Source organism: Pelodiscus sinensis, chromosome 7, assembly GCF_052426305.1.
Source record: "Pelodiscus sinensis isolate ZL-2025 chromosome 7, ASM5242630v1, whole genome shotgun sequence".
Taxonomy (NCBI): domain Eukaryota; kingdom Metazoa; phylum Chordata; order Testudines; family Trionychidae; genus Pelodiscus; species Pelodiscus sinensis.
This window is the reverse complement of record NC_143058.1, coordinates 5692713-5764801: the sequence shown is the minus strand read 5'-3', so window position 1 is coordinate 5764801 and position 72089 is coordinate 5692713. Positions and strand designations below refer to the sequence as shown.

Genomic DNA, 72089 nt, shown 5'->3' with positions numbered 1-72089 from the left:
TTCCGGAAAAAGTGCTTTTCCGGAAAAGCATCCTGCCAATGTAGACGCGCTTTTTCCGGAAATACTTATAACGGAAAACTGTTCCGTTTTAAGCATTTCCGGAAAAGGGTGCCAGTGTAGACGTAGCCTTAGACTGTGCATTGATCTAGCTGTGCTAGCTGCATGAGCAGCATCTTGATGTGACTTGTCACCCACAAGTGTAATCTATTCTAAAATGTGTGTTGCTCCTTCTTGTTTGGGGGGTGGGTGGGGACACAGGTGCTAACGTCCATGGAAGGTAAAGCTTAGGTGGTTCAAAGACCTGAACTTCAAAATTAATTGAATTTCATTTCTCTTTCTGTTCTTCTTCGGTAGTTTCAGGTTTATTTTTCCGTTGGAGAGGGACTCAAGTATTTGAGAGAAACCTCACTGGTTCCCATTATGTGGGTTTTCCTCTCTTGGTAAATGCTGGCATGGATGAATTTTCATATATCCCTATTTTATTGTATTCTCTCTCCCTCCTTCTTGTTCAAGCTTTATAGACCTTACCAGTTCTTGGACATTTTCATAATATTCCCCCACTTCCTTTTGTCCAGCGCATATTTTTGCCATTGCCGATAATTCACATGAAAAGCTCTTATGTCTTCCTCAAAAGCATCCCTCCACCTCCTCCTTTATTAGCCATAAGATGGGACACAATACAGGTTTTCTTACAAGAGAGATGGTTCACTATTCTATCTCCCCTCAGCCTGCCCTCAGGCCTTGTCCATATTATTTTTTTATATTTCCTCCCTAAATGGGAGAGAGAGAATTTTGCAGGAAAAAAATGAAATCAAGGATCTAAGTGCTGGTTTTGAAAAAAAATCATAATCCCATATGTTATAAGCATGAACAATTTATTCACTATATTTGCATATCGAGACATAATGCAAAGCAAATTCATGTGAGAAAAAAGCATGAGATTATGCTGCCATATAATCATGTAATCGTTTTTTCCAGAGCCAGTTTCTCCCCACAAGATGCGTGACTGACAGATGAAAAGGAAAATTCCTTCTTTATTCCGAAAGGACTAAAAAATGGAGGGGAATCCGTTGGCTAAAATGAAGCCTGCTTTTTATGAAACATTTCTTGGGGGTGGGTGAGAGCAGAGGTTCTGGTTCCTTTTGTTAAACTTCATAAAAAAAATGAAGCATCCCTAATTCGCGCTTCAGGCAATTTCTTTCAAATTGGATGGCTGGTTAGCTCTATTACGGGGAGTGCGTTTCTCCGATTCTTTACAACGGCTACCTTTAGGGCCCAATCCAAAACCCGCTGAAGTCAGTGCAAAGGCAACTTCTGTTGGCTTTGGCACACTTCTTATACACTTCTTGCACTAGGTGAAATAGGCAAAGGCCAACATCTTTCACCTTGGCTGCCAAAAGTGAGGCACCTGCGGATGGTCTGCATGACTCTAAAACCCCTGTGACACCCAGTCTCAGAGGCTGGCTCGGCTAACTTGGATTCCTGGGGGTCGGGGTGCTATGAAATTGCAGTGCAGACCAGGGCCAGATTAAGACGGGGCGTTAGGGGCTGCAGCCTGTCGTGCCTGAGAGCACAAGGAGTAAGTAAACCCCTCTGCCCCAAACACTTTCCCCCCGTTCTGGCCCTCGGACACTGTCCCTACCCATCCTGGCTTATAAGTATCGATGGACCTAACCTCCATGAACCTATCTAGTTCTTCTTTGAACCCTTGTGATGGGCTCACAGAAGCCCGCACTGACGCTGGTAAATTTCCAGCCCCTTTTCTGGTGGGGGGGGAGAAGAGCATGGGGAGGAGGAAGGCGCAGCGGCAGCTGAAGCCAGGCTGCCCCGGCCTGAGGAGCTGGGGTACAGCCTGGAGGGCGGGACAAAGGCGGACGCCAGGACCTTGTCAGGGCAGGGTGCCGGAACACGGGGGCCGGCAGCGGCCCGGTTCAAAAGAGCCCCGACCGCTGCTGACCGGGGCAGCGACTGCAGGCTAGAGAGACTCCATGGAAGCGTTCCCCCTCCCGGAGGAGAAAACAGGCAGTGACCACCTAGAGACGGCCCCTCGGAGGAAGAAGCTGGACGCCGGACAGAGGCGGTAGGTACCCCGGGCGGAACACGGAGGTTCAAGGACAAAGGGGGGGACAGGAAGCAGCCCAGACCAGGGCAATATTGGTGCCCGTGGGCTGATGAGTTTCAGGGAAACACCACATCAGCCGAGTAAAGGCAAACAGACCCTTGCTTTTTAGGGCCCTGGGCTGGGACCCAGTGGAGAGGGAGGGCCCGTCTCCATCCCTTCCCGCCCCCCCCCCACCTCCAGGAGCAATGAGAAGTCCAGGCCCCAAACTGACTGGCAGAATATAAAAGAAAAACCTTTGCGTTACGGCAAAATAATTGACTCGTGGGATTCTGGGCAGGATGCTGAGAAGGGCAGGGGACGCAGGGCCTACCTGGACTTAGGGGAGGGGCCCAAGTTGGACAAACCTGTCACAACCCTGTTAAAGTTCTCATCTTCGCAACATCCTCTGGCAAGGAGTTCCACAGGTTGAGTGCACTGCATGAAGAAAAACTTCATTTTGTTTGTTTTAAACCTGCTACCTATTAATTTCATTAAGGGGCCCCTCATTCTTATGTTATGTTAAGGAAGAGTCATGCAGAACAATGCATACTGATTTCCTGATACCCCTTTATGTCGTTTTCTATGCATCAGGGGAATGGATGCAATCAATATTACAGCAGACCTCTTGATGCATCAATAAATATGTTTTTTATATTGCGCACATCCCTCTGTGATGTAGTTATTATTAAAGGCATCTTTGCATTCCTTTAAAGCAAGTCTCTGTGTGTGCTGGTGATGGATTTGATAGAAAAAACAAATATGTGACTTTGGAGATTAGCAAGAGAGGCTGGCTTTGTTTCCTCACAATGAAAAAAATGTAGAAAAGTAATTAGTTCCTAGCAACCCTTATCTAGCTAGAATTACCTGCCAATTATTACAGAAAGATGAAAATAATGAAGAAAGGAATAAACGGATTGTCCAAAAAAAAAACCATAATAATGTATTCAGAAAGGCCAGAATTCAACCTTGAGTTAAAAATCAATTCTAAACTAGGATTGACACATGGCAGCGAAACTCAGAGATTTCAATTTCGGTGCCCTCCTAACTACCAACTAACATAAGCAGTCTGAGACCGTGACACACATCAGAAGTCGATGTGAGAGGGTCTTTCTATCTTCATAGTGCTTAGTGCTTTGTATGGTCGGTTTGCCCTGAGAAAGACTCCTTGAATGCAGGACTGAAGAAATGAGCTGTTAAAGCAAATTAGAAGTCAAAAGACACAGAATATTAACTTTAAATGACCTCAGGGATCGGGCACAAATTTATAAACAGTGGAAGCTTTAAAATGTAACACACAAACGCTGGCCATAAATCATGGCGGCTTCTATCTCCCATTCATCCTGAATCAAAGTGCCATGTAACATATGCACAGTACATCTAGCCTCACCAGGGAGAATTCACGGATCATTGACTCAATATCAGGTCAATCCAGTCTCAGTGAATCCTCTATAGACCCATGAAGTAAAACTGTGATATTTTTCTGAGGGGAAAAAAAAGTGATGCGTGTCCACAGTGATTGTGGTTTAACTGCCACGTCTGGGCTTTTTATTGTCAAAATATCTATCAACCGAGACAGGCCCACTGGTGTTTTGAGAGAGGCAGCACAAAAGAAGCCTCTTTAAGATGATCATCTTCGGTTTTTCTTCGACATTTCATTTTCAGAAGAGATTTTAGTGCCGGTGAGAGGCCAGCCGCTTTGACATCTGGGAGGGCGGCAGGACTCTCACCAGGGAACCCTCAAGGGAATGTGGAGAGCTCACAGAAACCCAAGGTCAGCTACATAATGGTAACAGAGAGGGTGGGCGCAATAAAAAAGGCACTAAGGGGACACTGAGCAGAGAACACCGGACGACATCCACCGCTCAAAGAAGCAGGAGAAGCTAACCTGTTGTCACAGGCTATGTCTAGACTGCAGGCTTCTTTTGGGAGACGCTTTTTTTTTTTGGAAGAGATCTTCCAAAAAACATCTTCCGAAAAAGAGCGTTCACACACAAAAGCGGTATAAAGTAAAGGCCCCAGATAAAGACTCCAGGGTAAAGCGCACTGTGCTGAGGAGAGAGAGAGGCCCTCCTTGTGTAACCCACATACCTCCTGGGACAGTGAACGCCATGCCCATGGAATGTGTTTGCTCAACAACCTTAGCTAAGCACCAGCTGGCTTTTAGCTCATGCAATAGAGGCTCAATGCACTAAGCTCCAGAGGTCCCAGGTTTGGTTCCACTTCACGACATTACACTTGCTCAGTCTCCTTTCTCCCTGTCAATCCCCTAAAGTGGCCAATTCTGCCAAAACCGATCTGCTATTTCAAAAGAGAGCGTCCAGACTGAATGGACACTCTCGCATGTAAGTTGTGATGCCTATGGACGGAATTGCCACCAGGGCACCTGTGCTTTTTCCTCTTCCCTCTTCTTTTGAAAGAACTCCCTCTTCCCCATCCACGCACGCCTTTTTGCAAAAGTGCTCTTTCACAAAAAGGCTTCTTCCTCGTAGAATGAGGATTATCAATACCAGAAAAACCCCTCTGTTCTTTCGATTTTCTTGAAGAAGAATACAATTGCAGTGTGCACGTTCCTCAAGTAACTCAAGTTACTCTGTAGTGTAGACATACCCTCAGTGACTTGGGCAAACACACCACAGGAGGCTCCACCCATAACAACAATTGTTTCCCCCAGAGCAGAGGTGATGAGCCCCAAAAATACAACATTCAACTCAATATCATGAGACAAATAAAAGGACAGTAGGGATGGGGGTGAAGCAACGAGTCGAAACATGGAATCCGGAGAGGGACCGTTTTGGGAAATATGGACAAAACTATCTGTGATGGAAACTGAGCGATTCCAGCCAAAGTGGTGACTGGGCTTGGTGGGTGGAGCTATAAAATAGGGGCGGGGCCAGAATTTAGCTGAGTGGAAGGGACAAAAAAAAACCCAAACAGACCATAGGCCACAGGGCCAAAAAGGGAGATCCTGAGGAGGCCTCCAAGCAGAAAATCCAAGACAAGAGCTGCTGCTCTGAGGAGATGTTCCTGGCCCATTTCACTCCTGGGAATGGAGGCGGGAGCTCACCAAAGCAAAAGGGCATCCTTAAACAGGGAGGGGCCACAGAGCTCAGAAGTCCCACGATTGCTTGGGAGAACGACAGAAGACCATAAGAATGGGAGTGAGGGTGAACGGTATAAAGTAAGGGCCCCAGATGAAGACTGCCCACTGCTCTAAGAAGAGAGAGAGGCCCTCCTTGTGAACTCCGTGCCCATGGAATATGTTTGCTCTATAGCCTTAGCTAAGCGCCACCTGGCTTTTAGCTCATGCAGTAGAGACTCAATGCACTAAGCTCCAGAGGTCCCAGGTTTGGTTCCGCCTCATGACATTACACTTGCTCAGTCTGCCTTCTCCCTGTCAATCCCTAAACTGGCCAATTCTGCCGAACCCGCGCACTGAAAAATAAGGGAAGCTCTTTTTTGCCTTTTGTTTGAACGGTTATCCAGCCAGTTATGCACCCACCTTATAGTAGCCCCATCTAAGTTGTATTTGCCTAGTTTATAGATAAGAATATCATACGAGACTGTATCAAATGTCTTACTAAAGTCGAGGTATACCACGTCCAACTCCTCTCCCCTCTCCACAAGACTCATTATCCTATAAAAGAAAGCTTTCAGATTGGTTTGACATGATTTGTTCTTTACAAATCTATGCTGGCTGTTCCCTATCACCTTATTATCTTCCAGGTGTTTACAGAAGATTTCCTTAATTACTTGCTCCATTATCTTCCCTGGCACAGAAGTTAAACTGACTGGTTTGTAGTTTCCTGGGTTGTTCTTATTTCCCTTTTTATAGATGGGCACTAGATTTGCCCTTTTCCAGTCTTCTGGAATCTCTGATTAAACACTCACCACTGAGGTATAATCTGCCTCAATATAGCTGCTTAAAAATGAATGCACCGATGAAACCCTGAAGTTAGAATTCTAGCACAGAATGAGAACTGGTTAATGATTTATTAACAAACCTCTTTTTTTTTCTGTTGGGGAATATTGAGGTTTTGAAATGGAAATATTGATTTTGACAAAACTTTCATCTGGAAGTTTGCTCAGGTGCCGGATGGGGTGGCAGAAGAGAGATCCATCCCAGAATATCCCAGAAGGAAGGGGCAACCCAGGTGCAGTCCCTGGTCCCAATGAAGCACAGCGGACATTTGATCCTGTCTCTCACATTTCAGGTGAGTGCTCTAACCACTGGGTGTCTCTCTCTCTCACTTGATTTTTCACTGGCAAAATTCAAAATGATTTTGTTCTGCTGAGGCACATACATTTTGAAATCTTGAAAAAAAATATTTGCAGACCAGAATTCTCATTTCCTCGTAAATCTTATGAAGAATCCATTTTGTACACACCCCTCTGCCAGGGATGGGCTTTTCTCTACAGAAAATTCTTCAGTGCTGTATCCAGTCTGACTCAAACCACAGAGTTGTCCTCTTCTTTCTGGTCACTTTCCTGCCTGTTTTGCACAACAGCTGCATTTGATTCTGCATTTGTTTGCTTGTCAAGGGGGAGAGAGTGCAAAGTTTGTTGCAACTGCCCCCTTGTGGGTTAGCGAGTGGGATAAGACCGAAGGGCTACGTCTTCACTGGCAGCTTCTTGCGCAAGAGTTCTTGCGCAAAAAGTCTTCCACAAAAGCATGTCTACATTGCCATGTGCTTTTGCGCAAAAGCATCCATGGCAGTGTGGACTCTCTCTTCTGCAAGAAAGCACTGATGGCCACTTTAACTATAGGGGCTTCTTGAGCAAGAAATTCATGTTGCCGGTCTACACTGCCCTCTTGTGGAAGAGCTCTTGTGCAAGAGGGCTTATTCCTCGTGAGGAGAGGAACAACTCTTCTGGCAGAAGCCCTGTTTTACAACACTGTACTGTAAATTTACTTGCACAAGAACGCACATTCAGTGTAGACAGCAGGCAAGTTTTTGTGCAAGAATGGCTGTTCTTGCACAAGAAGCTGCCCGTGTAGACTTACTCAAGGAGTATTCCTGTCCCTTTAGCATACTGCTAGTGAACAAGCATTTCAGAATCAGAGCCTTGAATTTACTTTCTTTCCCGGAAATCAAACTGCAGAATGCTTGGCGTTGTGTGTGTGTGTGTGTGTGTGTGTGTGTGTGTGTGTGTGTGTGTGTGTGTGAGCACACGTGCATTGGGGGTGATGTTCTCCCTGCTCTGTGTGTGCCCAGAACCTGCCCTGCCATTTCTGGTAATTGATCTGAAATTTCCTCTTGACGTCCTTAGCTGTGAAGTCATCTCCCAAGCACCATTAGCGCCACTAATGGTCTACAATGCAATTAAACATCCCAACTGGCCCAGGTCACTGCTTTGGGCTGTAAAGCTGCAGTGTCGATGCTCAGACTTGGCAGGAGGTCTGGGACTCAGAAAAGGTCAAACTCGCTCTGGTTTCCATCTGTTCTGCATTTCCCAGCTCCTGCAAAAGTCTCTTTATTGATGGACTAAAAAAAAATGGGGGAGTGATGGGTGGACTAACCCAATCCTTCTCATGGCTTAACAACTGACAAACCAATTTTGATTCATTAATTTCCACGTCTACATCCTCTGTATTTACCCATTCTGATTTCAGAACAGTCCCGGAGTTATGTCAAAAGATCTTTTGACTTAGGCCAGGTTTGCTCCAGGGGAGAAAGTCGAACTAAGATATGCTGCTCCAATCTTAGCTCGACTTACTGCAGCGTTGTCACTGGGGGAGGTTGACAGAAAAAACTCTCCCATCTACTTCTCTTAGCCCTCTCCTCAGCAGTTAATTTAGAGGGTGCTTACTAGACCCACTAAATCAAACCTTGAAAGATCGATCTCTGGAGCATTGATCTCCGAGTAGGTCTAGACAAGGCCTTAGATTAAATCAGTCTCTCTCCGTCCCACCTTTCACCATCATCACTTATTATTGTGACAACTTACAACCTTTTATGAACTTTGTACAACTGAGCTCATAAGGAGGGTGAATTTGTCAGCCCAGTTATCAAAACAAAGAGGAAGGGCGTACTGTATATTTCATCCCCAATGACTAATATATCTTGGCCTTTTTTCTAATGAACCGTCACGGCTTTTTCTTTGGCTGCATGGTTTTCTCCTTACAATCTCCTTGTCGCTTTTGCATATCCAGACTAACACGGCTACCCCTTTGATACTTAATCTCCTCAATATATACCCTGGGGCCTCCAACTTATATTCCTACTTGATATCCAGACCTTCCACATATACAATACTAATTTTATCTCCACCTCTGGAAGATTTTGATGTGCCTTAGATTTGAAGGTTCGCTGTTTGGGACACAGACCAGTCTCACCTGAATTAACTAATGAATATGACTGCTCTTGGGACAGACATCTGCTTCTAATTTAAGGCAGTAAAAATTACTCTTTAAAGAGACTTAGAGAGGGAAAAAAGTTGTATTATATTAAATAGATTCCCTAGTGAAATAACTTCCTTCAATATCAGATACTGAACCCGTCTCAACAATTTCAATGTCCACTGAACCCTGGAAACACTGAATTTATTTAATTTAATGTAATTAATTCATTCCTTTGAAATTGACCAGCTTGAGTTTTGAGCTGGATATTTTCTTACTTTGAACCTGAGGGACGTTATTTTATTAAAACCAACATGTGGGTGAAAAATCATTCACCTTGAAAAATGATGTTTTTCTATCAAATTTCAGGCTACCTTGATTATTTATTTATTACTAGCAGATTTACCTGGCATTGCTCAATGAAGTATTTTTTTTCTTTTTTTTTTAATAAAAGGAAAATGTGCATGCTTTATTTAAAAGCAGCGAGGAGTCCTGTGGCACCTTATAGACTAACTGAAGTGTTGGAGCATAAGCTTTCATGGGCAAAGATCCACTTCGTCAGATGCATGTAGTGGAAATTTCCAGAGGCAGGTATGGAAATTTTCACTACATGCATCTGACGAAGTGGGTCTTTGCCCACGAAAGCTTATGCTCCAACACTTTGGTTAGTCTACAAGGTGCCACAGGACTTCTTGCTGCTTTTACAGATTCAGACTAACACGGCTACCCCTCTGATACTTTATTTAAATGACTGTATTTTTCAGAAATACAGTGCTGTTTTTATTAAGTTAATTTTATTTCAGATTTCTTAATACGGTAGACTTCCGATAATCCGGAACCTATGGGACCTAGGTGGTGCTGGATTATAAAATATGACGGAGTATCAGGAGGTACTATAAGCTGGTTATGTATATACTGTATACAGTATATACTGTATATAAAGTGTTCTTAACCCTTTTTATTGTACATACTGTATACAGTATTGTGTAATGTTTTAGTTCTTTTAACCCTTTTTTACCCATTTTGCTCAGTTCAGCTGCTGCCGCTGTTACTTTGTGACTCATTTTTTTGCCGAAGCTTAGTCACTAGGCTCTTGCCATTTTGGTGCCAGACTATCAGGAGTGCCGGACTATTGGATGCCGGACTACTGGAGTTTTACTGTAAATGGGATTGTTAACATTTGTTCATTTAATTTTTTTAGTAATTGTTTTTAAATGGGAATTCCATCAAGGGTATTTTTTTCTTTATCCCTGTAAATTGTCATCATTCACTATATTTAAATGAACACAAAAAGTCTAAAGAATTATAGTCAAGTTGGTTTTCAATAAAATTGTTTTGCAGCATTGATTTAGCTGTGCCAAAACAGAGCACTACTCCACATTTCTCCATTGTATCTCTGTTCTGTAAGGTTTACTGAGAAGCAATACTCTTCCAGGTTCATCCTATGTTTCTGAGACATCTTGGTTCAGTCTTTTTCAACGGTTGCTCAGTTATATCAATTTTGAGGACTGTACTTGCTTTGGTGATTCTGTCTTTTTCTGTTTGGTTATATGAGAAACAATCCCATGCCAGGAACATCTCATGTTCCTGTCACAACCAAGCCCTTGTGTTGCTTTAAGTTATTATAAGAGGAAGCTGAAAACCAAATTTTGTGGTCCTAGCTCTTACCATTTAGGAAGAGTTCTTGATCAAACAGACTAACTCTCTAAATATGTAGAATATTTATTATTATTTTCCTCTATGGCAGTGACTATAGATCCCACTCAGGGAATGGAAATCTATTTATTTAGATGATGAATCTGATTTAATAATCTATATAGACCAGGCTGTTTTGTTAAGTAAACGCTGTACATATACCCATACAATAAAAAGACAAGCGTTTCCCCGCAAAAAGTGCACTTTATACATATAACCAGACAACAGGCTGATAATGTATTTAGAGCGATCACATGTCTTGTATGAAAAGCCATCATGCTACCAGCCAGCAATATTTAGAGGTGCTGAAATGTTTCTGAGGGTATCTCTACACTACAAATGAAGGTGTGAAGACACAGTGAGATAGCTTTAATTTAATTAGCATAGGTAAGAATAGTAGTACAGAGGAGGAGGTGAGGACTTCCATGTGGGTTAACTGGCCTACTACAAGCCAGCCAGGGACCCTTGGTATATGCTGTGGCCACTAGCATGTGTGAGATTCCATGACACTATATCTTCACTGCTATGGTTACTGATGCTAGCTAGATTGAAACTGACCTTCTCTATAATCACACATTAACCTGCAATGTAGACATACTGTTGAAGTCCATATTGTGTCACCATACCATGGCATGGACATGGACCATGGCCCGATGTATGTGTTTGTCCTTAAAATGGATATTGTACTGACTTTTGGGAGATTTCCGTCTTTTTTTATTTCTGTGTTGATGCAAGTTACGGTGTCCACAGTGGTGCAGGAAACCCAACATGTCTGGCTATCAGAGAGATCTCTTTCTCCTGAAGTTGAAATCCACTGAGGCACTTTTGCTTATGGTCCTACGTCGTGCAAAATCCTGTGAAATCCTGGCCCTATTAAAGTCAAGAGCAGCCCTAGACGAGCTGCCGACAACTGGTGCCCTAGGCAAAATGCACGATCGGTGCCCCCGCCTCCGCCTCCAAAGCCCTCAACGGCCGTTTATCTTGGTGCCCTAAGCAGCCGCCTAGGTCGCCTGTATTGACGGGCCACCACTGATTAAAGCCAATGGGAATTCTGGCATAGATTTCAATGGAGCCATTTTTTCACAGCCGGTGCTGCATTCTCAAAGAAATAACGAGTCCCAAGTCAGAGCAAAAGACTTTTTGTTTACAACTTCAACATAGTGGATGAAGCCACATTCAGGGTATGCCGCAGCAACTGTAGAGATGCAGGAATATAATCTGGTCTCACTCCCCTCAAGGTGATATGCCCCACCCATTTCACACATGCTCAGTAGGGGGAACAGCATGGTGAAGACTTGACATATTCCTGGCTAAGACCAGCTGTAGACATGATTGTACCCCAGACAAGAAGTGTCACTGGATCCCACCTATATTTGTTAAACTTTTGTATACTTTATTTTTGTTGCATCGGTAGCCTGCTTCATGACTTTGATGTATAATTTGCATGCATGATTTCTCCCTGTCATGTCAGATGATGAATTGGCACACTAGGATCTGTGAATCTATATTTATTCATATCAGAGACAAGCAAATTAAAAGCAAATTAATTTCCTCTAAGCTCATGGACACTTTTTTAATGCAAAGAATAACTGAAATCCACAGAGCACGGCTGGCAATATTCTAGGATGTTCCCTGCGAAAATATCGCTCTCAAAGTCTGGAACATTCCATGAGATTCTACAAAGGTCCAGAACATTCTAGAACAGTGGTGGACAACTTGCAGCCCAATAGGGGTTCTGTGTGTGTCCCGTGAGACATTTTGTTTTTCCAACAAATGGCCCTGCTTTTTAATGGCAAAACCTCTGCCACAAAAAGGATCGGAAGAGGATATGCAAATGAGAGTGCAAGATATGCAGAGTAGCTCTTCATTTGAATATCTTCTGCTGAAAAAAGCTGCAGTGTAGACATAGCCTTGGTCTTGACTCTCCCCACAATGTGCCAGTGAGGTGACTGAATTGGTGTACTGGGGAGTAAGCATTGCCTGAGGTAAAGACCAGGAACAATTGACTCCTTCCCTGGAGCAGTGGAGGAATTAGTAAGAGCTAGGTGCCCTGCCCCAGGCTGTTCTTGGAGCATGACAATACCCAGCAGCGGATTTAGGGCAGGGTGAGCGGGGCGGCTGCCCCGGGCCCAGCGCTTCCCGAGGCCCCACGCATGCGCCTTGGCACAACGGCGCATGCGCTGTGTCAAAGGGGGCCCCGCAAAATTTTGCTGCCTGGGGCCCCGCGGCACTCTCATTCACCCCTGACAATACATGTCCCTTTCTACACTCTCACGGCAGTGCCACAATGGGGCAAGGAGAAGGAGGAAGAGGGATGTCACCTCTGAACCCTAAACTCTCCTAGCCTTGCTTTCTCCCACTTTGATATTCATGGTGAGGTTCAGGCAGAGGCCGCAAGGTGGCTCTGCGCTTCACTTAGAGCCTGGGAAAGGGCAGTCTTATCAAGGACCTCAGATGCCGATTGCTTCCTTTCCTGGTTCCACCAGCATGGAGTCTGCTTATTTCTTCCAGAGTGCACAAGACCGTCCCCTCCGGGAGACGGGCGAAAGTCCCACCCAGCCACTGCTGTGTAAGACCGCAGTTATGGGTGGTGTAGCAGGTAGCTTGACCCTTAATGGCAGGAGACCCTGAGGGCATGTCTACACTTGGAAATTATTTTGAAATAACTATTTCAAAATAGCACATCCACACTACAGGGAAGCATCAAAATTAATCCGAGGCAGGCTCCCTTAGGGCACGTCTACACTACAGCGTTATTGTGAAATCACTCACGTGATTTTGAAATAACCCGGTGAGCGTCCACACAGCAAGCCCGTTATTTTGAAATTCTAGAAATTCTAGAATAATAAAGCCTCATTTCATGAGGAATAATGCCTATTTCAAAATAGCTCTTTCGGAATAGCGGTCGTGTGGACACTCCACTGTTGCTATTTTGAAATAGCGCCTCCTGTAAATTGAGGTAGCACATCCACATTGGGGAGCCTGACTGACTCATTTTGTGACTTCCCTGTTGTGTGGACACGCTGTTTTGAAATAGTTATTTTAGGAGTTATTATTCTGAAATAACTTATTTCAAAATAACCTTACTGTGGAAAGGTATGTCTACACTTGCACCCTATATATAGAGGGATGCAAATGCAGACATTCAAAATTGTAAATGAAGCTGGGGTTTAAATATCCTGCGCTTCATTTGCATAATCGCGTTATGGCACTATTTCAAAATAAAAACGCTGTGTAGATGTGGTTATTTCGAAAGAAAACTCTTCTTCTGAAATAAACCTCATTTTATAAGGAATAAGGGTTAACAGTTATTTTGGAATGAAGGGTTTTCTTTCAAAATAACCAAATCTACATGGCATTTTTATTTGGAAATAGCGCTATTTCGAAATAGCGCCATAATGCGATTATGCAAATGAAGAGCAGGATAGTTAAATCCCGTCTTCATTTACAATTTTGAATGTCTGCATTTGCATCCCTCTATCGAAAGAGGGTGCAAGTGTAGACATACCCGAAGTGCTATCTCAGCTTAGAGCCTCAGGAAATACAGGGTAGCACTTAGTTTGAAACTTCTGTCGAATGTCATGTTCAACACTGTATTTCTTGGTCAAAGTTGGATGTCCAATCTCTCCAGCCAGTGAATAGTGTCACTGGTTAGATTGTGGGTATCCTCCAGTGAGCCAATCAGCATTCATGTTAAATGACTGAGTTTGAATAACTCTGGGGAGGAGCAATTTTGAAATAGCCGCAGTGGAGCATCCACACGACCACTATTTCATAATAACTATTTCAAAATAAACATTATTCCTCGTGGAAAGCAGGAGATATTATTTCAAAAGAACCAAGCCCATTATTTCAAAATAACGGGCTTGGTAATGTGGACGCTCCACTTGTTATTTCGAAAAACGCCCTAGTGTAGACCAGAGCTAAGATAGGAGATCTCTGTGGGCAAGAAGCTGATTCCCTAGGAAGGCCAGCAGGGGGCAGCTGTGCCAAGGAGAAGGGAACATGAAGGAAACTAAACTCTTAGAAGCTGTAACTGGCCAACCTCAGAACAGAGATGAGACGGGCCCTTGTGTAACCTCCACCAGGCAGATTTGAACCTGGGACCTCTAGAGCTTAGTGTAGGAATCTCTACACCTTAGGCTAAAAGGTGATCAGACACTGCCAGGTCACCTTTTCAGTCAGACTTTCTGGTCAAAAACCAGACCCCTAGCAATCCTAGTAGGTACCAATGAGTTAGAGTTCATAGCAGTAACTTGTGGGGTTTACTGATCCCAAGTTTTCATAAACCCAGGGGGCCTGGGAAAAGGGAAAGGGCAGCCCTTACTGGGTCTATGGGGTCTTTTGCATGGACAACCATGGATCCAGGGGCAGATCCTACATTTGAAGGTGACAGACTTTATGAGGGAATAGATCCATCACAACAGATCCAGTAGAAAAAGTCCCTCCCCCCTTTTTTGCCCTAATGAGTGCAAGTTAGACGAGAAAGCAAAGGAAAGGCATCCTGGGTGGAGACGTGCACGACTGTGACTGTATCTAAATCGGGGGCTGAAGACACTGTTCAGACAGAATGAGCCAAAGACGGTTCCTTCCTTTCTGGACGGCACTCAGTAAACAATCCGTGATCAGTAAACGACAGACAATAATGCACGAGTGGAGAAATGTCAGAGGAAGGACTGGGGGAGGGTATGAAAGGAGGAAAGGCCTGAGAAAAATAAACATGTTGAGCCTGGGAAGTAGACATCCAAGTGAGCTCCTTTCTAGTTTCTGATACACAGAAGGGATGTGCCGTTCTCTTGGAAATGACCCAGGTGTTGTCTGTCTGGAAACCCTTTTATAGGTCGGCTCCAAAACCCACCAGAAATGGGACTCTGACTTTTGGGAGTTTTCCTGTTTCAGCAGGAAAAAAACCCAAGGAGAACTCTGCTCTTTTCCAAAGCTATGCTGACAAGGAACGGCAAAGGATGGCGCATTTGCTTTAACAGATGGATTGCATGGCAGACTGATGGCCATGCATGGCAGGAATTTGGTGGCCGACAGGTACACGGGGAGTTGGGTATGTGGGATCACGTTCCCGGAATAGGCTGCCAGAAATGGCTGCTGTCACGTTACTGGATTTTGAGAGGAGCAGCCAGATCACTGCTGCACCCATGGGGGAGGGGGGGTGTTGGCCCCAAAAATGGTATAAAAGGGGACCATGTGAGGTGCTGAATAGAAGCTTACTGTCTGCTAATCCTATGTACGCTAGTCATGTGATTGTATAATGTCTGTGTGTGCAGTTAGGAATCTGTAATCTGTGTAGATACTGAATATTTCTCTGCATGTGGTTGAGCAGTGGGCAGAGCCCGGCCTATGGACATGCTAATCAGTGAGGCCTTGTGGGACAATGGCACTCAATGGCCAAGGACACACCTAAAGAATGAGTGGTGACTCATAGAATCATAGAATCATAGAATAATAGGACTGGAAGGGACCTCAAGAGGTCATCGAGTCCAGCCCCCCGCCCTCAAGGCAGGACCAAGCTCCGTCTACACCATCCCTGACAGATGTCATACCTAAGGGCTACCACCAGGGGACCCAGGAATAAGCCGTGGGCCAGGTGACCTGCTGTAGCCAAGAAGAGACCAGGAAGGAGGGATAAATAGGCCATGTGGTGGACTCCATCTTGGTCTTCAGCTCAGCACTTCATCCCAGAGGCAGCAATGCAGGGATCGAAGAGCCAGGAAGAACTGTGGACCTATCCTGATCCTAGGATGTGCACCAAGGACTTTTAAACCAGCAGCTGTAACATCTCTGCTAGAGCCTGCATCGAGAACTGGGAGATTTGATGCATGTAATGTACTATTCCTTTAACAACCTTACTCTCATGCTTTTCTTTATTGTAATAATAAACCTTTAGATGTTAGATGCTAAAGGGTTGGCTCAGCGTGATTTGTGGGTAAGGTCCAGAGGGTAAATTGACCAGGGATCTGTGGCTGGTTTCTTGGAACCAGACAGAACTTGTTCGGGGTAGGTGGGATTGGGTTCTAAGCCCCCCACCGGTGTATGAGGCCCGGGGCCATCTGGGGCATGGATATTGCTGGGGTATCGGAGGGGTTTTGCTCGGGAGGCTTCAGGCAGGCAGCTGAAGCGCTCTGTGAGACTGGTTTGTGGCCTGGTTGGAGAGGTCACCAGTCTGGGGGCTGTAAGGAGCCCCGAAGTTGAGCAAATCGCCCTGAGCGGACGCCCTCAGCTGTGCCCAGACACAGCCCGGTCCGCCACAGCTGCTCAGCCATGGGGTCAGGCAGGCACCTGAGCTGCATTAGGAGCGGGCCTGGAGAGCAGCCTGATGGAACACCAGCCACCAGTTAAGGCTGCTAGCCCACTACAAAAGGCTTCCCCTCAGGCAAGGCCGGGGGAAGGAGAAGAGGGACGGGCTGCAGCAGAGGAAGCACACAGAGCAAAACAAACTGCCAGGGCAAAGCAGAAGAGGTCCCCAAGACGCCAGCCAGGGAGAAGGTATTGCGGGAGTCATTGGGGAAGTGGTCCAGGAAAAGGCTGCTATGCCGTTGGGATAAGGACAAGATCCCCATGAGTAGCTGCTTTCTAGGGGCCGTGAGCCAGAACCCGGAGTAAGTAGGTGGGACTGGGTTCCCCCCAACTTTCTCCACGCCTGGTGGGCTGCCACCAGGGGAAAAAGGGGGACTTTTGGACTGTGGCAGGGTTTTTCCCCTCCAAGCTAGTGACTGGTCAGTGATGAAAATGGCTCATGAAGCGGGGAACCCTTGTCTCTCAAAGAACCGAGAGGCATCGGGAGGGTCACCGTGAGCCTCTGAGGTGTCTTAAAATCTGCCAGGACTCAGGACCCAGTGGGCACTACCAGAGCTCCGCCACAATAGGCAATCATACACTCCAAGGGACAAACACAAAACACGTCTGCGTTCATTCTCCGGCCATTCCCTTCCTATGCCGTAGGACCCAAACACCCACAACGGGACTGGAAGCATGCTCAGACATGTTCTGATGTATGAAAACCTGAGCGTGGGGTGTGTGAGAGAGAGAGAAACCTGAGCGGGGTGTGTGTGTGTGTGTGTGTGTGTGTGTGTGTGTGTGTGTGTGTGTGTGTGAGAAACCTGAGCGGTGTGTGTGTGTGTGTGTGTGTGTGTGTATGTGTGTGTGTGAGAGAGAGAGAGAGAAACCTGAGCGTAGGGTGTGTGTGTGTGTGAGAGAGAGAGAAACCTGAGCGGGGTGTGTGTGTGTGTGTGTGTGTGTGTGTGTGTGTGAGAGAGAGAAACCTGAGCGTAGGGGGTGTGTGTGTGTGTGTGTGTGTGTGTGTGTGTGTGTGTGTGTGAGAAACCTGAGCGTAGGGTGTGTGTGTGTGTGTGTGTGTGTGTGTGTGTGTGTGTGTGTGTGTGAGAGAAACCTGAGCGTAGGGTGTGTGTGTGTGTGTGTGTGTGTGTGTGTGTGTGTGTGTGTGTGAGAGAGAGAGAGAGAGAGAGAGAGAGAGAGAAACCTGAGCGTAGGGTGTGTGTGTGTGTGTGTGTGTGTGTGTGTGTGTGTGTGTGTGTGAAACCTGAGCAGGGTATGTGTGTGTGTGTGTGTGTGTGTGTGTGAAACCTGAGCGTGGTGTGTGTGTAAAATGCAATGGTACTATTAAAATCACTGGAGTCACGCTGTTTTTTACAGCCCGATAATCGGATGCCGCCCCTTCAAGTGTACTCTATTACTATTACAAACATTTACACCCATACAAAGAACATCCATGGACAAATTAATGCGCACATTCTGGTGCACCGCTCTGACTGATGCCAATAGGAGTTACAAGCGACTGTTTGAAGACTGAATTTCGCCCTTCCTAGCCAGTGGGTGGGCTGTGGAAGTCCTTCCATTGCCTGTCAGGTGGTATATTTGCATATGCCTATCCCTGTTGCAATTTGGTGCCCCTAAAGGCAATGGGAGCTTTGTCTGGGGACTGACAGAATCCAGGATACCTTCCATCATCTGGGACAGGAATGTATCGGCAAAATTCCATCCGCATTTCTCAAATGCAGCTACCAGGGGTTTCTTCTACACCCACAGCCTCCTGGGTAATGGGGGGGTAGGAGGAACCCAAGCCAAAAGAAACAACAAAAGGGAAAAGAACATACAAAGCACATTCTTTGTTTCCATTCTGTTTAGATTCAGTGTTAAAAAAAACCAAAAAACCACACAACAACAACAAAACCAGAGAAAATTGTTTATAATCTTTATTACTGAGACTGTGGAAAAAAAACCTGTATAAATAAATTACAATTATTTGCACATGTGAATATACATACTTAATTGCTTTCCCTAAAGTTAATGGAAAATGTTAGGATATATTACCACAGTAGCCACCAACAAGAGTTGATGGCTGAATTGTGAGGCCAGAGAAATATTTCATGTGAGAATCTCTGATCTGCAGGCCCATAAAGGTGCTGAAATGAACTCAGTCTGGAAGGTGCTGAATAAACTCCCTTTCCTGCCTGCGTACCAAACTCAGAAGCAGAGTGGAGTAACTCAGATTTTTTTTCGTCAGCTGGTAGTTTTGAAATATCCCAAATATTTTGTTTTAGGTTGAACCAAACATAAAAGTCTTCAACTTTCCTAGCAAATTCAAGAAGAAAAAAACATTTTGGGTTGGATGAAAGCATTTGTTCAACTGCAAAAAAAAATTGATGATTCTGAACATTTTTATAGTTTTTAAAAATATTTTACTAACAAGATTAAAGGGCATTTCAAAGGGAAAAGTATCATATGGGGAAAAAATCAAAATGATTCATTTAAAAAAATTTAGATTTTTTTCAGAATTTTTTTTGAGGGAGAATTTGTTTCCTCCAAAACAATTCAGTAAAATGTACACAAATTCACAGTGCTTTGATGTCACCAAATCTGCATTTTCCCACCAATACTAGTTTCAGTCAAAACATTTCACCCAGCTGTAGTCACGAGAAGGAAATGGTCTCCTTCAGCCCCAAAACAGAACTCAGGCCCCATTGTGTCTGTCAATAATTCTAGGCCTCTGTTTGCCGAAAAGCGAGAGACAGGGTTGTGTGATTATGGTGGCGTTTGCAGATTGGGTAATTCTGCATCGCCATTCTGAACAGAGCATTAACCAAATGTATCTAGTAACGGATCTCATGGATAAGTTGCTGCATTATCCCCGTGCAGCCACGCACCAGCTTTTCTATAGCTCTGGATCTCATTTAGTGCTTGTCTTTCCACACAATGGTAGATGGGAATTTGGGGGGATTTTTCTAACTGCTTTGTATATCAATATCCAGCTCTGAGAGGCCTGAAATGTTAAAACGTGTTTATCTATAATGAAAAGAGCAGAATCGATGACATTCAAAAGGCTACTTATAAGGATGGCATTTTGCCAAGCTGGTTTCCATCGGCGCATCTAAATAACCAGAGGAAATCAAAGAGAAATTAAAGATGATCTTTCCCTCAAGGGAACAAACAAATGTCTGGCCAGCCCTATACAAAGGAGCCATTCTCTATTTAAAACATCCACCAACTGCTGTGTACATTGAAAGAATACCTAGTCCCTCTGTTAGCCCTGCAATCAGCTGACACAAGTCTACTTACTGCCAGAATTGCTCAATGACATATTCATCAGGGCTGACCTCCGGTTTTCCCCCTCCCCTCTTCTCTGAAGTTTGAGCGCACAGATTTCTTTTTTTTACTCAAATATTATCATTCACAAGTATTTGCTTTTCTGCGCCTGCCAAGAGTTAGAGCAAAAAAAAAAAAAAAAAAAGCAGCGAGTGTGGAAATCAATGAAATTATCATTATTTTGTGTCACTGTAGTACTTAGTAGCCTGAGTCATGGGCCTTGAACTCCATTGTGCTCGGTGCTGTGCATAGACACAGCAAAAAGATGTTATTATCTAAGCATAAGACGAGAGACACCAAATGGCCATGCACAGATGGAAAGTACAGGTTCAACCTCTGTAGTCCGGCACCCTCAGGACCTGTCTGGTTTTGAACAAGAGAATTTTCTGGACCATGGGAGGTCAATTTTGTCTAGCAGCATTACCAACACTTTCATTGCTTATTGGGCTGTTAGAGGACATTTAGGGGTAAATTAGAGCTAAATAACACACTGAGAGCCAGGACTGGTGGCTGTAAAAAAAAACGTTATCGGACCGTAGGAAACTTGGCCACACCCATGACAAGTGGACATTCGGCTCACTAAAATCATGCTGGGCCACAGATGTTTCCAGACCAGGGAGTTCTGGACTAGATAGGTTCGACGTGTACAAGGAAGTAATGATACAGCACTGGGCCCACCAGCACTGTGGTTATGCCAGTTTTGTCAGCCTCACGGAAAAGGAGGTTTTCAGGAGGACTTTGAAGGTGTCTAAGGAGGTTGATCTGCAGATGTTTACAGGAGGAGTCACGTGTGAGGAGAAAGCACCAAGAGGCTTGCTTGAAGATTCACTCCTCCCTCACATTTGCCCCTCGCTTTCTTATCAAAATGAAATACATTTCTGAGTTTCTAAGGGTGGGGGTGTATCATTCACATTTCCCATGTCCTCCCCCAGAAAAAAAATCAGATCTAAAAATTCATCCATCTGTGCCTATTTTAAGCAGCTCTTTCTTCCTGCGTGCGGATGCTGCCAGTCCTCTTCCTGCCTCAGTTCTCAATATGCATATTTAGTACCACCGAGAACCCCTTGCCTCAGTTCTCAATGATGTATATTTAGTACCACCAAGAACCCCTCACCAAGACTGGCGCCCCAGTTTGCTAGGCACCGTACAGACCCATGGTAATATTCACAGTCCCTTCCCCAAAGACTTTACCATTCAAAAAAAAAAAAGATGAAGGATATGACTGGAAATGGGAAGGAATGCGCAGAAAGAGTCAGGGGATGGAAGTCAGCTCTTCTGTACCCCAGCGTAGTCCCTTATCCGCTGTTTCCACACTGCCAGCTAATCTAGTTATTTCCTTTCTGATCCCCTGCCACCAATTCTCCTACTCGCTCTCCCTGCTGTGTTCGCTCCCTTTCCGGACTCCACAGCATCTCCGTAGAGGAGGGATGTCTTCTCCAGAGCACCCCTTCATGGAATAGAGTGGCCCTACAATGCCCCACCTTCAGGTATGCTCCACATTAATTCTCCTGGCCACTACCCCGCCCCAGGGCGACTTTATCAATGTGAACAGTTCACTACAGTCTTCCAATTCCCCAAACAATGGCTGTCGTCTTGACACGAAAGCCCACGCTCCGTTGTGGCATCTTCTGCCGGCTCTGGAGATCGTCTTCGGTCCCGGCTGCTCCTTATTAAGCTGCCCTTCCAAGCAGGAGTTCTTTCTTCCCTCAACAGTGGAGGATCCTATGCTCTCCCTGGGCTGAGTCACCAGACAAATACCCTCAGATTTCTCCTATCCTGTGACTCCGCCCCTCCCTCAGCCTCTTTCTTTTATACCCCAAAGACCAGATTGGGTCACATGACTTCCTTCCTTTTTCCTCTCTGGGGAGGAAAGCTGACTGTGGCATGGCTTAGGGGATCCACAGTCCAGTCTCTCAAGAGCCAGCCTTCACCGGCCCCTCCCGTGACCGTTCCAAGGAGCCACGTGACTGCCCCATTCTCACAGCCTGTGGCCATCCCACTGCCCAAACTGTGGAGAAGGGGAAACGTAGTATTTGAAGGGAAAAGATTATGGAGTCCGGAGACCTTATTCTCCGCTGCATTATGCCAGACTGACACTAGTGTTTTCAGGGGTGTTGCGCACCAGCATAAAACTGAGTTAATGAAGACTAAGGCCAGGGGCACTGAGCTTTCAAAAGAGATGTATTCTGAGCAGTGGCCATAAGCTAGAAAACCCAGGGCCTCGGATGAGTTAGTAGAATTAGCGACAGCAACATAACTACTGCGTTTGGAAGAATTCAATATGCGGTAACCCATCTAGTTACTCCAGTATGGACCCCAACAACTTGTGTTTGGCTACAACATATCTTCCAGAAAGGCATCCAGTCTTGATCTGAAGTAGGGTCACCAGTTTGGGTTTTACATGACACCAGGAATCAGAGTGGAGAAGCGGTGTTGAGGCTCAGATACAGGACCATCACTACGACTGGTGGAAGAGTCCATCTTCTTGCATAGACACTTCCTAGAACTCCTCAAAGGCTCCACTAGGGTTCTGGGAGACCACATGGGGACAAGGGAAGCTGTCAGTCCAGCCTTCTGAGTTGGTTCTTTCTGTAGGGTCTATGTGATAATACATACCGTCCTATCACAGCTGTTGGGTAACTATATGGAGGAATCAGCCCTCCTGTGGACTCAGGTGGTAGTCCCCACTTTGACACAACAGAGCATGGCTCCTTTCCTGATTAGACCAAGGCAAAAGGGCAATAACACTTAGCCCTGTCAGCATATTTCCGTCTTCAAAAAGCCACCTCGCTGATTCTTTCTTATTATATAACTTCTATCATGGTTCTTAGATGTCTCAACTTGCTGCACTAGAGATCGATCTTCTGGTGTTTGATTTAGTGGGTCTAGTTAAGACCTGCTAAATCAAATGCGGAGCGTGGCTCCGGTCAGCGCCGGCACTCGCAGTTGTGAGGAGTAAGTGAAGCCGAAGGAAGTATTTGCTCCTCTTGGGTTCCCTCTGTGATGATGGCACCACGCTTGGCTTAAGGTAAGCCAACTCCAGCTTACCTTGGCCCCTTCATGCCTCAGTTTCCCCATCGCTACAATGGCAGTTGTGATACTGACTTTTTAAAGTGCTCTGAGATCTACTGATGAAAAGCACTAGATATTATTAATGAATTAATTCAAGGCTCTGTCAGTGTCATTGGGTATGTCACAGACCTTGTTTCTTTAATGAATCCCAAATTCTCATTTGAACTCGATTCCTAGGAGACTGACAGCATTTGTGAAGAATAAGAAGAGTTACATGAAATGTTCAGCCTTCCCCTCTAATACCAGCTTCCCTGAATGACTAGTTTTATTTTGCTGTCTGACCCAGCCTCCGACACTTCAAAGAGATAAAAACAGGTCGAGTCTGCACAGAAAAAGGAGTATGTGCCCATCTGAGTGTATATCTAGTTAATCTAGATAAAAGTGAATGTATATAAAGTTCTCCATCTAGTGGTACATAAGAATAGTGGAGAGGTATTGTTCATAGATTTTGTATTATGTCTTGAGTCCTTCCCATTCACTGCTTGGCCCCAGTTATAGAGGGGGGGAAAACACACTCTAGAAGTCCTGGTGTTGCCAATTTTCATGAGCTTTTTTTTCTAAGTCTTATTGCATTTGGTGGTTTTGTTAAAACCCCAACGGCAGGAGTTGGGTCCTGGTGGGGGCACCTTAGCTTTCATTTTGCAGAACAGGACATTTCTAGCCCTCATGGTTAGGAAGGAAAGCTTGGATACTTGACCCAAAGCATCCCGAAGGCGCAGAAACCGAAAGGCAAATCATAAGAACCCAATGTCTGTATTTTTAAACCTATGGGTTTTTTTTCCCCTGAGGCCTAGCTTATGAGTTTAATTCACTTGGGGCTGGCCATCCCACAGCCCCAGCGAGGCCAATGCTACTACAGGTCGCCATGAGCAAGAGTTTACAAGTAAGTAAGCTATGTACAGGGTGAACCTCTCTAGTCCGGCACTCTCTGGTCCAGCAACCTCTGTGGTCCGGCATGATTTGAGTTAGCCAGATCTCCTCTTATCATGGGTGAGGCCAGCTTTCCCGTGGTTCCATAATTTTGTTATAGCCATCAGTTCTGGCTCTCACAAGAACAACCATATGGGATCAGACCGCAGTCCATCTAGCCTAGTATCCTGTCTTCCAACAGTGGTCAATGCCAGATGTCCCAGAGGGAGTAAACAGAACAGGGACTCATTAAGTGAGTCCTTTCCTGTCGCTCATTCCCAGCTTCTGACAAACAGAGGCTAGGGACACCATCTCTGTCCGTCCTGACCCTCAGTGTTCTGTTGATAAGTGTTGTCCCACAAACATCCCCTCTACGGTCCACACCAGGGTTTTCAGACAAGCAACAAAGCTGTTTCTAAATGCACCAATCCAGGTTCCATGCTGATCCAGGTGCATACTTATAGTGAAGGAAACCTTAGTTTCCAGGGTCAGGGTGGACTGCAGAAAGGAGAACCCAGCCACGGACAAAAGAGCTGAAGTAATTCCCTCTCTCCCGGAAGGACTTCCTGAAGGTAGGCAGGCTGTCAGGCAAGTTGGGGAGTACCACATGAGGCAGGATAGAGCCTATAAAAAAGAGAGAGGTTCCTGGAAGGATCTTATAATTTCATGGATTCTCAAAGGCTGGAAGGAAAGTTCAGCTAGTCCAGGGGTGGGCAATAATTTGTAATGGGAGGCCACTCCAAGATTTTGGCAAGTGGTCAAGGGACACATTTCTATGGAGGGGGTGCATGGTCTGGGACAGAGCTTGGGTGCAGAAGGGATCTTGGGGTAGGGGACTGGTATGCAGGAGGGGGTGTAAGGTCTGAGAGGGTGTTTGGGTGAAAGAGTGGGCTGTGACCTCGAGCAGAGTCTTGGGGTGCAGGGTCAGGGAGGAGGTATGAATGCAGGAGAGGATTTTGGCCTGTGGAAGGTGTGGAAGAGGGTGCAAGGTCGGGGAGGGAGTTCTGACCTGGGAGAAGAGGGGAAAGGGGTTCAGAGGGTTTAGGTGGTGTCCTGGGGCAGGTAGTTGGAGGGAAGAGAGGGGGCAGGGTGCCAGAGGCAGGCTGTGGCTGGGAGGTGCTTACCTAGGTGACTCCCAGTCAACAGCCCTGCAGGAAACTGAGGCAGGCTCCCTGCTGCAGTCCCAAGCTCGTGGGCTGGCTGTACCATGTGACTGCTCTGGGCATGGGGGAGGAGAAGAAATAGAGAGGGAGGCTTTACAGGCTGTCCCTGCCCCCAGCAAAATTTCTGAGCACCTATTGGCTGGAAGCTGGCCTATGAGAGCTGAGAGATTTTGCGGGGGGACGGGACAGCTCTTGAAGCCTCTCTCCTCCCTTCTGAGCATCCAGAGCACAGTGTGAGGTGCTTTGTGCCTCCGGATCCCAGGCGGCGGCCACGGGTCAGATCCGGTGGCTTGGCACGGCTGCCTCTTGCCCACCCTGATGTAGTCTAACTTCCTGCATAACACACGCTGCAGAACTTCCCTAGACTAATCCCATCCAGAGTCCAGAGAGGGGCCAAAGGATCCTTTGCCTGGATGAACTCTTTATCTTTATTTGGATTCTTTCGTCCACCAGGAAGGGGACTGGTCTTACCTGTGACCTGCCTGGACTGCTAGGCTTTGGAAGTTATAAACAGGCATGCAAGTTGGATGAATGTAGGTGTGGAAGGGGCACATTCCAAACTTCGTATGCCGCCCCCAATTGGTGTCCAGGAGAAATCTGAGAGACGACATCTCTCCGCGGAGTTTAAGGATCAACAGGATAATGGCAAGCGAGTGCATATTCCCGAGCACTGGAAGGAATTCCGAGGTGGCTGACGGTGGAACGCTTACCTCACTCATGTATCTCCTGGGAGTATCGGAAGCCTGCACATGCTGATATGGTTTATTACGTAAGAGCTAAATGATGCCTCCGGAAGCCGGAAGAAGGCACCACTTAAAATATAATACCATCTTGGTAGTGACAACGCCTCCGTCCGCCTCTAACTCACCAGTGCAAGATACCCAATGTCCTGGAAAAAAAGGCACCAAATTATGTCTTTTTCTACACCCATGCATTGGAGAAAAGATTCCTTCCTCCATTCCGCTCTCTCATGCGCCTACCACAGCCAAAGCGACGAGGAGTCCTGTGGCACCTTATAGACTAACTGAAGTGTAGGAGCATAAGCTTTCGTGGGCAAAGACCCACTTCGTCAGATGCATGTAGTCTGATGAAGTGGGTCTTTGCCCACGAAAGCTTATGCTCCTACACTTCAGTTAGTCTATAAGGTGCCACAGGACTCCTCGTCGCTTTTGCAGATTCAGACTAACACGGCTACCCCTCTGATACCTACCACAGCCAGCCTCCAGTGGAGTCAGTGCTTGGTCCTGCCGTGAGGGCAGGGGACCGGACTCCATAACCTCTCGAGGTCCCTTCCGGTTCTAGTGCTCTAGGATTCTATGCCCTCCATGCAGATGCCGGAAGGGACAGGGCATTGATTGGTCTGCTTTCTATCAAAGCAGGGCTTGCAAAGATTCTGATCACTTCTGCAAGCATTAGATTAACTGCGCCCTAAGATACTCCTCAGCTACGTCTACACTGGCATGATTTTCCAGAAATGCTTATAACGGAAAAGTTTTCCATTATAAGCATTTTCGGTAAAAGCGCATCTACATCTAGACGTGCTTTTCCTCAAAAAAGCCCCGATCGCCATTTTCGTGATCAGGGCTTTTTTGCAGAAAAGAAATCTCTGCTGTCTACACTGGTCCTTTTCTGGAACAGTTTTCTGGAAAAGGACTTTTGCCCGAACGGGAGCAGCATAGTTTTTCCGGAAAAGCACTGATGATTTTACATTATTCATCAGTGCTTTTCCGAAAATTCAAGGGGCCAGTGTAGACAGCTGGCAAGTTATTCCAGAAAAGCAGCTGATTTTCCGGAATAAGTGGCCAGTGTAGACACAGCCTTTCTGTTTAAAGTCACAGGCAATTGTCTTGGTACCTGTCTGCTTTTCATTGCTCCGTATTCATCGCCAAAGCAGAGAGACTTTCAGTGCAAATGCGACTGTCACAACCCGTCGTCCGAAAACACGGCCTCTCTGTGCTAAAACAAGGACTTAGTTACAGTGGATAAAAACAAAGCGCTGAGTGAATATCTGTAGCGACCTCCTGGCCCTGTGTCTTAGCACAATTCCTATTATTAGATTTATTATAAATAGCGCTGTGGTAGCCCTGATGCCCGAGTGACGTTTTCCTTGCTACTTACAGCTGTATTATTTTTTAAACCACCACGGTTTTTTACATGGAGTTTTTTTCTTCCTTTTATAGTTAAACTTCTGAGCCGATCAGTTGCTTAACGTCAGGAAGAGCAAAATCCGATTCAGCCCTGCAGACACACAGACGCTTAACTCAGTCATGGGATGGGCTTCCCTTCATAAAGCCTCGCCTGAGCTCAAGCGATCGCACGACAGGGGCCTCGAGATGGCGGGATTATGAAAGACAAAAATGGGAGTCAGAGGCCAGCAACTTTCAGCGAAAGCTGGAGCCTAGACTTTGTGCTTAGTTCTTACGTAATTCCGTGGGAGTTAGGAATTGATGATCTGAGTCTAGGTGTAACGCCAACATCTAGTGACTTTTGTGCTTTGGAAATTTCCCCTTATTGACTTACCCTGGTTTGCTCAAGTGGCAACATTTCCACTGAGCTTAGAGACAACATTCAGAACATACTGATCAAAATGCCAAAATTCTCAGGCCATTCTGGGGGACAAAGGGAGGCAGGATCCTTGGTGTATAACTTAGCGTTATGGATGTTGTAGTCCTTGAACACTGGTTCCAATGGGTCCCGCTAAAACTATATCATGTTTTAAAAACGGGTTAATCGGTTGCCTCTTATTTTCCTTGTTCAGGAGTCAAATAAGTTTTAAAAATTGGAGGTGTGTGTCTGCGGTGGTGTGAGTGAAGATTTAGCCTGGACCTGTTCTAATAATAAATTGCATGCTGATCATATTTTTACTGCAGCCAGGGCATAGTTTAGCTGTATCTGATTGGCTCTAACTCAAGAGTTCTGACTTTCAGCAGACGAATACACAGTGGTGAGAAAAGCAGCTCACAGTTATTATAGCCACCCATGACAAATTGGGCTCCAGAAAACACAGAGACAGTATTTGTGAGCTTTTCTAATGATGATGTGCAGATCTTTGCTTCTAGAAACAACAGGCTTCATTGTATGTGTGTGCAGCTTTTAAATGAAGGTAATTAGACCCAATAATGAGACACATAAAGGTCACAGATGAGGTTGATTGACCATTTCTGCAGTACATCCCGTAAGTCATGTGTTAGCAGTGTCATGTCCCAAGTTTCATGGCAGGGAGGCAGCGAACATGGAAACAATCCAACGTGTCAGGAAACAGATGTTGGCTCAGAGATCACTCCGCCAGCACAAGTAGATCCGGCCACTTCTATTCCCCATAATAGCAAAGCTCGGTCATGGAATTAAACCAACCACTCGGTCAGCTCGTAGATAACTGCTAAGTAACAGGTAAGCCCCAAACTTCTAAAAGGGCCAGGTAGTATGTGACACACCGATTCTCAGTTTAGACTTTTGCTGCATTTGGGACAAGGAGGAGGAGCTAGTGGAGGAAGCAACAGTGGCTTTGAGCTGTTGCCCTGTGTGTAGCCACTGGCGTATATTTGAGCAGCCTCAACTGGTGCTGTGCTTTCCCTGGCCTCCTCAGGGCCCTGAGAAGAAGAGAGATTCATAGTCCAGTGGAATCTGGATTGAACTGCAATTCTTCGCCACAGAATTCCTATGGGAACGCGGGTGAGTCACTTAATCTCCTTGTACCTCCATTCCCCATCTGCACAATGGGGACAATCATACAGCCCTGCTTCCCAAGCACATGGGGAGGATAAATGCATTAAAGATTATGAGGTACTTCAACACTCTGATAAGACAGCAATATAAATACTGAAGATATCTAGAAATAAGGACAGGACACTTAACTGATGTTCACCTCGCAGGTCAGCCACCGATTTCCTGTGTCACTCTGAGTAAATCACTTCCCCATCAGCCAAATGGGAATGGTTGAGCTCTCTCTTTCCCAGTGGTATCAAGGGGATTGCATTTAAGAAAATGGAGGCCAAATGAACCAGCTTCAGTGGTATGGACTAGAAGTAGAAGTAGTTCCGGCACAGGTAGATTAGTGGGCAGTGGGCAGGTGAGGCGGTCAAAGATATAGGCTGCGTGTGTGTGTGTGACCACTCCCACACCAGTGTGACCCCTCTATAATAAAATGGCACCTAATTTGCAGAGTGCTCTGTCATCCTTTGTAAGACACAGGCAAACAGGACATTCTCAGGAAGGCTCTCAAAGCTTTGGAGATGGGCAAATGAACAAATGTCTCCATCACGGCAAAAAAAAATTTCAGTTAAAAATTGCCTTCCCTCTTTGGGAGACTCTGTGGGCCAAGAAGGCTCAGGTATCAGCCCATGAAAGGCTGCCACACAGGCTGCTCAACCTGCCTGTGCTACCACAGAGAGCGGATGCCTCTGGAGACATACAATGTTTGACAAAATAACGCTTTCACCTGCGGTTTAGTGGTCCTTCTCCATACGACTTTCCCTGGCCACAGCAGCCGCTGGATGTAAGCGCAAGAGGAGGGTTCAGACAAAGGAGACATTCATGGCCAACGATAGTGTTTGATTCTCCTCACTTCCCTCCATGCTCCTTATTTCCTTTCTGCCTCTATTCCCTCAGGGCAGTTGACTCCGGGGTCAAAGGGAGAGAACACTGAACTTTTCTCCGTTCAATATTCCTCTCTCCGGCTCCTTGGAAAAGAGGCCTCTCTCCCCTTTAAAGCTCATAGACCCGTCCTCTGCTGGCGGACACAAAAGGTCCACCGTGACGCAGAATCGCTGACTTTCTGCCGAAGGGCAGGGCCTTGCAAAGTGGGCCCCACACTCTGCAGATTGAGTCACGGTCTTGCAGGGGCTCCCAGCCCAGTGGCAAAGCAGGAAGAGGGGCTAAAAAAATCCACTAGAAAGGAGGATGCTCCAGGGTACGTCTAGACTACGCCACTGGCAACAGAGAGAAGTTGATTAGGCACGTCAATGTTGCTAATGAAGCCAGGATTCAAATATCCCATGCCTCATCAGCATAAACACGGCCATTGCTTTTTTTCTAAATGGAGTTTTTTCGAAAAAAAACTGGCAGTCTAGATGCACATCTGTCAAAAATAAAGCCTTTTTTGACAAATCCTGTAGTCCTCAAAAAACAAGGTTTACAGGATCTGTCGAAAAAGGCTTTATTTTCGATAGATCCTCGTCTACACGGCTGGTTTTTTTTTGAAAAAACACCATTTAGAAAAAAAGCGGGGGCCATGTTTATGCTAATGAGGCATGGGATATTTAAATCCTGGCTTTGTTAGCAATTTTGACATGCCTAATCAACATCACTTTGTCGACAGAGAGGTGTAGTCTAGACACACCCCTACGTTTAGGGTGATCTTCGATGATCTAGACTGCATTAATTACTCTGCTACAGACGTACGGTGGACCTCCTTGGGCAAATCACTTATGGTCAACTCCTCTGAGGGTACCTCACTCCCGTGGATTTCAGAGGAAGCTCAGAGGCGAGTTACTTTGACAGTCTAGGACTCAGTCTTGCCTCAGTTCTTCATGGGGATAATAGCAGTTCCCTTACCTCACAGCGGTGTTAGGAAGTGAAGTAGAGCAAAGATGGTGAAGAACACTGTGTGGTACTACAGTGATGGGGGCCATATCATCCCTTCAGGACAGGAACTGTCCACTCCTCTATTTGTACAGCGCCTGGCACAATGGGACCCTGCTCTTCTTTGGTCCTGGGGCACTCCTGTAATAAACACGATTAATGGTAAGCCCCTATAATTAGACAGGGGTGAGGTCACAGAAGACCCTTTGGGGCTGTTCCCTGGTGTGCTGAAAAAGCCACTGACACTCACCTTCTTGCTCTTTGGGACTCCCCACCACCTGTCCTGTAGGGCTAGATTCTCTTTTCTCCCCCAACAACACACAGAGTTGGGGTAACTGCTGCCCCCTCCCTCCAAAAAGCAAAGCAGATGTTGAACCAGTTCCGCTCCGGGAGCATGCAATTCTAGCTCAGCTGTTTTGGCAAATCAGATTCCATCCTCACCAGAGTTCCCCAGCATCCAGAGAAATTAGTCCAGATGGGAATGGAGACAGGATTTGTGGCTAAGGCCGGATCTATGGTTAAAAAATTCAATTGCTCCTGGATGTGAAACCTTTCGCACCCTGTGTGATGTGAGCAGGTTGATTCGCTACCCTGTGTAGACACAGATGGATGCAGATTAACTTCACTGGCGAAATAACCCCTTTCATTGACGTAGGCTGCATCCACACTATGGTGCTATGCAGAGACACCCTAAGGACTGTAGACACACCCTAAGGGCTTGGCACCACCTCGGCCTCCTTCCTCCCCTTTGCGTAGATCCACAATGCGCTGTGCGTGCAGCGGGTTTTTGGGGCAGAATGGGAAAGCCGAAGACAGCGGTAAATAGAGTTCTAGTCACTATCTGCCATTCATTGCCAGTGTCCGTCCACTGCGAGTCAGATCTTAATCTGGTACAAACTGATCTGCGGAAGCCAGTGGATTCATAGCAGGCTTTTTTGTCCCTGTGGCCCTTGCTTTGCTGTGCTCTGCATGCCAGTGAGTATCCGAGGGCTCTCTACATACCGTGAGATTCTGTTGAACTCGGCGCTATGAGTTATTTACCGTATCGGTGCCTGCAAACAAGGCTAAGTTGTTTGGAGTCGGCATGTACGTTGCCACTCCTTCCATCCTACCGTTGTTGAATAAGTATCGGGAGCCAACTACACAGCCATGTAGGCAGCAGCCGGTCCCTTAGGTGACTTAACAGAAAGACGTTGACACACCCTTGCATAACAGGGAGAATTTCAGTCCCCGCTTTTCTCTGCTCCTCCCCTCCCCACTTTGAGTCAGACAGTTACTGTGTGGTAGACAAGGAAGGAATGCTATGAATTTATCCTGGCCTACACAGTCCATTGAGAACTGAGGATTGATCAGATCTTAACGAAGCCACTTGAGTCTGATTCTAATGAACTAATAAAACAAACAAGCAAAGAAACAAATACATAACAAGATGAATGAATAAACGAATAAACGAACGTACAAGCGAGTGAGCGAGTGAGCAAGCAAATAAATAAATAAATTCCCTGTATTTTGCAGATACCTAGAGGCCTTAACTGAGATCAGATGCTATGCTACATGCTGTACAGACACGGTAAAAAAACACGGCCCGAAGGATCAACGAGGAGTCCAGTTAGAGTAACAGATTCGTTGGGTTTTACCAATGGCAGCTCATGACCTATTTCATAAGATGAATTGGAGTAAGAAATTACAATCTCCAGGGTATATATAACAGCAAAAGAAGTTACCTCTCAGTTGTAGGACCAGTGTTAATGAGGCTAATTAAGGCAGTGTGAATGTGTCTCATTCGCAGCTTTTATTGTGGAGATGCGAATATCAAAAGAGGGAAAATTGCCTTTCCAATGCAGTGTACTCTCTGTTATTCCTTTCCAGCCTACCATGTGATAAAGTGGGCTTCACCCATGAAAGCTCATGATACCATTTTTTTTGTTAGACTCTAAGGTGCCAAAGGACTACTCATTGTAATGTGTTAACCAGGTAAGCTCGTTATTGAAGCTTACGTGGATAGTGTTGAATTTGTTGGATATTCACATCTCTACAGCAAATGCTGCAAATAAGACATCCACCCTTATTTAGCCTCATTAACACCAGTCCTACAATAGACAGGTAACTTCTTTTGCTGTTCTACATACCCTGGATTCTGTAATTTCTACTCCAGCTCATCTGATGAAGTGGGTTTTACCCACAGAAGCTCATGACCTAATAAATCTGTTTGGGTATGTCAACACTAGCCCCCTAGTTCGAACTAGGGAGGCTAATGTAGGCATTTGAAGTTGCAAATGAAGCCCGGGATTTAAATACCCCGGGCTTTACTTGCATCTTCCCATCTGGGCGCCATTTTTAAATCCCCTTAGTCCGAACTAACTGCCCACGGCTACATATGGCAGTCAAATATTAACTCGAACTAAGTCCTTAGTTCGAGTTAACTGTTACACCTCATTCCATGAAGTGTAACAGTTAACTCGAACTAAAGACTTAGTTCACGTTAACATTTGACTGCCATGTGTAGCCACGGGCAGTTAGTTCGGACTAAGGGGATTTAAAAATAGCGCCCGGATGGGAAGATGCAAGTAAAGCCCGGGATATTTAAATCCCAGGCTTCATTTGCAACTTCAAATGCCTACATTAGCCTTCTTAGTTCGAACTAGGGGGCTAGTGTCGACATACCCTTCGTCTCTATGGTGCCACAGAACTGCTCATTGTTTTAAAAAAGGGTTTCCCCTCTGAGATGGCCTAAAGAGTTAATAATCTAAATAGGCAAGAAAGAAAAAGTATAAGGAAATGAGAAGTATTTTCATCCCCCTTTTATCAACAGGCAACTGAGGCGTACACAGACTCAGATACTTGTCTTAGGTCGTGCAGGAAATATGTGCTTGAAGCAGGAATTAAACCCTACTCTCCTGAAAACCAAGCCAAGTGTCTTGATCCCTGACTTCCTCCTTCCTCTTATTAACACCAGTGAAACTACTCAGACTTCAGTGGATTTATTCCCGATTTATACCAGTTAAATGAGAGGTACAGTTAGAGAATCTCTGGGCATAGACGTTTCTGAGCCAGAATGGAATTTGGATGCCTCATCCACGGGGCTGGTCCCCGTCTCGGGATACCAGGCTGGACAGGATTGAAACCAAGCCCTTTAAAAAGCCTTTTCTTTCTACGTGTTGCTGAAGCTTCGAAGTTCCTGGAAGGCAGAGGGCAGGGATACGTCAAACTTGAAAACAGCTATCTGAAAGTGGGGGCCCCTCCCTGCTCATGTGAGCTGGAAAGGCAGCAGAGAATGACACATGGGCTGTTTCCTTTTCCAGTTGTAAAGGGGTCAGGAACTCAGCAAGGAGTGTCTGAACAAGTGCTGCATTCTCCTGGGTCCTTGGTCTCTCTTCCCTGCCTCTCCAGCCGTCTCTCTTCCCTGCCTCTCCAGCCTGCGATTCTGAACAGAGGAGAAAAGCTGTCAAGGCAAAGAAAACATTTCTGAAGGCGTACATTATGAGTTCCCTAAACTCTGTAGTAACTCCATCACGTGAGTACCCTCCTTTCCTCTCCTCCTTGCAGGAACCGTGAACGTACCCGTCCATTGTTTAACCAGGTGACTTCTAAACACAGTTGACATTCACAAACCAATTCTGAGGATTTCCTTAAAGGAAAGGGTTAGGGGTGAAACAGTCTGCTTTGGTGTGTGTCTGGAAGTAGCAGAGAGACACGAAACAGACATCTGCAAAGTTTAATTCCTGCATGTAACATTCAGAAATTTGTTACATTTCATTCTAAGTGCTCGTTGGGAGAAAATATAAACTAACTGCTTTTCCCTTCAGGAATGAAAGTATAAGCATTCGGAAGATTTAGTGTCTCTCTTCTGAGATATTAATGGTACCGCCTAGCTTGCAGTTAGAGACACCAAGCCGTCTGTGTGTAATATGAGATGCAAGCCAAAAACTGTCAGTCTATATTTAAAGTTACAATGCTTTTTTTTTTTTTTTTTTTTTGCTTTGGGAACCTTAGAAACACAATCTCAGGGCAACTGAATTAGTTCTCTCAAGTAAGGCTATTGGGGGGGGGGGGGGAGAGGGAAATTCAATGCTGGCATAACTCTGTTGTCTTCAGTGGTGAATGAGAGAATTGGCCCAGGGAATTCAAATGGCCATTTAATCAGCACATAGTAAAATATTTGGGGTAACATTAAAAAAAATTAAGGGCCGGTTTCTGATCTGGAGCAAATCCAGAATAATTCCAGTGATATCAATGGAAATTTGCAAGAACTACGAGAAGTCCTGTGGCACCTTATAGACTATCAGATTCATTGGAGCATAAGCTTTCGTGGGCAAAGACCCACTTCATCAGATGCATGGAAAGTTGTTTGCTTACAGTGGTGTAACTGACAGCAAACTCAGACTCACAGTTCAGAGGAGGGCTTTGAAACAGATTTTTTATTTTATTTCAAATGTAGCCAGTTTGGTAACCCCGCATAGTATTTTTAATGAACCCACCAAAACTGAACCGATGATCCCCACTGAAACCTGTTGGATGGGCGCTAGACAATCTGAAATTTGAAATTGACATTGTCTTCTAAGATTTGAATGAGATCAAAAGAGCGAGCAGGTTTGTTATATTGAAAAGAACCACTGGAATTTTAGGCAAGGATTTTTATTTTCCCCTGGTCTTTTTGCAAGTAGATGACAAATTAAAAGCTGAAAATTTATCTCCATCATTTTTTTTTTTTGGTTCCTGTAATTTTGACAAGATTTAACCTTATTTACTGCTAGTGAAGGAAAATAGATATTCAGGCAAAGAGGGATACTTTGGAAGAAAGTACTGTGTCTGGATTATCTGTTGATTTCTTTTCAGACATGTAAATTACTGCAACCATTGCTCCCACATGCCTTGTGGGATGTGGAGAGGGGTTACAATTATTAGCTGAAATGCACATTATTGATTGTGCGGTGTTGTGGGCTACGCAGAAGCCCAATTTACATCCTTTACTAAGGAGTTCAGACAGTCTCCTGGGCCTGGATTCTGGTCCGAGCTCACTTGTGGTGGTGTAGATTAAATTAAATTAATGGAGATTTACTATCTTCTAGATCTGGAAGGGACCTTGAAAGGTCATTGAGTCCAGTCCCCTGCCTTCACAGCAGGACCAAAGACCATCCCTGATGAATTTTTGCCCCAAATCCCTAAATGGCCTCCACAAGGATTGAACTCACAACCCTGGGTTTAGCAGGCTAATGCTCAAACCACTGAGCTATCCCTCCCCCCTAGCTGGAATAACTCTGCTGAAATCAGTGGAATGCCACAAGTTTAAAAAAAGCACAAGCCAACTCAAAAAATTGGGCCTCGCATTTGACTTATGTATGTATGAATTCACTGTGTCCTCATCTCACAACCGTGCACAAGGAGAAAACCGTACATCAAATCATCTCATTGTCTATATCACCTCAGAGGGCATTTTCAGTTTCTGAGCATATCAGACTTTGCAAACCATTTTTTACAACTGATAACTCCAGATGGTTCCATGTAAAAGGTGCACCCCTTAACCAAGTGTTGAACTGAAATAATGTTACTGTCTGCTTTCCAACTCTCCGAATGCTGCTTTTCCTGCAGATGCAGACAGGAAGTGCTGGTATCCTGTTTCAGTTTGCATCACAGTAAATGTGATCCACATTGTTTAAAACACAAAACAAGCACCAAATTCAATTAAAGGGGAAGCCTTCTGGTGATTCCATATGCAAGTTCAGTGCACTATTTCCATGTAGGCCTGTTTTGTTTTCCTGGCACAAAGCCAGTAGCTTTGGCACCAGTCCGTTTCTAATCAAGGCGAAGTTAAAGTTCAGTGTGTTCAGAGGTACAATACAGAACAGACAACAGATGTTTAACAGAGAGGGACTGTGTCTAGCAAAAACAAAGTTGTGTTGCTTAGTAAGCAACATGAGAAGTACTGAAGCTGGTGCAAAGATCCACAAAGCATCCCCAATACATCAGACTAAGTTAAATATCTTATACTAATTTTTTGATACTTGCTGGACAGGCCAGATGACAGCTGTTTTGTGATGTTGAGTGAATGGTGTTGGATAACCTAATTGCTAGGATGCTCTAGTTATTCTCTTGCATTTATTAATGAAAGAGAAGCAAGGCCGGCTCTAGGTTTTTTGCTGGCCCAAGCAAAAAAAATTTGGCTGCCCCCTCCCCCACCCCTTTTTGTTGGCTTTTACACGTTTCCACATTGCAATTTTTTTCTTTTGTTTTGGTGACAGAGTCAAGATTTCCAGCTCACACAAAGCTCTTTTTCAAGAGTGGGAAATGTACCTTCAATCTCTCCTTTATTGTTCTTATAGAAATAGGCTACTTTTGAATTGTGCTTTGAATGCATGAAAAACTATTCACACAAATGGTTAAGGAAATATAAACTAAGTACCAAAAAATAGAAGCGAAAACTTGTGCCACATCTAAAACTCAAGGGGTGCGTGTAGACTGGCATGATTTTGCGGAAATACTTTTAACGGAAAAGTTTTCCCGTTAAAAATATTTCCACAAAACAGTGTCTAGATTGGCACAGATGCTTTTGCCCAAAAGTGCTTTTGCACAAAAGCATCTGTGCCCAGTATAGACGCGCTTTTGCGCAAGAAAGCTCCGATGGCCATTTTAGCCATTGGGCTTTCTTGCGCGAAAAATTAAGGTGCCTGTCTACACTGGCCGTCTTGCACAAGTATTCTTCCACAAGAGGACTTATCCCTGAGCAGGAGCATCAAAGTATTTGTACAAGAAGCACTGAATTCTTACATTAGAACGTCAGTGCTCTTGCGCAAATTCAAGCGGCCAGTGTAGACAGCTGGCAAGTTTTTGCGCAAAATCTTGCCAGTCTAGATGCACCCAAGTAGTTTATGGCTATATTTAATCAATCTTCAAACCAATTATAATCAGCTAGCATACTTGTCAACCAATTATGATAACTATAGCACATAAGACATCTAAACTAAATCAATAAATATTTGTATTGTTAAACTAGATTTGTTTTGGAATTCAGTGGCTCCTTACGTGGCTCCAACACATCTATGTTATCAGATAAACTGAGATCAGTGGGTGTGCATATGCACATTATTTTTGTGTGTCCATCTTGCTAGTAGCCATTATATATTCAAGTTTATGAGGTGTTAGAGGGAGTAGAGAGTAGTATGTGCTCAATACAACTATATATGGAATGAAGCTTGCCTTAGAGACATCAAACACAAAAGTTTACCCGGATCAACAAAGTTTAATTCTTTAAAAAAATATCTATGAAACAGCATGTGTGATTCTTTGAAGAGTGTAGAACAGTTAATATTGTGTGTGTGTGTGTGTGTGTGTGTGTGTGTGTGTGTGTGTGTGTGTGTGTATGTGCTGGATTCTTGTTTGGTTCTACTTCTACTACAAACATGAACAAGAGAAATATACTAGGAACAGACTTCAAAAGGTCCCTGGGTCTGAGGGTGTCGGGGCCTGAGGGGAGAGGCCAGGGTCAGGGCCAGCAGGCTGCGTGTTTGTAGGTTTGCCAGGTGTCCGGTATTTTCTGATTTTTTTTACAGGACAGGAGGTGAAAATACCGGACACCTGGCAAGCCTAGGCAGAAAGGGAGCATCTTACCTGGTATTTCCATATGATGTAGGCAGAGGGATGGCTGATGGCTTGGAGTGGAGAGGCTCTCGGAGGTAGCGGCCACCAGGGAGGAGAAGGACTCAGGACTCAGGAATAGGAAACAGGGGCGGCCAGCAGGCTCGCACATGGTGCCATCTCCCGTGGCCCTTTAAATTGGTGGGCAGGGCAGGGCGGGGCTAGGTGTTGCGGGGGAGGGGAAAAGCAGGAGAGAAGACAGAGGTGGCATCTGGCCACGGGCTGCGGCCCTTTAAATCGGTGGGGCGGGGCTAGGTGTTGCCAGGGGCATCACCGGTTGCTTACCTGAAATGCTGCCCCTGGCAAAGTGTACGTTTGCCTCCCCAAGCCCCTGCTTGATTTGCTGGTGCCTAGAGCCGGCCCTGATGAGAAGGGATTTTTACTCCCTCTCTCTTCGTATACAGCCCTAGCAGATTTACCAGGCATTGCTCGGCTCCTTAACTCAATTATTTTTTTTAAAAATCAAGGATAATGTACATGCCTTGTTGAAATGGTTATATTTTACAAACGACAGTGTTATTTTTATTAAGCTAATTTTAGCATTTTTTTTTCAAAAATGGGAATTCCATCAAGAGTATTTTCCTCATTCCTATAAACTCTTACCATTCTCTGTGTTTTAACCAAAAAAAGGGCTATTGCCAGTTTGGTTTCCAATCACATTGTTTTCTCGCTTTCAAAACTTAAGCATTGGCAAAACAGAACACTACTCCAGATTTCTCCATTTTACCTCTTTTCTGTACAGTGTATTGGGAAGCAGTGCTATTGCAAGGTTCATCCGATGGGTTTGGCTCATATTGGTTCAGTCTCTTTCAACATTCACTCAGTTATGTCAATGTTAAGGCTTGTACTTGCATTGGTGAGTCTGTCTCTTTTCTGTTTCGTTTTATGAGACTCAATCCCATTCCAGGCACATCCTGTTTTCCAGCCACAACTAAACGCTTATGTTCCTTTAAGTTGTGATAAGAGGGAAATGTATACTGAATGTAGTGGTCATAGCTCTTACCATTTAGGAGGAAACTTAAAAAAAAACAGTGAATTGTCTTGCAGTACCTTGGAGACTAACAAAAAATGTAGATAGTATCATGAGCTGTCATGGGCACAGCCCACTTGTTCAGATGCAGGGAGTTAAAGGATCTAATGTTTATTTGAACCTTGAACCCCTTAAACTCCATTCATCTGAAGAAGTGGGTGTGCCCACGAAAGCTCACGATACCATCCACATTTTTTGTTAGTTTCCAATGTGCTGCAAGGCTATTTGTTGTTTTTTAAGTTTTTTAACTTTACAGACTAACACGGCCTCCACTTTGAAACATTTAGGGGGAATTCGTAGAATTCTAGAATACTAGAACAGGAAGTGACCTCAAGAGATCATCCAGTCCAGTCCCCTGCCCTCATGGCAGAACCAAACACCATCTAGATCATCCCTAATTGAAATCTGTCTAACCTGCTCTTAAATATCTCCAATGATGGAGATTCTACACCCTCCCTACACAATTTATTCCAATGCTTACCCAACCTGCCAGGAAGTTTTTCCTAATGTCCAACCTAAACCTCCCTTTTGCTGCAGTTTAAGCCCATTAATTCTTGTCCTATCCTCAGAGATCAAGGAGAACAATTTTTCTCCTTCCTTCTTGTGACATCCTTGGGGGTATTTGAAGACTTCTATCATGTCCCCCCAGTTTTCTCTTTTCCAAACTAAACAAGCCCAATTCTTTCAGTCTTCCCTCTTAGCTCTTGTTTTCTAGACCTTTCATCATTTTTGTTGCTCTTCTCTGGACCCTCTCCAATTTCTCCACATCTTTCCTGAAACGGGGTGCCCAGAATTGGACACAATACTCCAGCTGGGGTCTAATCAGTGTAGAGTAGAGCGGAGTTACTTCTCTTGTCTTGCTCACAACACTCCCAGCATCATGTTTATGGGTTTGGTTGGTTGGTTCGTTGGCTGGTTTTTGCAAGAAAGTCACACTGTTGACTAATATTTAGCTTGTGGTCCGCTATGACCCCTAGATCCTTTTCAGCAGGACTCCTTCCTAGACAGTCACTTCCTATTCTGTATGGCTGTGTCTAGACTGCATCCCTTTTTCGTAAAAGGGATGCAAATTAGACACATCGCAATTGCAAATGAAGCGGGGATTTAAATCCCCCCCACTTAATTAGCATAAAAATGGCTGCCGCTTTTTTCTGGCTCGGAGCTTTGCAGGAAAAAAGCGCCAGTCTAGACGCGGATCTTTTGGAAAATAAAGCCTTTTCTGACAGATCCCTTATCCCTCTTAAAATGAGGGATGAGAACCATATGGTAAAGCCATTCTTGAACTGTTGTGAACATCCCTGCAATAGTGGTTTTGTCTGCATTGCTTTGAGCTACCATGTTTATTTTTATTATACTCAACCCATGAGATTTCCCCATATCCCTTCCCCTTCCTCCCCAAGGAGACAGTCACAGTGTGGATTGTTGTTACAAACATCTGAGAGTTGGTCCTCCATTTGGTTTCATGGCCTTTCAACAGGGGAAGCCTTGTCTGGAACAGAAAGCTTTAAATAAGAATGGAAGTTACTGATTAGACACATTGAAAGTGCAAATGAAGGCGGGATTTAAATATCCTGCACTTCATTTGCATAAACACGGCTGCCGCGCTTTTTTCGAAATGGAGCTTTTTCGGAAGAAAGGCAGTCTAGATGCAGATCTTTCAAAAAATAAACCCTTTTTCAAAAGATACCTTATCCCTCAAAATGAGGTTTACAGGATCTTTTGAAAAAGTTTTTTTTTTTTTTTTTTTTTTTTTTTTTTTTTTATAAAAGATCCACATCTAGACTGCTGGGGAGTTTTTTTCGAAAAAGCTCCATTAAAAAAAAAGCAGCAGCCATGTTTATGCAAATGAAGCATGGGATATTTAAATGCTAGCTTCATTTGCATTTTCGATGTGCCTAATCTACATTTCTTTGTCGACAGAGAGGTGTAGTTTAGACACACCCATAGATAGACAGACAGACAAGCAGGCAGATAGATATTGTCAGTCCTAAGTCCTGTTTTCCAAAGTCTCATGCGAGTTAGGAGCCAAAGTTCCTAACTTGCTTTTGAAAAGGGGACTTCAATTTCCAAGGGTGGCACTTTGGAAAATTTTACTCCTGGGCTGATCACTGTTCCTGCCAACTCTCTGGTAAAAGGAATGACGACATCTGCAGAATTCAGGATTGGCTTGCAAAAGATTGATGAACAGAAAAAAAGAAAAGAAAGGCTCTGCTGGATAATTTATTTGCTGCCAATAATGCAACCTCATCCAGAATTGATATTGCAGTGCAAAAAACAACAGGCTGGCAGATGATCATGTGTGGCAGAAACAAGAGCTATAATTCTGTGAGTGTCTCCGAGCATCAGCATCATCCCGTTCTTATCAGATTCCAGGCGCAAGTAATTATCGCTTCGATGCTCTCATATTGCATAAATGCCTGGTGCGTGTTTTTGCCAGGAAGATATTTGGCTAAGTGATTTTGTTTTACTTAATCTTCTAATCTACGCAAGAGACCCGCTTCTCTCATCTTTCTCTTTTGACATCTGTTTCACAATGGGGTTCTTTCCTGATCAAGCAGAAAACTCAGCTCAAACTTAACTTAAACTTGTTCTGCTGCATCATAAAGTTTGTAAGTTCTCTCTCTCTCTCTCATTTTTAGCTTGTAAAAAACCCTGTTATTTCATAAGGGCCTAATTCTTCAGATAAGCCCTGAGATGGAGTTAAGCTTTTTATCAGTAAGTTGCAGGGGGGCTTTCAAGCACACCCTGAGACAGCCCCGTGACATCCTGTGACTGATAAACGACTGTTTCAGTTTTCTAATAGCAGCGCTCATGCTTAAAAATGTCCCACTTTATGGAACAGCCCACACGTTAAAAGAGAACACGCGACAGGCCGTACACTGCGGAGTCAGTACCAACCTTGCATATATTTGTATCCATGCTGTAAGCCCCACAAAACCTTCTGATATAAATGCTGATTTTTAAACGCAGAATGGTTTTTTTAGTCACTTCGTACATGGAACCAGGCCTGAGACAGGCTGCGGCAGCTGGCGCCCCAGGCGGAACGCGCAATTGGCGCCCCCGCCTGCACAGCTGTCAATGGACTGACAGTATCGGGCGTTGAAGACAGCGCCCTAGGCGACGGTTGAGTCAGCCTATAGTCATGGGCTGCTCCGAACCTAGAAAACGGCTTTCAATGTGAGGGTACGTCTAAACTGCACGGGTTTTTTTTTTTTTTTTTTAACTTTTTCAGAAGAGATTTTCCAAAAAAGCTGCTTTCGAAAGAGAGTGTCCACACCTCAAAACCGGAACAAAAAAGGGATCTGCTTTTTCGAAAGAATGTCCAGACTGCCTGGACACTCTCTCGAAAGAAAGCCTTGGTTGCTATTCACAGAATGGACACCAGGGCACCTGTGCTTTTTTCGATTGCCTCTTCTTTCGAAAAATATCCTTGTTCCGCATCCACATATGCCTTTTTTCAAAAGAGCTCTTTCGAAAAATGCGTTCTTCCTCGTAATGTGAGGGTTAGCAATGTCGAAACACCCCTCCCCCTCGCGTTCTTTCGATTTAATTTCAAAAGAACATGGTGGCAGTGTGGAAACAGGTGACATTTTTTCGAAAAAAGAGCCGTTTTTTTGAAAAAAATGTAGTCTAGACATACCCCATGTGCATATCTTTGCAACACTCGTGCTTCTGCTTGGAGTAAATATGTTTTAAATTCACAACATTCACCCCAGGTTATAGCTTTGATGCCTTAAAAATCCAGTAAAAAATAAATAGGTGTCCTCTGGAAAGTTCAGAGATGTCTGGTCAATGTGCAGTGAACTTCAAAAAAAAAAAAGCAGACGGGAGGGACGCAGAGTCTAGGCTGTGTAAAGAAGCCGGCATAAAATAACAGACATATGAAACGTTTTTATAGGCCAGGGCCGGATTAAGGGGGGGGCTAGCCGGGCAGCTGCCTGGGGCACCAACCTATGGGGGGCACCTGATGGCAGCTCTAAGGGTGCAGTGCGCTGGGGGGTGGAGCCGTGCATACGCCGTGTGACCGGGGGCGGAGCCATGCATGCATCGTGTGCCCTCTGCCCGGGGCACAGGAATGGCTCGAGCCAGCCCTGGTATAGGCCTGTTGTGTATCAGCCTCTGTCATACCACAGGTTTGAGGCCTCCACACACAAAGCTGGATGAGGTTTAATAAAGAGAAATGCAAAGTGCTCCACTTAGGAAGGAACAATCAGTTCCATACATACAAGATGGGAAGCGACTGTCTAGGAAGGAGCATGGCGGAAAGGGATCTAGGGGTCATAGTGGACCACAAGTTGAATATGAGTCAACAGGGTGATGCTGTTGCAAAAAAAGCAAATATGATTCTAGGTTGTATCAACAGGTGTGTTGTAAGCAAAACTCGTGAAGTCATTCTGCCGCTCTACTCTGCACTAGTTAGGCCTCAGCTGGAGTACTGTGTCCAGTTCTGGGCGCCACATTTCAAGAAAGATGTGGAGAAATTGGAAAGGGTACAGAGAAGAGCAACAAGAATGATTAAAGATCTAGAGAACATGACCTATGAAGCCAGGCTTCATGAACTGGGCTTGTTTAGTTTGGAAAAAAGAAGATTAAGGGGGGACATGATAGCGGTTTTCAAATATCTAAAAGGGTGTCACAAGGAGGAAGGAGAAAATTTGTTCCTCTTGGTTACTGAGGACAGGACAAGGAGTAATGGGCTTAAAGTGCAGCAGGGGAGGTTTAGATTGGACATTAGGAAAAACTTCCTAACTGTCAGGGTGGTCAAATATTGGAATAAATTGCCAAGGGAGGTGGTGGAATCTCCCTCTCTGGAGATATTTAAGAACAGGTTAGACAGACACCTGTCAGGGATGGTGTAGACGGAGCTTGGTCCTGCCTTGAGGGCGGGGGGCTGGACTCGATGACCTCTAGAGGTCCCTTCCAGTCCTATTATTCTATGATTCTATGGAGGAGAGGTCCATCAATACTTATTAGCCAGCATGGGCATGGATGGTGTCCTGAGCCTTTGTGTGTCAGAGGCTGGAAATGGGTGACAGGGGAGGGTTCACTTGTTGATTCCCTGTTCTGTTCGCTCCCTCTGGGGCGTCTGGCATTGGCCACTGTCAGTAGACAGGACACCAGGCTAGATGGAGGTTTGTTCTGGCTCAGGGTGGCCCTTCTGACGTTCTTATCAAAGGCCCGTCTTCTCCTCCCGCCGTCCTCAGTCGTGTCTTGAACTCCGCCCCCCAAGAACAGAACGACTTTCCAAAGCCCTCGGTACTTTGCTCTCCTCCCCACATCTGCTCCTCCCTCGATGAATACAGCCGGTGATCAGACGGCACCCAACTCGTGGCTTGGGACTCTGGGCTGTTCACACTATTATCTCTGCAGGATGCGTGTACCCTCCATCCCCTTTTCCCCAACCACTAACTACGCAGATGCCAGCATGGATTCCATGGGGCTGCATTTCAGCAGACCATCTACCCTAGGGGTGGGGAACGTCAGGCCTGCTGGCCTGCAGCCCCGCCGCACCATGGGGCTGGAGCACACAAAATCTACCAGTCTTGGCCCCCATACGCTCTGCTGTGTGAGAAGAATGTGGGGAGTGTCTTTCTCCTCAGTTGGGGGGCACATCAGTGAGGGTTTACTTGTGGTGGGGTTTTCTTTTGCTTCTCACTTGTGTGCAGCCCCTGACTGGTGTTTCTGTGCGTCAGTGGCCCAGGACCCAAAAAAGGTGCCCCACCCTAGGTCTACCCCCCATCAACGAGGCAGCCCCCTGAATTCCCTTTTTGTAAATGGTGAGCAGCTAAGCACCCTGGCTTATACAGGGTGGCAGCTGCCCAGAGGTGGCCAGTCGCAGCCCCCCGAGGGGAAATGCAATCCGTCTCTTTGAATTGCTCCGGGGCTATTTTTGTCAGCTGTATAATTGCAACTGTAGCTGGGTAGCCCCAGCACATGTCCTGTAATTAAAGATTTGTGTTCATGCTTCTACTTCCACAGGAGCTGGGCCTCGTGTCCTCTTCAGGTGGAAGTAGCTGCGAAAACAGTCTCAGTAACTTTAAAAACAAGGAGGAGTCCTGTGGCACACCAGAGACTCACAAAAATATAGTATCCTGGGCTTCCACAGAGGAGCTGGAGAGGAATAACAGAAACCCAGAATTAATAACAGCAAAAGAAGGGGGGGAAATGTTGTCAGTTGTAGGACTGGTGCTAATTAGGCTAATTAAGAGGGCTGGACGTGTCCCATGCTTAGCTTTTGTGGTAAAAATGAGGTATTAAAGGCAGGGAAGGCTGATTTTAGAAACCAGGAATAGAAAGGCATCCCTAGCGGTCAGTGAATAGGAATGCTGGGGAACGCAGCCGAGGCAGGAGGTGTCCACAGGTGGTAAAATCTCACTGCTTCAAGCCAGGACGGAGGCCAAGGCCTGTGTCTGAGCATCCGCACTGTCTTGTGCACCTGGGTTTACAGCTGCTGGACTTGGGTTTCACAGCCGTGCTAATGTGAACATACTGCCCTAGGCAGACCTTCTAGCTCAGGGCTGTTGCTGGTGTTGTCTCCAACTCGGACTCACCCTCCTACCAGGATCCACAGGCCCAAGTCTACAGGCGTTCCTGGCCTGGTCAGACAGTTTCTGGTGTAGATGGGGGGCTTTGGGCTCAACCCCAAGTCTGAGCCTGGTTTTACGATGCCATGTAAACGTACCCACCCAGGACCGGTAGGAACTGAAGTCATCTCTTCTGCGTCCTGGCCTACTCCAGGACCAGCCCTCATTCACAAAACAGGAAGAGCTCCTTATTTCTAAACCAAAGGGGAGCAGAGAGATGCAGCTACTCTGATTTTTTTCTCCTCCATTCACACGGTACCTGTCACTCCTAGTTCTTTTACCATTTCGCATTGCGACATAAATAGCTCTCACCCCATCATACAGATGGAGAAATCTATAGGACGGGAAGGGTCCATCCACAGCGGAGATGGGGGTAAACCCCAGATCACCTGACATTCAACCCCAACTGCTGGGCTTTACAAGAAATCCTGGTGTTCATCACACAGCACAAAGTCAACCTGTGGAACTCCTTGCCAGAGGATGTTGTGAAAGCCAAGGTGTTAACAGGGCTCAAAAAAGAGCTAGATAAATTTATGGAGGATAGGTCCATCGATGCCTACTAGCCAGGATGGACAGGAATGGCATCCCTAGCCTCCGTTTGTCTGAATTTGGGAATGAGTGACAGGGAAGGGATCATTTGATGATTCCCTGTTCTCTTCATTCCCTCTGGGGCATCTGGCATTGGCCACTGTTGAAAGACAGGACACTCGGCTAGATGGACCTTTGGTCTGACGCTGTGTGGCCGTTCTTATGTTTTTACGAGTACCGCATATGGGCACCTGATAAAACCAGATCAATTACTCTGAAGCCACTGATTAGTTTCAAAATGATTGTGCCTCACTGCTCTGGACAAAAGTCTGAGTTAACAGCTGTCTTTTCCGAGGGTCTTTCCTGTGCCTTCTAATATTACACCAGCCAACTGTGAACGCTGTCTCTGAGATGCCATTCGTGAACGGCATTTCGTGAACTGATGGTCAGGTGCACACGGTGGAACTGTGACGTTTATTCTGCTGTCAATTACATGCCCAACAATGCGGGTGTAAAGGAGAAGGCCCCTGGCTAGCTAACGAAGACATCCTTGTGTGCATTAATCTCAAGGATTAATTATTTATGCTAAGCTATCTCTTCGACCTCGTATTTAGCTGGGACACTCTGAGAACTTGTCCCAGACTTGGGGAAGAACTCTGTACTACGTGAAAGCTTGTCTCTCTCACCAACAGCAGATGCTGCAATAAGAGATATTACCTCCCACACGTTATCTCTCTAATCTCAAGGATGCAGTAAAAATTGTGCTTTCACTATAAACCAACTTCGCTTGGGTGAGCCCTTCTGTCAATTTCCTTAGCTTTGGATCAGACCCCTCTTCCTTAAGACCCCCTGGACATATGGATGACCTATTTTTACTCATTTTAATGGGAAATGAGTATCCAAACTCCCCCAGTGACTTCTGAAATATCCACCCCAGTGTACAACTTCCTATCTCTTAAATGGACCTATATAGCAGCTAACTCCCTTAATCAGACAGAACATCATACACTGGGCACTTCTACTCTATTGCCCATCATGTATAAATCCATGGTACACCCACATCCTGAATACTGTGTGCAAATGTGCTTGTATCATCTCAAAAAAAGATATCTTGGCATTGGAAAAGGTTCAGAAAAGGGCAACAAATATGATTAGGGGATTGGAACAGCTTCCATGTGAAGGGAGATTAATAAGAGCGGGAGTTTTCAGCTTGGAAAAGAGGAGACTAAGGGGGGATGTGATAGAAATCTATAAAATCATGAGAGGTATGGAGAAAGTGAATCAGGAAAAGTTATTTACTTCTTCCCATAACATAAGAACTAGAGGTCACCAAATGAAATTAATAAGTCGCAGGTTTAAAACAAACAAAAAGAAGTATTTCTTCAGGCAACATGCAGTCAACCTGCGGAACTCCTTGCCAGAGGATGTTGTGAGGACCAAGACTTGAACAGCATTCACAAAAGAGCTGGATAAATTCATGAACGATAGGCCCCTCAATGCTTATTAGCCAGAATGGGTAAGAATGATGTCTCTAGCCTCTATCAGAAGCTGGGAATCAGTGAGAGGGGAGGGATCAATTGTTTCCCTGTTCTGTTCACTCTGAGGGCACCTGGCATTGGCCCCTGTTGGTAGACAGGATACAGGGCAACATGGACCTTTGGTCTGACCCAGTGTGGTTGTCCTTATGTTCTTAAGTTATTCCAACCGGGGTGTATCTGGAAGTGACAATATTCAGAGCATACCTGCGTTTCCATAATTTTTATGAAACACTCGTGCAAATCCAGGGGAATGCTTCCTGCTGGCTAGTGTTGAGGGGGTGGCTTCCCTTCAGGCTCATAATTCACAAGAGACAGCCTCCTTCACAAATACTTAATAAATGGCATGATTTGGGGGGGGAGGGCGTGTTCTAGCCTCTCTCTCTTGAATTCCTGGTGCTAGGGGCTGTCGTGCAGCAAACTCAAAAGCAGCAGCCTGTGGTGAGAAAACAGCCCCACATCCTGAAAAATGTGAAGAGAGTGGGCTAGGGAAGCCATGAGCCTCAACACAAAGAACATTACGGACCCCTTTACTCTGCTGCTTCCTGGCGTCCTGGCCTGCCACTGGGGGAGGGGGGTCTAGCATCAGGGAGGTGTGTAAAAGCAGCAAATATGTGGCTGTAAAAAGGTCTGTGTGTATGTTCTCTTTGGTTTTGTCCCTGACTCACAAGGGATAAATATTGTGGCCCAAGCTGTGCCCTTAGATAAGCACACAGCGCAGTTACCACCAAAGTAAACAGGCGTTGCACATGGATATCGGAGGGCGGAATTTGGCTCTCTCACAAGCTTCGCAGCAAGTGGCTGAACTTTATTTTCCAGCATTGTGAGGTCCCCACCTCACCAGCAGATGTTTCAAGGGGATAACGTCACCCACGGACCCTGTTCCAAAGCAGCCCTCTTTGAGACAGTTCCAGCCTATTCTGTGGGTGGTGAGGATTAGGTAGCACAGGCTGTGTTAGTCTGTGAGTGGGAGAGTCAGTGAGTCTGTCTAGCAACCCTAACAAAAAATTCACTTTCGGGACATGAGCTTTCCAGGGAAAAATCCACTTTTTCACTCAAGCTCATCTGAAGAAGTGGGTTTTGCCCAGGAGAGGTCATGGCAGATCGACATTGATAGTGGTAGATAAGGCACACCACAGGACTTCAAGAATTCAAGAGCATCATGGGAAATCTTCCACTATCTACGAGTGGTATAGAACTTTATGGTCCACATGACTAATATTTTCAACAGCTAGTACCAGACAGTTGTCCAAGAAAAATATTAGAGCTGGCCTTTCTTTTAAAATATTCATCACACCATTTGAATATAAGAATTCATATAAATGATAGATGTTAATGAATTTTTGCTAACAAAGGTCAGCTAAAAGGTTTCCCCTTCCCCCGTTCTTTTGAATGCCATTCAGATTATAAAAGCAGGTTTCAAATGCAGCCAGTAATCAAATGAAATCTACACATTCTTTACAAAAGCCTTGGAGAATGCAAATGTTGTTGCTCCAAGCTGTTATTTGCCTTGCAAGTTTCCAGTGTGTCTCGGGATGTCTTTATTTTCCTTTTCAGATGTTCAACACTGAAACATTCAAAAGCTTTTATTTCCACTACAGATATCTTCATTAATAATATTATGCTTGTCAGCATCCCAGGACAGAATCTCATGTCCCTAATGAGCATATGCTAGACATCCTGATATTTTGACTTGTGATGCTTTTAGTAGACATGGCCTGAGGCGAGAATTGAAGCAGGACAGAGGAAGAGTTGAATGTAATTTCATTTCAAATAAACATGAAGGGAGGAAAATTCCTGTTTCCAAGAATTATCACCTATAGGTCAGCTCTGCTACAAACCATGGGGGTGAACCAAAGTGCATATACAGACTTCCTCTATTTCTAGTTCCTTGCACACTGACCTTGCTATTTTGGACATCCCCTTCAAGGTCCATTCTTAGCATGAGTCCATCTTTCTTGAGTCTCCTGTAACAACATTATTTCTTGCCCTAGCTGGTCTCTTATCTCTTGAATTTTTATTTTCTGCAGCTTTGAACCTTTATGCATTCCTCTCAGCTAGCTCATTTCTTCAGTCAAAATATTTTGGGCATCAGCTTTCCACATACTCAGGCATGGTGACCCAAACTGCAACCTCTTCCTAGCATGTCCTGGGTTTAGTTTTTATTGAAATGTCTCTAGCCTTCTGCAGCTTGTAGAGAAGAAGCTAGTCCAATTCTTCTTTTGATGTCATCTTCACACTGCTTAGAGGGGTAGCTGTGTTAGTCTGTAACTAAAAAAAAAATGTAAGAAACAACAATGGTCCTGTAACACCTTACAGTATGTCTACACTACAGGATAAGGTCGATATGCAACTTCAGCTACGGTAATTGCATAGCTGAAGTCCAAGTACCTTAACTCAACTTTCAATGCTGTCCACACGGCAGGAAATCAAAGAGAGAACACTCTCCCTTCGACTTCCCTTACTTCTCGTGAAACTAGGACTACCGGCATCGACCGGAGTGCCCCTCAGTTCTAATTAGTGTGTCTTTACTAGACCCGCTAATTTGTATGCTGGATTCTCTGTAGACATAACCTTAGAGCAGTGTTTTCCAAATGGTGTTGCAGAGAACCCCGGGGTTCTGTAAAGTGAAAATAAAGGTTCTGCGAGAAAATTCCATTACAATACCATTTTATGATTAAAAAAATAATATTATGTGATTTTTGTTTTTAAATATGTGTAATTAAACTCAGTGTTGATCTCATGACCTTGTTTAGCATTTGTTTATTATTATCCTTACTTGTGGTCTACTTTTTCAACTCCATATATGAGACTGTTATTAGGGGTTCTGCAAAATTCTTCGAGTTTAAAAGGGTTCCGTGGCCAAATAAAATTGGGAAGCACTGCCTCAGAGACTAACCAAATAAATACACACACACACACACACACACACACACACACACACACACACACACACACACAGTATAATTATAATGAGTTTTCACAACCCACTTCTTCAGATGACAAATATGGAGCAAGAGGCACATAGCTTCAAATAAAAAGCAATAAATGAGGGGAAAGGGAGAGAGACACTTAAAATGTCCATGCTAAAGGAGGCTAATAGAGGGGATTGTAAGTGCCTGATATTTAGCTTTTGATGTCATTTGGGTGTTGAGTGTCTGTCCATCTTTCCTGAATGCCCATCCAGTTCATGACTTTGTTAAAGTCAGGAGAGAGAGAGAGTCAAATTTGCATACGAAGTCCAGTTGACTCTCACACTGACTCTCTAGTTGATTCCTGAAATTACTTTTTAAGAGAATAGCCATCTTTAAATCCATTAGTGAGTGCCCGAGCAACTTAAAATGTTCCCCAGCAGGTTTCTGTGTGTTACCTTTTTGGATATCTAATTTGTATCCATTCATCCTTTGTTGCAGAGACTGTCCAGTTTGGCTAATATCCATGGCAGAGGGGCATTTCTGGCACTTCATGGCGTAGGTCCCATCGGTGGATGTGCAGTTATATAAGCCATGGATGTGGCGGCATATGTGGCTAGGTCCTGTGATGATGTTGTTTGTGTAGATGTGTGGACAGAGTTGGCACAGGGGTTGATTGCAGGGGTAGGTTCCTCGGGAGTGTGTTTGAGGTGTGATGCATGGTTGCTGGAAGGAATTTGTTTCAGGTTAGGGGTTGTCTGTAGGCGAGGACTGGCCTGTCCCCCCTATGAGAGTGAGGGATCGTTTTCCAGGATAGGTTGTAGATTGTTAATGATGTGCTGGAGGGGTTGAAATTTGGGGCTGTAGGTGATGGCGAATAGTGTCCTGTTGTTTTCTTTGTTGGGCCTGTTTTGAAGAAGCTTATGTCTGGGTACTCGTCTGGCTCTGTCAATCTGTTTTTTCTCTTCCCCGGGTGGGTATTTCAGTTTTCAGAATGCCTAATAGAGATCCCGTGGGTGTTTGTGTCTCTGTGGAACTGGAGCAAATCTGGTCATATTTTAGGGCCTGGCTGTAAACAGTTAAGCAGGTAATCTGGATGAAAGCTAGCGGCAGGTAGGTAAGTATAACAGTCGGCAGGTTTCCAGTATAAGGTGGTGGAAAGATCATCATCATTTAATTGTACTGTCATGTCAAGGAAGTGGATCTCTTGTGTGTTCTGGTCCAGGCTAACCCCAACTGATGTTATTGTTTCTGACATTCACATGACTAGAAGAATCATTTCTGTGCAATTTCTTCAGCGGGAGGATAGCTGGGTTTGGCTCTAGCAGAAGCGCTATACACCTAGACACAATGGCTTGAAGGAAAGGTTTCTATGTCTTGCTCTACTGAAGTTCCTTGTAACACGGTAGCAGAGACTGGTTCTCTGTGTGATTATTTTTAACCGATGTCCAGAGACAACGCTCAGGGACGTTCCTTAACCACTGGTACCTAAGGAGTGAAATCGATTGAAAAATAGGGAAAATTTTCTCACCCAGCTCTACTAAGGACATGTATGGTGCCTACATGCTTAGGGTGTGTCTAGACTGCACCTCTCTGTTGACAGAGACATGTAGATTAGGCACAGCGAAAGAGCAGATGAAACCAGGATTTAAATATATCCCGTGCTTCATTTGCATAAACATGACTGACACTTCTTTTTCAAAATGGAGCTGTTTAAAAAAAACCCGGCAGTCTAGACATGGATCTGTCGAAAAATAAACCCTTTTTCGAAAGATCTTATAAACCTCATTTTTTGAGGAATACAGGATCTTTCGAAAAAGGGTTTATTTTTTGAAAGATCCACATCTAGACTGACTTTTTTATTTTTAAAAGCACAGTTTCAAAAAAAAAAGCGGTGGCCATGTTTATGCAAATGAAGCACGGGATATTTAAATCCCAGCTTCATTTGTACTTTCAAAGTGCTTGATTTGGATCCCTCTGTCAATAGAGTCTAGACGTAGCAATTAGTGTTAGTGTTACCAATTTACTGATTCCTTTACCCCAGCTTCAGCAGTCATGAGCTGCCACCCCAAGGACCCATCTAATAAAATCCCCCAGACATATGCTTCACTTGAAAACTATTGATGATCCCCCTCATATCAATGGGGATACTCACGTGCCATGCTTAAAGATCCTGCTGAACTGAGCCTTCATGCTGTTCCTTTCCTTAGCCCTATTAAGGGATTGGTGCAGGCTGAACCTCTCTAGTCTGGCATCCTTGGGATCAGACCGGACCAGTTCTGAACCAGAAAATTTTCCAAAGGTCAGTATTGTCTAGTAGCATTACCAACACATGGCCACTCATGAAAACTGGAGACCTAGCTAACTAAAATCATTCCGGACGACAGATGTTTCCGGACCAGTGACTTCTGGACTAGGGAGGTTCAACCTGTGTTATTTTGGTGTTCTCAATGACTGCTCTTTTCTTCACTGTGACCAGAATTAGCACTTAGGGTGTGTCTAGAACTACAGGGTTTTTTTTTTTGAAAAAAGCAGCCTTTTTTCGAAAAAGCATCCCCGGCATCTAGACTGCAGCTGCGTTCTTTTGAAAGTAAATCGAAGGAACACGTCAGGTTTTTCAACTGCAAAAAACCTTGTTTTATGAGGAAAAATGCCTTTTTTCAAAAGTGCTCTTTCGAAAAAAAGGCGCTAGGTAATGCAAACTGTGCTTTTTCAAAAGTGAGCATCCAGACTGCCTGGGGGCTCTCTTTCGAAAAAGTGGCTTGCTTTTTTGAAAGTACGGGTTGTAAGCTAAAACAAAAAACAGGACTATGTAGCACTTTAAAGACTAACAAGATGGTTTATGAGGTAATGAGCTTTCGTGGGCCAGACCCACTTCCTCAGATCAAATAGTGGAAGAAAATTGGCACAACCATATATACCAAAGGATACAATAAAAAAAAATGAACACATATGAGAAAAGGACAAATATGAAAATATGTAATCTAGATGCTCTTTTTCGAAAGACTGTTTCTAAAGTATCTTTCGGAAAAGCCTCTTTCGAAAGAGGCTTGCAGTCTAGACGTAGCCTTGGTGTCCAGTCAGACTCCACTACATAGCAACACGTACTTAAAAATGAACCCCTGCGTCTACATTTAGATGGCAAAGAACTGGGCTTGCCTCACCTTCACAATCAATAGATGATTCCCGATTGACAGTGCATTCTTTGACTCCTGGGCCACTTTAGCTGCCTTCGATTGTTAAAAGTTCTCTTTTAGACTCAATACCCTCAGGCTGTATAGATTAAAAGACTTGTGTTTTTGGGGGTGGGGAGGAAATAAATTCAGATATTTCCACTGCAATTCAGATTCAAAGGAGAACTGCTGAGATTATATGGACTCAATTAACATAATTATACTAATTCTGCAAGCACCCTGTCACTTCATTGTACTGCATTAGCGGAGAAAACATTCTCTCATAGCCAGCTCCTTCCTGTTTTATTTTGGCATTGCTCCAGCTAAGCATTTACATGTCCAAACACTTAAAGGTCGGCTCCTAAGATTGGGCTCCCTGGTTTTTAATTTTAGAACAAGTCACATGCTTATCTACATTTTTATCTGAATGCGACCCATTGAGCCGCCTAAACCATCCTACAGTTTTTGTTTTAGTTTTTCTCCCCCACCCTGCCATTATCTTTGTAATAATTTAGCATATAAATGGAAGCCAAATTATTCTGTCTCCTGTCCAGATTGACAGATGAAAAACTGTTCCTTAATTTTCAAAGAGCGGCACTGATGAGTTTTCCTATCTAATGGGAGATGGTGATGGGTTTTGCAGCAGAGTGTGTCAGATTGATGAGTTTAGACTGATGACCCTTCCTGAAAGAAGAAGCCAACTCCTGTGATGCTGCACATGCTTAGTAGAATGTATTTAAAACATGCGAAGGATACAGATTTTTAACTCTAGAACAGTGTGTTTCTAATGAAACAGCCACTTGGAAGAACCAAGTCCAGCGGCTGCTGTTTAAAGGAAGTTTGCACTGTTCATTTTTACACACAGAGAGCTTCAATAAACCTGCTTTAACGGCAGCTTGCAAATTGCAGCAGTAAACTCAGGTTAATAGATTAATGATTTTCTCCTGAATGTGATGGATTGGCAAGACACAAACCTAAAGGAAAAGAAGGCCATATAACATTTGCACACATAATGGGTTGCTCTGTATATGTTAAGACTCTATTATTTCTTGGATCTTAAATCACCATTCGAATGGATTTTGCTTTGCTGATTATAGCAGCTAACACTAAGACGCGTTTTCGGACCTCAAGAGATTGTTGAATGCTGGAAGGTACAGAAGGGAAGAGGTCACAGGAGAGGAAAGATTATAGTAATAAACAAATGCCATTGCCCATTGGAGCAAAACCAGATTCCTCCATGCTTCAGGGGGGAGTTTTCTACAGCACTCAACGTTGGCCTCTGTGAAGTATTCTCATTGCAGACAATAAGGCATTTTACCTTTGACTTCTATGGTAGCAAAGTTAGGTGAATAGCGATCACTTTCGAAAATCGTTGCCAAAGTCTTTAGAACAAGATGGGAGGTGATAAGGGAAAACGATAGGCTGTTACGTTATTAGGCTGCATGCTGGGGGCTCGTAGGCTGATGTTTGATGGCTTGTATTATAACGGAGGTCACATCAAATGGTTTGGCCTTTCAAGCTATGAATCTGTAAAAAGCTTACATGCAAGACAAAGACCCATGGATTAAGAATGGGCAAAATCCTGCTTTCGTTTACATGCAGAACTGGTCGAATAATTCACTTCAAACCACTGACCCTTTCAGTTTGGCCATCTCTCCTGTCGACCCAAACAGACTGTGATACCTACAAATGAGCCCATTACTTCGGGGTATCATATTGACATGTCTCAGCCTGTGAATTTCTTGCATGCTCTGGGCTGCTAGCATTTTATTCGCTTTCTGGAATTTCCACTGTATCAATGGATCGTGGGGCTTGGCTGTAGACAATAGTTTGTGTGATAAGATTGGAGCAAACTTGCTCCAATCTCACAAAGCAAGACAAACACCTGTAAGATCTTTATCGGGCATTCTGAAAACTTAAATACCCACCTAGGGAAGTGAGAAAACAGATTGACAAAGCTAGAGGAGTACCCAAAAGTCAACTACTTCAAGACAGGCCCAACAAGAAAAACAACAGAACACCATGTGGAAGAAAACATTGTCCTCACTCTGAGTTTGTAAGCAACAAGTAGCCAGAGACAGTTTTATTACGAGCTGCAGCAAGGGAAAAATTGTTTTGGACAGGGGGGGAAGCCCCCCCCTCTGAGGCAGATCTTCCAATACAAGCAATTATGAAGCAGTTTATATACTGTCTATTAAATATAATAATAACAATTAGTCTCCTTCCCATTACAAACACCAATGGCTAACAGTTGTTTTAGTTCCACCCAGATGCTCCTTATCTCAAGGTCCCTACCAGAGTCAGCATTCTATCCTTATCTCCGTATGGAGGCGAGAGGCAAAGGCAGCGTCTAATTACAGATCTCGCGTTGTCAGGCCACAGACTTAGCCTGACTCTTGCTCTCTTGTTAACAAGACCAAGATGGCTGCACACAAATTCCCTTATTCCCTTTTCCTGCCTCCACAACCACTAGTCATGACCCACAGCCGCCCTCTTCAATGCATCGACAATCTTCAACCTATCCTGGAGAACGATCCCTCACTCTCACAGGCCAGTCCTCGTCTACAGACAGCCCCCCAACTTGAAGCAAATACTTTTCCGCAGCCACATGTCCAATACACTCACCCAGAAACCTACCCCTGCAATGCCCCCCGTTGCCAACTCTGTCCACACATCTATACAAGCGACACCATAGAATCATAGAACCATAGAGCTGGAAGAGACCTCAGAAGGTCATCAAGTCCAGCCCCCTGCTCTAGGCAGGACCAATCCCAACCAATCCATCACAGGACCTAACCACATATGTCACCACATCAGGGGCTCATCCAGATGTACATCCTCTAATGCAGGCATGTCCAAAGTCCGGCCCGCGGGCCAATTGCGGCCCGTGTTCCGGTTTAATACGGCCCCACAGGTATCTATCTTTTATGGCCCCCAACGAATCCATATGTATTGAGATGAATACATTGTAAAATCTCAGTCAATGTCAGTTGATCTAAATCAGTTATAAATATATTTGGACACAACATGTATACTTGGTGTTATGTTCCTGTTCATATTTTTTGAACTTAAAAGTTGACAGACAACCTTTATTACCAATAATATGTAATGTACTTTACAATGTTCCTGACATATATTTCAGCTTCCTGGATTTTTTTTTCATCTGGCCTTCAGATATGAAAGGCAGAGTGATTTAACACCTGTTTAGATTTGTCATCCATGTGACGAAATGAAAAGTATGCCGTTTGCAATAAACTTTGCATAAAATAGTTAATTTGCATTTAATTTTAATGGTTCAAAGAATGTCAGGCAAAATGGTCGGCCCTCACGCATGTTCACTTCATCAAATCTGGCCCTCTTTGAAAAAAGTTTGGACACCCCTGCTCTAATGTGATCTATGCCATCAAGTGCCAGCAATGCCCTTCTGCCATGTCTCTTGGCCAAACCGAACAGTCTCTGCGACAAAGGATAAATGGGCACAAATCAGTCGCCAGCAATGGTGACACAGAGACTCGTAGAGGAATGTTTTAACCTAGCTGCACATATGTGGGCCCCCCAATCAGTGCATGGATTGAAATGTCATCACTAAATCGTATTTATGAACTGTTTTGATCTTGCTCCGTGCACGGTAGCTGAGCTTCTTTTCCCACTCTGTCAAAAGCTCCTCCTTTCCCCTCTGTTCCATCATGATATTCGAGATCGGCTCTCACAGTGCCCAGATGCAGTACTTGCATTGCAGTGCTGGACAACACATAGGAGGTCAGATTGCGCCTCCCAGAGAAGCAAGCCAGCGTAACGGTGAGAGGCATTTTTGCAGGGGCAATTTAATAGGTGATACCTGAAAATGTGTCCCCCCCTGAAACTCAGAAAAATGACCAATGGCCACAACCACAAAAGATTCATGAAACACAGGCCTTTGAGTTCTCAGCATTTGCAGATGAATGGAATAAAAACATTCATAGCGGGTCGCCCCTTGCAGTCCTTCCCCAGGCAACAACTTCCCGGTTGAGAATAGAAGTTTCCACGGTGAAGCCAATGGTTCAGAAAAGGGCAAAAGGTTCAGAAAAGGGCAACTAAAATGATCAGGGGTTTGGAATGGGTCCCATATGAGGAGAGATTAAAGAGACTAGGACTTTTCAGCTTGGAAAAGAGGAGACTGAGGGGGGATATGATAGAGGTATATAAAACCTTGAGTGGTGTGGAGAGGGTAAATAAAGAAAAAGTTATTTACTTGTTCCCATCATATAAGAACTAGAGGACACCAAATGACATTAATGGGTAGCAGGTTTAAAACAAATAAAAGAAAGTTCTTCTTCACACAGTGTGTAGTCAACCTGTGGAACTCCTTGCCAAAGGAGGCTGTGAAGGCTAGGATTATAACAGAGTTTAAAGAGAAGCTAGATAAATTCATGGAGGTTAGGTCATAAAAGGCTATTAGCCATGGGGGTAGGAATGGTGTCCCTGGCCTCTGTTTGTCAAAGGCTGGAGATGGATGGTAGGAGACAAATCGCTTGATCATTGTCTTCGGTCCACCCTCCTAGGGTACGTGGTGCTGGCCACTGTCGGCAGACAGGATATTGGGCTAGAGGGACTTTTGGTCTGACCCAATATGGCTCTTCTTATGTTCTTACTATCCAATTAGCCCGTCATAAGACGGGATTTTCAGGTCTCTCCTCCATGTCGGTCTTCTCTCCTGAGCCTCTGGTCTCTTGCTCTGTCTCTTTTTCTCTCTTCTCCTCCCCCTCCTGCCTCTCACTAGGAGGACTCCAGAGCCCAAATGGCTGTTTGGGCTCTGCACTCCCCGTGCTCCATGGGGAGCGTGGAGCCCAAATGGTCACTTGTGCCACTTGCTCCCATGTGGCGGCCTAGCTGAGCAGCGCAGAAGTCAGCTGAGCGCCACGGCGGGGAGCGGGGAGGTGATGTTCACGTCCAGGGGGTGGGGCCTGGAGCAGCTGTCATGCCTCACGTCACTGCCTCGCCCCCCCCCCCGTCACCTCCCACCGTGGCGCTCGTCTGACTTCTGCACCGCTCATCCGGGTTGCCATGGGGAAGCAAGCAGCCATTTGGGCCCTGTACTCCCCATGTAGCATGGGCCACCCAGAGGGAACAGCCAGCATTTCAGCGTTACAGACTCACAGACACTGGGATACTATATATATGATGCTTTAGGACCATTGTTGCGATTTAAGTCTGGGATGTAATGGAGTTCTTTCAGTCTGCAGGAGGTCATGGGCTTTAGGTTTCTTCCTTCTCAGCATAAAACAGACTCTTCCTGGCTACTCAGATGGAAGGATATTCCCCATCCTATACAATGTGTCTTAGTAGTTAACCAACAGTTTGCAATTATATAGAACAATACCACAATAATAAAGAAAAGTTATTTATTAGTTCCCATAATAGAAGAGCTGGAGGACACCACATGAAATTCATGGGTAGCAGGTTTAAAACTAATAAAAGAAAGTTCTTCTTCACACAGTGTGTAGTTAACCTGTGGAACTCCTTGCTGGAGGAGGCTGTGAAGGCTAGGACTATAACAGAGTTTAAAGAGAAGCTAGATAATTTCATGGAGGTTGGGTCCATAAAAGGCTATTAGCCGGGGAATAGAAATGGTGTCTCTGGCCTCTGTTTGTCAGAGGCTGGAGAGGGATGGCAGGAGACAAATCGCTTGATCATTGTCTTTAGTCCACCCCCTCTGGGGCACCTGGTGCTGGCCACTGTCAGCAGACAGGATACTGGGCTAGATCAACCTTTGGTCTGACCCAGCACAGCCATTCTTATGTTTTTATGTAATAATTGAGTTGATGGGAGCCTCTGTAATAGACAAACTCTGGGACACCTCCAGAAGCTAATAATCACTTTGTTCATTTCTCTTAACGACCTGCTGTAGCTGAAGTTCAGGGAAGGGTGTTGCCTGGGTGGTGCAGGAGAGCAGCCTACCTGATCACAGTGGTCTCTGCTGGCCTTACAATCAACTAGCCGCCTGTCTTATCTGTCAGGACTGTAGAAGCTGCAAGCCGAGTGCTTGCTACAGTTCATCCCCCATAGTAATGATTAGGCCGACATGATAATAATTTCCTTCTGAGAACAAGCACAGGTTGAGCCGAGTAAAAATCAGGAATAATTCAGCTGATGTCAGTGGAGTTACATCATAAGAATGACCATACTGGGTGAAACCAAAGCCCAATATTCTGTCTTTTGACAGTGGCCAATGCCAGGTGCCCCAGAAGGAATGAACAGAAAAGGGAATCCTCAAGCAATTCCTCCTCCAGCACCCATTCCCAGATTCTGACAGAGGCTAGGGACATCAATCCAACTGATCCTGGCTAATAGCCATTGAAGTCCTGGCCTTTGTAACAACTTCTGGCAAGGAGTTCCACAGGTTGGCTGTGAGCTGCATGAAGAAAAACTTCCTTTTGTTTGTTTTAATCCCACTACCTATTAATTTCATTTGTTCTTATGATATGGGAATGGGTAAATAACTTTCCCTTATTTACTTTCTCCACTCCGGTCATGGTGACCTCTATCATACCCCCCCTTAGTCTCCTCAGACCTTTAGAAATCTCTATCATATCCTCCTTAGTCTGTTCTTTTCTAAGATGAAAAGTCCCAATCTTTTTAATCTCTCTTCCTATGGCAGTCGTTCCCAACCCCTCATCATTTTTCATGCCCGTTCCTGAACTTTTCCCAATGCTAAGATATCTTTTTTGAGATAAGTGAAAAAAAAAGAGGGGGGAAGGGGACTAAGATCAGAATTGAACCTGGTAACTTTGTCTTATAGACAACCAGGAAAGCCAATAGGGAAATATCAGCATATCTCAATTTACTGCATTAAATATCATCTAAGATGGCAAGAAAGGAAAAACTTCATTGGTTTGTTTTATCTGTTAAAGCAAAAGTTTTTCATTAGGAATGGTTGTTTGGTTCCCACCCCCAGCATTTGGTTTGGTTTGGGGCATTTTTAGTAAATGCCATAATGAAGGTTTAATCTTTTCAACAGCATGTAGCTCTTTCAAGCCAATTCCTTATCTCACATACTTAAAAGGATACGGTCCGCTCCTTCGGATGCTTTTAAATTGCCAAATTTCTTCTTAGAAGTTATCAACTAGTAGAGAATGTAATTTGGCTTCCAAACGCCAAGTTCCGATGTGGCGCAAGCAAAGGGCTCTTCCCCTGACGTTACACCCTATTCACACTAGGTCTGTTTTTCTTCCAAATATTCATGTATAAATAATAAACATGCTGCTCCTGCTGAGATATAATGGTATTAAAGTCAATGAAGCTAAACGAATTTACACCAAATAAGGATCCAGCCCAGATTCTAAAACTCCTGTCCAAACTAGGCAATTTTTTTTCCTCCCCATACTGACTGTCCGAGAATAATTACACTGTCCAGATACTCTTAATTTCATCATTCCTCAGAGGATATTACAGGTACGTGATCGCACAAAATGCCAGGTGTTTCCTTGATGTCTGCTTCTCTGCCAAGCATTATCTTGATACAAAACCAGTACCTTGCACCCAGACTTAATTAGATCTTTTATGGATGCTAAGTTGGAGAGCTCATTGAAATTCTAAGTTTCATGTTCCAGAGGTTAAAATAATAGTGCACCCTTTAATAGAAGAGCTGCAGTCACACATCATCCAACCTCTTTCATCTAATTCATTTTCTATATTCTAATCTCTTCATAGCTGGAGATATCGAGGGTTCGTCAGCGACCACAGATGTGGCAGTCATTGGAGGTAAGTGCTAGACAGTATTTAAAAATTCCATTAGAAGAGAACAGGCTCTTGATTTCTTATAAAATCCCCTGCCTGATCAGCTTTCTATAGACCTCCTAGTGCAGATACTATGTGGTATTCAATAAAAGAAATCAGAAGAGTCCCAATACAGCACAAAACTTAGGCACAGCCTTAATTTGGATGTTTAAAGGTTCAATTTTAAATCTTCTGTAGTATTCATAAGGGTAAAGTGAAGCACATGCTTAAACACATTGATGAATTAGGGTCCTAGAATGCGCTTTTATTTAAATTCACTTAAAATATTCGAGGCGGCTTAAAACATTTTAAAAACACAATAGAGGTATGTATAAAAATGAATATGTAGCAGGTTTAAAACAAACAAAAGGAAGTTTTTCTACCTGACGCCCACAGTCAACCCGTGGAACTCCTTGCCAGAGGATGTTTTGAAGACCAGGACTTCAACAGGATTCCAAAAAGAACTGGTTACATTCATAGAGGTTAGGTCTGGCATGAATGGGTAGGAATAGTGTCCCTAGACTCTGTTTGTCAGAAGCTGGAAATGGGCAAAGGGTTGTAATCACTTGGGGTACATCTAAACTACATGGCTCCGTCAACGAGGAATAACAGGGCTGCCGACAAAGGGCTTTGATGTCGGCAGGGGAGCGTCCAGACTAGCGCGCTGAGCGGACAAACAGCTGATCAGCTGTTTGTCAGCTCAGCGCGGCAGCCATGTAAATTTAAGTGAAGCTGCGATCATTTAAATCACGGCTTCATTTGACGTTGCCTATGTGTCTAATCTACATGCCATGTAGTCTAGACACAGCCTTGATGATTCCCTGTTCCGTTCATTCCCACTAGGGCACCTGGCTTTCTCTCTGTCTCTCAGGAGAAAGGGTATAACTGTGTTCTATAGAATCACTCTTCGCCCAGCAGGACTTGAAGGGTTAAATCTTTCAAGAATCTTGAACTCAGCCTCTAATTTTGTGCTTGTGGCCAACGGAGGGGAAAAGTGATTGAATTTAGACACCTCATGGTCCAGGGCCTGATTCTGATCTCGTTTATGCCACCGGGAGGCAGGCCTATATATACAAAAAGATGGGAACTAATTTAGCTGTGTCCTCTCAAGAGAGAGATCTTGAAGTCACTGTGGATAGTTCTCTGAAAACATCAACTCCAAGGGCAGTGGCAGTCAAAAAGCAAACAGAATGTTGAGAATCATTAAAAAGGGATAGAGAATAAGAAAGAGAACATCTTATTGCCCTTGTATAAATCCATGGTAAGGCCACTCTTTTTAACACTGCATACAGATTTGGTTACCTTATCTCAAAAACAAACACAAAAAAACCACACCCCACATGTGGGCATTGGAAAAGGTTCAGAAACAGGCAAAAAAATGATTAGGGTTTTGGAACGGGTGCCATCTGAAGAGAGATTAAAAAGACTGGGTCTTTTCAATTTGGAAAAGAGGACACAAAGGAGGAATAAGATAGAGGTCTATAAAATCCTGACTGGTGTGGAGGAAGTGAATAAGGAAAAGTGATTTACTTTTTCCCATAACATAAGAACTAGGGGTCACCATATAAAATGAATAGGTAGCAGGTTTAAAATAAACAAAAGGAAGTTTTTCTTCACTGAATGCTCAGTCAACCTGTGGAACTCCTTGCCAGAGGATGCTGCGAAGACAAGGACTTTAACAAGGTTCCAAAAAACTAGATACATTCATGGAGGTTATGTTCATCAATACTTATTAGCCAGAATGGTTAGAAATGGTATTCCTAGCCTCTGTTTGTCAGAGGCTAGAAATGGGTGACGGGAGAGGGGTCACTTGATGATTCCGTGTTCTGTTCCCTCCCTCTGGGCATCTGGCATTGGCCACTGTCAGGAGACAGAATATTCGGCTAGATGGACCTTTGGTCTGACTCGGTGTGGCCGTTCTTATGTTTTTATGAATGACTCCTCTTTGAGATGAATGGTGTTACACCAGCATGAGATGGGCCTGAGAACAGAATCAGGACACTTAAATAGTTCATCTGCTATTGGCTGTGTTTAAGTTGTTAGTGAGGTCACATTTGAAATGCAGAATTAGGGGTCATTTTAAATATATGCTCATGCACATTGAGGAGGGAATGACCCTTCTATTAGACAAATATCCCAGGATACTCCTGGCTGCTAGGTTTTCGACACACAGGGGCTGTCCATCTGTTAATGATAATGAAAGCACCTTGCTAAACAAACTCAGGCTGGAAATAAGGGGTGAATTTTTACCCATAAGGGTAATTAACCATTGAAGCCATTTACCAAGGGTTGCGGGGAATTCTCTGTCACTGATAATTTTACATTCAAGATGAGATTTTTTTCCCCCCTCAAACAGCATCTCTCGGAATTACTTTGGGCAGTTCTCTGGGCCTACGTGACACAGGCGTTCAGACCAGATGATCACAAGGGTTCCTGCTAGCACGGGAACCTGCCACCCTGGGAAACAATCAGACGTAGTTGCTGCAGCAGGATATGTTGGTTTGGAGTGGGATGATGGTACTCAGCATGTGCCCCAGAACAACTCACTTTCACCCCAAATTCCATCCATGGGATGCAGAGAAGGAGGCAGTAATGGGGATGTTTAATCTTTCCCATATCTATAGCTGTACGTCTTTCTCACACACACACACACACACACACACACACACACACACACACACACACGGAAGGGATGTGTACAGCCCCTAGGCAACTGATTCCCTTTCTCATCTCTGAAAGGAACTACTCTGTTACCTTCCACCTCCATCTGCATCTAGATGTCAGATCACGGCAGAACCTCAGTAATCATCTATTTGCTGCGTTACACACACGAGAGCCACATAAAATTATGACCCTTTCTCCATAGCTCAGCAAAGAACGCATCTCCAGAGACTCTATTGAACTCTTCCTTCATTGAGCCATCTCATCGGCTGGCTTAAATTAGAGTCACTTTCTCGATTAGAGCTATGCCAATTTATGCGGGTGGATGATGCGGCGCATTATTTTTACAAAATATGCTACACATTTCCTGGAGTTCATTCATATGCTCTCATACATTTAAACTAACTCAGATGTCAGAATAAATGAGCAAAGCACCGTACACGAAGAAATGCATTATCCTGGTCTTTGGACTGTCATTATATTTGTTCACTTCCTTGCTAACTCACTGAGTTCCGTAATTCACCAGGGCTATTCCAATCATTAGTGCAAATTAGTGATGAAATTTCCTTCAGTTTCTATCGCCTGTAACTTTAATTTCAGCTTCCTGTGAACCACTGGAAGGTAAATTGAATTGTGTTTCATCTTGTAGGCTTCAGTTCGTGTGTGCCACATGAAAAGCCTATTAAAGCATTTTGTGCCCAGGGACACCAATGTAGTCCTAAAAAATTGATGCAGCCCCTAGTGGTACCACATTATTATTGTCAACTCAACTTCTTTACATGAGCAATTCTCTGTCTGAGAGCCGTAACTTCAGTCACCGTAAAGCGGGAGGAACTGGCTACATTTTGTACAAATAAAATAGTCGCTTGCCTTTATCCTGGAACTGCTGGCAAAATTCTCCCTTTCCCTTTGTTTTCATACCATTCCTCACCCCTATTTTCATGTCCCTACAAGTGAGCACAGGCAATGAAGAGATCTCCTTATCAAGTCCATCTCCCTTTTTGCTACTTTGGCCTCCACTTGTTCCGAGATGGCTTCACCAGCCCAATCGCATGCAGAATCTTTTTGCACCCCCCAAGTGAGAAGAAAATGTCCAAAAGGGTGATTTTTTGCTTTTTTTCCTTATAATTCTCTGTGAGGCCTGTCCTTTGAAGGTCATTTCCAAGGCCATGTCTACACGAGATTATTTTCAATTTACTAAATTCGACTTCTGGGCTTCCAATTTTACCAATTCGAACTTCCGTGTCCTCACTACAGAGAAGAATCAAATGTAGTCTGAGGTAGTGCATCCACATGAACGGAACATGCTCGGAGCCCCAGCAAAAACTCTGGGGAGCTGTAGGAGACCTCTCGGAGGCCAATTAGTTCAAATTAGCGGCACTGGAGTGTCTACACGCATGTTATTTCAGAGCACCGAGTTGGAATTCCATGGCCCCTTAGTCCCGAGTAATGGGCTTGGTAGTGTGGACGCACCACTTAGAAAATCAACTTTAAGGGACTAATTGAGGACTAAGGCCCTAGGATAGACAAGGCCCAAGTGTCGGGAAGAGAGAGTAGCCTTTATTCGTTGCCTTCTCACCAGGTCTGGAGTGCAGCTGTTCAAGAACCGTAGTTTGCTGTAACACGACAGGGTTGAATTAGCACCAAGGTGCTCACCAGCTCCACTTTCTTTTCTTTTACACTGTTTTGTTTCTTCTTGCTTCGAGATGAACTCGTAGCACTAAGACAAATACTGGGTCTCGGCCAATTCATTTGGAAGCAATTGGTATGAGTTTTTGCATGGAATTGCACAATCCTCTTACCCAAGCCTGGCTTTCTGAAATTTGGTCCATTGAGACATTTATATAGACCCCCATCGCTGCCTTGTTTGAGTGTGTAGTGATGCATTATCCATATATTTCCCACTCCCCCATTGAATACTCCAGGATGCATTATGTCTTGGTGTTAAAGGTAAGTGATAAATAAGAATGACCATATTGGGTCAGACCAAAGGTCCACAAAACCCAGGGTCCTGTCCTCCAATCATGAACAATGCCAGGTGCCCCAGAAGGAATGAACAGAACAAGGAATCATCCAGTGATCCCTCTCCTGTCGCCCATTCTGACAAACAGTGTCTAGAGACTCCATTCCTACCCATCCTGGCTAATAGCTGAGGATGGACCTAACCTCCATGAATTTATCTAGCTCTTCTCTGAACCCTGCTAAAGCCCTGGCCTCCACAACATCCTCTGTCAAGGAGTTCCACAGATGAACTGTGTGTTATGTGAAGAAAATATGTATGATTGCTCACTAAGCGATTCAAATGGTTCTTCCCTTCTAGGTGTCACTGCAGCAGTGGCTATCGTCCTCATTTGCCTGCTGATCGTGATGCTTCGATACTTGTGCAGGCACAAAGGCACCTACCGCACGAATGAAGCGAAGGGAACCGAATTTGCCGAAAGCGCAGACGCCGCGCTAAAAAATGACCCGGCTCTCCAAGAAGCTGTAGATGAGAGCAAAAAGGAATATTTCATCTGAGCATAAAGGCAATCCATACCGAGACGGCCTTAGCGCTCCTTTTCCCCAAGGGACTCCATCGGAAATACTACATCAATGAAAACACTGAGATATGGATATTGCAAGGAGAGAGGCAGGAGTCCTCAATGAAATGCTGCCTCTTCTCACCTCCCCACCACCACCATGAAGAACTGAATGTCCACAGAGTTGGCTGTTGATTTGATTAACAACGCAGCTGGTCACAGTCAAATTCAATATCAGATGAAAATCTCAGTCTGAACGTGATACCGGTGCTGGATAATGATATCAAATGTCAAACCCCGACATTTGGTCAAAATAGCAGATGCCTCCGGAAAACATCCTGGTCGAGTTAACGATGCAGCATACTGCGTTATTCAGCAGAACCGCTTGAAAAGGCATTTTCAGTAGCAATAGCACAAGTGTTACAGCAGATACCGGCTGAGGTTAATGGAAGAAAAACTGGTCTGTTGGCTAGAATTCTCTCCCCCTTAAATGTGCACTTTTCCTCTTCAGCCCTCTTCCATGCCCTCCCCTCCTTTGTTTTTAAGTTAACATCATCACACACACACACACACACACACCCCTATAGGAAAAGTATGGAACGCTTAAGAGTGAAGGATTTTTTATTTTCATCTAGGTCTGCATGGCAACTAGAGGATTGTTGGAATTTACAATGTATAGTAGGTAATGACCACTGGAATTAAGAAAATGATCCCAAATTGCTATTAGACTCCTTTCTTGCATACATAAGTAGGTCAATATTTATTGGCTAGTGCAAGCCTTCTGAAACAAATGCTCTCTACTAGATTTGGGATGAGAACTCTGGCCCGGGTGTTTGTGTGTTTATTTTACATTGGAGAATTCTTTTTAAAAACCTCCTGACATTTGTGGGAATTGAACCTGAGTGCCAAGATAAATAACAGTTAGAAAATGTAACCATAATGCTACCCTGGAGCAGTTTGTCCATTTGAATCCCATTCTGCTGTATTGATTGTCTCTCTATTTATGCTCCTCCCAGCTTTTAACTATATCTTGGTTTCCATGGAGCTGAAGATATAAAAATGCCATTGAGTATCAGCTCTTAAAAAACAAACAAACAAACAAACTGGATATGAGTAAAATCCTGTCCATAACCTAAACATTCATTCTGATGAGTTTCTTCCCACCAGCCTGCTCTGTTTCACAGAAGCCAACAGGTAGTCATGAAAATAGGACTGTCTTTTCCACCTGTTTGTCACCAGCTGCGTTTATGCCTTTAACTATATTAAAAAAAAGTGGGAGGAATAATTAGTAATAAAAGTGCCTTCTATCAATTATGATCAAAACTTTTCTATGTTTCCGTAGTTAAAACATTTATAGAGACAGCTACAATTGTACTTTTACAACTCTATGGCTTCATCTTCTCCAAAGATCTCCATTTGATGATCCTGGATGCCGGATTAGCTTCTAGAGCCTAACTTAATTCATCAATATTAGTCATATCACCCCTAGAGGAAGGCCAGATCTCTGCAAGAAAACACAGGAGGAATCAAGCAGATTTGGTGAAGGAAGGAGGCAGTTTTGACTCTAATTCCCTCCTCAAGGTCGCACAGTACCTACAGGGGAAGGACTCTGCAGTGTTCTCCCAAAGATTGAATCTTGGCTTATGCTGAATCTTTGCTTTATGCTTTCAACCAAAGAAAATCCAAACCCTGCCAACATAGTAAAAGCTTGGGACCAAATTTTACACACCAGGGCACAGCTGCATTGTATTCACCAGCCCACATGATAGTCAACTCCAGTAGTCTGGCACTAACACAATTCAAATGTTATGGTGTCATGTATTCAGGATTTTTTTTTAAATTCATGTTACCATTTTAACCCTTCCAGTGCCACTTTTGAAAGAGGAATAAACCTGTGTGATTATTTTGGATGGGGGAAACTGATTCCCCTTACCAGTGGGAGAATGCTTCCGAACCTGGTTCCCCAGGAAAGGAGCTGGGGAAAGCAGGAGGAAAAGGATGTACTCTTTGTGAAGGTGCAGAATTCAGATCTCTACTATGAAGATAAATTCCTCATTGATCTAAAAAATGCATAAGCTTTAGCCCTGAAAAGGCCAGAACCTAATGAATGGGAGGGTGAATGGAATAACTTGAAATGTATCTGATCTTATACATAAGACCATTAAACATCTCCCCCCCCCCAAAAAAAAAGACAAAAGCTTCCAGGAAGCTTAGTGGATCCTATTAAGTTTTTTCCTTAAAGAAAACTTTTTAAGTCAACTTTACATCCTTATACCAGGGCTACTCAACATGTGGACCATGGCCTGTTTGTTTGCAGCCTGCGGTGCAGTTTGGATTTATGCAGGGCTCAATATGTGGCCCGCGGGTGGGAGTCAAAACAAAAAGTAGTCAGCATAATGTCTTCTGTTGATATGCAATTTAGTAGTTAAATTCCTGGACTGTCATTGCTCATTAAAAGTGCTGTCCTATGGGAGGAAGTCGGGTCAGTATTGCATTTTATTAATAGCAGCAGAACTGACTGAAATGGGGCCTGTGTGTTGAGTAGTCTTGTCTTAATCTTTGTATTCATGCCCGTCAGTGTGAAAGAAGCTATTTGCATATATATTTGCATGTATATACAACCACACTTAAGTTGTGACCCTGGGCATGTGCTATAAGTATCACTGTGGCCCACAAGGCTTCCAAAGTTGAGTAGCCCTGCCTTATACCTTATATCTGTGGCTGCAAAAGAGAATGTAATAAAGGTTTGTTTGAAGCCTTCCTGACGGCTGACTGGAACCGTTGAGTAAGTTGTCTTCTGAGTAGCCATCTTCTGGGTGGACACATGGCAGAATTGAAGTGGTGGGAGGACCACTGAGCTTGCCAGGAACAAATCATTTTTCAAGGGTTGGATTTGTTACTAAGCTACTCCGGAACTCTGACAAGCCAGAACAGCTGTACCAGATACACCACGGCACATTTTTTATTTGTTATGGGGGTGTATGGTCCGAGCCGATGACCAAGCTTGAGGGTCATCTCTAGTCACGGGGCTGATGCCCATCAAGGAGCTGGTCATCATTAAGGAGTGGTGCAAAATGGCTTCACTAGAGATCTACATCAGTTGAGAATCTGGCCCAGTACGGGTGCATCTACACGGCAGGGCTTCACTGGAAATAAGCTATGCAAATTGAGCTATGTCAGTTGCGCAGCTTTTTTCGAAATAGCTTATTTCGAAATTGGGAGTGTCTGCACAGCACTTATAGAGCACTCTTCCACCGACTTCCCTTACTCCTCATACAATGAGGCTACGTCTAGACTGACATGATTTTCCGGAAATGCTTTTAACGGAAAAGTTTTCCATTAAAAGCATTTTTGGAAAAGAGCATCTAGATTGGCACGGACGCTTTTCCGCAAAAGCACTTTTTGTGGAAAAGCGTCCGTGCCAATCTAGACACGCTTTTGCGCAAAAAAGCCCCGATCACCATTTTAGCCATCGGGGCTTTTTTACGCAAAACAGTACTGTGCTGTCCACACTGGCCCTCTTGCTCAAATTATTTGCACAGAGGGCTTTTACCCGAATGGGAGTAGCACAGTATTTCCGCAAGAACACTGACAATCTTACATGAGATCATCAGTGTTCTTGTGGTAATTCAAGCGGCCAGTGTAGACAGCTGGCAAGTTTTTCCGCAAAAGCAGATGATTTTGCGGAAAAACTTGCCAGTCTAGACACAGCCTGAGGGTTACAGGAGTCGGAGTAAGAAGACCTCCAGCTCAACAGTATTTTGACACTGTTTCGAAATCACTGCCGGCTGTGTAGACGCGGACTAAGTTATTTCAGAATAGTGCTAGTTATTTTGAAATAGTGTTGCGCTGTACATGTACCCTGTGTGACTATTTAGATGCCCAAATCTGAAGCGAATACAACGATTGACTTTTGATGCTGGCTCTACTTAGGATGCTCCTTTGTCTCAGCATGTCATTTTTTCCACATTCATGGAGCCAGCTGATTAGTCCAAGGGTACAGTAAACGCAACATCTGCCCATCACTAACGAGCCGTTTAGAATATTTTAGAAGAGTAGCTTTGGCTCTACTAATGTTTTCAGTGTTCTCTCAAGTTCAGGGATTTTGCCTTATTTACAAATGACTCAAGCGCCCGGAAGAGAAAGCAGGGAGAGGATGTGAGGGGTTCTTTTGTTTGACTTTTGGGGAATCAAACACCGCTTTGTAAAGAAAGAGCAACATTTAGCAGTATCATGAGACTGGCAGAGCTCGAAAGGCCCAGTCGCTCATCCTCCGCTCACACAATAGTCCCCCTGTCTTCAATCAGTTTGGCCTTAAATCAGTGCATGGCCAACTTCTCATAACTTCTAGCACTAATTGCAAAACTTCCCTCTTTGTAAGCCACATGCTGTGCTAACCAAAACACAGTTTGCCATAGAGAGGTGCCTCAGTGGGGGGGGGCGGAACTTTTGATCAAAAAGAGCAGATAGATCTTTTTTAAATAGCACTAAAAGTTTTCAGTTAGCTCCCCTCTCCCTTTATGCTGTAGCCACCGACTCAGGAAATAGGACGTTTTGTATGAGCGAATGCCAGCTTTACATTTGGTAGAGAGCTAAGGGGGAATGTTTTGACAAAAGGCTTTTCTCTCATAAAATGCCACTTTGTCAAAATGAAAACTTTTTGTGTGTGGGAAAGGGCCTGCTTTTGACACAGCTTTTGTTGGGAAGTTTTGTTGGGTCCAGGATGGAATTTCTGGTCACAACCAGAGACACTCCACAATACCCTTCAGCTTGAATGCACTTGTGTTCGGGTCCCTACTCCAAATCAGAGCAAGGTTTTGAACCTGAGGCCAGATTTACACTACCAGAGAAAGTTGACCTAAGATACGCAGCTCCAGCTATGAGAGTATCATAGCTGGAGTCGATGTTCCATAGGTGAAATTTCTGTCGTGTCATCACTGTGGGAGGTTGGGAGAAACTCTTCCGTTGTCTACCCTTATTCCTTGCAACCCCGTGAAGTACCAAGGTCAACCATCAACGGTCAATTTAATGGGTCTTTACTAGACTCGCTAAATCAAACACCGGGAGATCGATCTCCAGAGCATAAGTGAAGACAAGCCCTGAGTCTCTCACACCTGAGCTGAGCAACAGAAGCTTCGCATAGAAGCTTCGACAGCTTGAGCTACAGGCTGTAGAGCTCCCTTGCTCTTATCTCTGGGTATGTCTACACTACCACCCTAGTTCGAACTAGGGTGGTATTGTAGGCAACCGGAGTTGCAAATGAAGCCTGGGATTTGAATTTCCCGGGC

At 44.6% G+C, this 72089-nt stretch overlaps 1 protein-coding gene across 1 annotated transcript; it reads left to right on the top strand.

Annotated features, from left to right (window-relative positions):
• The first annotated feature begins 33488 nt into the window (after nt 1–33488).
• On the top strand, nt 33489–68978 carry GYPC (glycophorin C (Gerbich blood group)). The gene is made up of 3 exons (XM_006124739.5): nt 33489–33986; nt 61556–61606; nt 66603–68978. The coding sequence occupies exons 1-3, from the start codon at nt 33953–33955 to the stop codon at nt 66797–66799; spliced, it is 282 nt and encodes a 93-aa protein (XP_006124801.1). The 5' UTR covers nt 33489–33952; the 3' UTR covers nt 66800–68978.
• Nucleotides 68979–72089: the final 3111 nt, after the last annotated feature.

Excerpts from the sequence above, each read along its gene's own strand:
- GYPC (XM_006124739.5), top strand. The coding sequence starts at position 33,953 with ATGAGTTCCCTAAACTCTGTAGTAACTCCATCAC. Across the intron at positions 33,987-61,555 it reads CTCTGTAGTAACTCCATCAC|CTGGAGATATCGAGGGTTCG; the intron begins GTGAGTACCCTC and ends ATCTCTTCATAG. Across the intron at positions 61,607-66,602 it reads AGATGTGGCAGTCATTGGAG|GTGTCACTGCAGCAGTGGCT; the intron begins GTAAGTGCTAGA and ends CTTCCCTTCTAG.